Source organism: Nasonia vitripennis, chromosome 5 (genome assembly GCF_009193385.2).
Source record: "Nasonia vitripennis strain AsymCx chromosome 5, Nvit_psr_1.1, whole genome shotgun sequence".
NCBI classification, from domain to species: domain Eukaryota; kingdom Metazoa; phylum Arthropoda; class Insecta; order Hymenoptera; family Pteromalidae; genus Nasonia; species Nasonia vitripennis.
The window spans coordinates 10430965-10487190 of NC_045761.1; the positions used below are offsets into that span (position 1 = coordinate 10430965).

Genomic DNA, 56226 nt, shown 5'->3' on the forward strand with positions numbered 1-56226 from the left:
TTTTCCGCAAACAATTTCCTGCGTGAGAAACTGTTCCTTTTTTTAAATATCTTTAGCGTTATGTACGCGAGACGCGAGTAAACAATCAGATCTAATTATACACGTCCCATGAGAAAGAAACAAATAAGTTAAGCCTCTCGGAACGCGTCGCCCGCCAGCAGATAAGCGTCCATGTACATCCAGACGACCTCCAAATAATTAGCTCAGCTCAAGCACTTTGTTTTGGCAACTGTCTCTGCGGCAATACCCTCTCCTTCGCGCGGGACACTCTGCACGTCAACCAGACGACCGGACAGACGTTTCGCTTGTGCAAAGGCTGCGCAATCGTCACGGAACATTGGCTCCCTTCGGCGATAATAAATTCCTTTGAAAACAAGACGTCCATTATTGTCATTGATTGTTATTGAAGGTGCCCTAACTCGTTACAAGCAATTTCGAACTGCGTCGCTTTGTTATGATACGAATGTTGCTAATTGAGCGTGCGCTTTAGAATTTATCAACTGTCTGCTGAATTCGCAAACTTAGTGGCTCGGAACGGATTAATTGAATGAGACCTAAACGAATCGAATGTTTATGCGCAACATATTGAAGTCCTAATGAACTCATTATTATTTAACCAAGCCTGCGTTCGCGACGCAAAAAATGAAAATAATTTCCCTTCCCCAGAGACACGCCTCCGAAAGTCTTCCTCGGAAATCTCCTCGCGCCGCGCACGCATCCTCGCAAAGCCCCGTGACGCGTCGGGGCAAGATGCGAAGTTGGCGAGTCCCTAATTTACACCCGGCCTCGGCCGTTAGTTGCTGCTGCCACTGCTTCTCCTCCTCCGTCGGTTAGCGCACCGCGGCCACTTGCTATATAGAGCTACGACAGCGAGAGAGGAGGGACTCAGCTCTCTGGAACTTTGCCGGAGATTAAAACGCTTTAGTAATTAACCGGGTCTCCTCACCTCCTAACTGTTAGCGAGAGCTTGCAACTCTTCTGAGCTCCCGAGCTTTTCGTCCTCTCTCCGGCGCACTTCGTCTTCTTGTGCGCGCGAGCTTTCTCTCTCCCTTCGTGCTTGCGCTTGCCAGGAGACTTCTCAAATTGGAGTGCGCAGACTGGGAGGAGGCTTTTTAGGTTTATTGCCGGCGAATCTTTGTGCTTGTTCTAGCCGTGTTTCGTGATAATTTTCAACGCGCGCGCCTTGCCATTAGTTTCATTACATTTGCGTCGTGCTTAAACTTTGCAGCACAATCGTTTTAGCATTTAAAAAGTGCAGATATCATGCAACGGGAAAATCATGCAAAGCTCCGCGTACGCAGTTGGCACTCGCTAAAGAAATTGAAGAAATACCTCGTCGATTTCTCTCCACCATTACGAGCCCCGCAGCCTCTTCCCCGGGAGAAAAAACTCGCTTCCCACTCCCCCGCGTCTCTCCTGCGTAGCGTATTTAGGGGTTGTCGCGCCTCCGCAGCCTCGCAAGTTTCCCCGGCAACGTCGTTGAGGAGTCGGCACGCGGTTGCCATGGGCGACCCTCCCTCTCCCTTTTCTTCTTTTGTCCTTTTCCGCACGGCACTGTCCTCAGCCGCCGGCGGCTCTCGCAACGCGAGGGATTCAATTCGAGCGCCGCCGCCAAACACGGGAACGAATAATTGCAAGCTCTCGGACTCTTGACTCTTGATTTTTATTCCCTCTGCTTTCCGGAATTTCCTCGGAGCAAGCGTGATTTCACTGCGAGATTCGGATACGCGTGTGTGACGGGACTGTTAAATTTGCTTTTTATTCGGGCGGTTTGCTGGTAAGCATTTTTATCAGATGGGTGTAATATTTGTTTGTAAACTTGAATTTTTCTGATCGAATTATAAATGTATAATGACAATGGGCAAGGTCAGTAGCTTTTTAAGAGTAGCGGCCTTAGAAAATTATTTTCAACAGGAGAAATCGACTGTGAAATTTAGGCTTACTGTGCTCGCTTTTAACATCTGGCCCAACGAATTTCGCTCTCTCTCTCTCTCTCTCTCTCTCTCTCTCTGTCGCTCGCCAGGGGCTAGTCATACGCGCTTCAGATAAGCAGCAAGTGTATCTCCTTAACGACTTATGGGACTATCAAAGCGGAATATTTATGCCGGCGCGACTGTATAGCCGTCGGATGGAGGCGTGCTTAAATTTGATAATTTTCAAAGTCTGCTATCTGCGGTTTGCAATGGACTTTTAATTTGAGTATCGTATCGCATCATCGGCGGACAAATTTTTCAAAACGCAATATTTTAGCATACTGTTATCGCGGTCGATAAGACCTTCAAAAATACGTATTGAAAAACATAGACTGTAACTGAAAGCATTTTTTAAAAGCCTATTACGTTTCCACTTCAGATAATTTATATAGCTTGAAAGATATATATTTTTTTTACAGTTTGGTTAATCTGCTATCTGTAAGTGTAGACTAACGACGCACATTTAATGCAAGCATAAAATTAGAAAACCATTGCCCAACCCAGAATGAAATTACTTCGGAAAAAATGCCGACCGCTCAGCTACCGTCGATACGAAACTTATCTCGATACGACCAAATTTATGGCTTCATTTTTTTTCTCCGCCCAAAGAAGGAGAACACAGCATTTTTATACATTCCCGCAACGATTAAATTAAGTCGAAAGTTATAAAGCAGTTAAAAACTACTAAAGCTCGCTGCAAGCCGCGCACCGGGTTATAATCAAGCTCGTAAAAATTCTTCCCACGAGGCATTCAAAATGAAATTTGCCACATTAATTCTCGCCCTCGGAGAGGCAAAAAATTACAAGATTCTCCCCGCGCGAGCGTACGTATATACATCTTCATATTCTCGCAGCGCCGACAAATCCATCTAAATCCAAAGGCCACTTTTTCACAATTGAGACATCGCCGCTTCTCTCTCTCCCAAGCGCGCAACTACACACACGCCCGGTGATTTGCGCGGCGCGAAGATTACAAGCTCGCGGCGCTCGAAAAACTCGCGCTCGGTCACGACGATAAAACGAAGAAAACCTCTCTCTCGCGCGCGCGGCCCCGTAGAAGCAGAACACGAAGAAGAAGAAGCGAGAGAAAGAGAGAGAAAAGAAGAAGGTGGAGAGGAGCTCGAGCAGTCGCTCCGGGTTTATGAAAAATTGATCGAGCGCGATATCTTACGTTTAAGCGAGTCTCAGCGAGAAGCGGGGCACGCGTCGGCCATACATCAAATAACGCGGACGCCGACGAGCTTTAATGCCCCGCGACTTAAATAACGATACACGGCGGCGCCTGGCCGCAAGCGGGAGCGGAATAGCAAATAATCCGAGCTGGAATTAGATTGCGCGCATTTGCGCCATACTATACCCCTATGTATAACTCTACCATTGCTCGTACATACGGGGGCAGGTTGGCTGAGGATCAAATTTGTATTCCTACGTAGGTAGAAGAAGATCGATAAAAGCGCGAGTTCGTGGAAAAATAATAAAATTGCAGCTGAAACTTTCAATCGTTATACCACTGCGTGCAGATAGCCACAGCCGCAGACGTCGAGCGCTTTCGATAAAATTTTCTCCGACAAGCTTCTTATCAACTTTCATAATACCATATAACTCGGGAGCAGGGAGAAAACAGAGTGTCTCCCACGCGCAACTTTTCCGTCGGATGACTCGCGCTACAAATTCCCGAGCAGTCGATTCGCCATGGCGACCGAAACGACTTAGCTAACAAGGTGTTGCCGCCGAGCGACTGTCCCTCCTTCGAGCAGACGAGGAGAAGAAAGAGTGAGTGAGAAAAAGTCCGCGTAATAACGCAAGCTCCGAGGGAGGACCGGCTGATTCGAAAAAAATGTAAAAATTGACTAGTTTAACGTGATCACTATTTCGTCAAAGCAACTTCACTTCGACCCCAACCGTCAGAAAAAGTCTCGATGGTGAGACGCGAGCCTCGTAAACCTACCACCGTGCTTTTCCTCCCGAGCATTAACCATCAGCAGTGGCAACGAAGTCGTCCACCAACGACGACGGTGGAGAGTAGAAGGAAAGAAAGGGGAAAACGAGGGGGGGAGACTAATTTTAATTTCCTAATTTTTCCTCGCCCGAGGCCAGAGAGAGAGAGAGAGAGAGAGAGAGAGAGAGAGAGAGAGAGAGAGAGAGAGAGAGAGAGAGAGAGAGCACTTTCTTCTCCCTCCTGCGCTTCCTCACCCTTATATATACTCCAGTTCCCGAGAGTAAGCTCGCTAGCGCACGAGCGGCGCGGCTAATTTCCTCGGAGGAAGAGAATAGACGTATAATTACTTAACGCCTCCGAGAGACCCTTGTCCCCCCCCCCTCGTCCTCTCTTTATACCTCTATATCCCAGGCTTTTATTAAAACCGCGAAGCCAAACAAAAAGATCCGCCCGCACGATACATAAGAATCATTATGCCGAGAGAGCTTATCTGGCGCGCGCATTTACGTCTCGTTAATGAACGAGAATTTAATTAATTTCTGCTCACGGAAATTGGGCATTAAAACTGGCCCGTTGCGGTTTTTTCTTGCTTTCGTTCGGGCCCCTCTCGGTTACTGAGCAAATATCATTCCTCGGAGCTGAGGCTAAACTGTTTTTATAAGCAGGGCTGTATGTATCTACGAGAGATGATGGATCGGGATATAATTAAGACCCTAATTAAGTCGTACTGAAATGAGCTCTTTATGCGCGGAGGAATTATTTTTCCTTTTTCTTTTATTCCAAAGCGCAAGAACTCACTCGACTATATATATATATATATATATAATTCTATAGCACAATGACTCGTTAATTATCGTTCATGTTTTGCCGAGATTTGATTATTCTTATTATTATCATACCAAATGAGCGTAGCATCATAAATAAGAACTGACGTTGCAAAAATCAGGTCGATCTCCTATAACGCTGTGATGCACTGACGTTCTTACCGACTTTTACTGCGTACACACGTCATTTATTTCAATTTCTTATCTATGCAGTGCGCTTTATCTTTTTGAACACTGCAAAAACATGCAAAAATGTTCGCCCGTGCATGTAGCGTACGCTACATAGCGCTAAAGTCCACACTTACGTAATGTATTTTTTCAGCCAACAATCTTTATCATACCCTCCTGTAATTGAGCGAAGAAAAAATATAAACAAAGGTCGTTGAAAGTTCACCCTCGAGCGGCTACAACAAAGCTCGCAAAATCAATTTTTCGAAAATCACCCATCAGCAAATACTGCGCAGGCTTGGGGCAAGTCTCGCACTATTTTTAGTACATTGAATTCCCGTACGCGGCTGCTGGTTCGGGCAAAAGGAGAGTCGGCCTTATCAGCGCCAATAAAGTCCACTTGACCTGGAAATCCGCCAGCAGCTCTCCTCCCGCGCTGCCTCTCCTCCCATCCGCGCGTGTAAAACGATATCAACCGCCGCACCGCCACAACGACTGTGTGTGCACGTATACACTGCATGTACCCCTACTTTCTTTCCGTCCCGAAAATTCAGGATATACGTGCACACACACACAGACATACAGTCAAACCCTAGCAAAAACCCAACCAGAGAGGCAGCCGCGGCAGCAGCATCTCGCGAGAGCTTGATAGCTAAAACGATTAATAGGAATATAAATTGATCACTTTTTGCTGACCCTCGCCAGTAACGAATCTCCGGCGCTGCTCTCGCTTTGGTGGTGGCTTTGAGAATCTGGCATCAGCCGCAGCAGCGCATCCCAGTGAGTTCCGTGCGCTCGCGATCTCTGGAGTGGGGGAAGCGAGCGACCCGAGTGGGGGTAGAGCGTTCAGCACTAGGGAGGAGCCATCTTGCGAGCGCGGGCTCAGCAATTGATTCGCCCCCACCGCGATTCAATTCACCAAGCTGGAAAAAACGGAGCCGTCCGGCCGAGTAGGTGGGGCTTGCCCGAGCCACGGCTCGTCCCGATTGGCGCTGGACTAGCAGCGCCGATCCCCGGAAGCCAGCGCTACCGCGGCCAATGGCGTCGGGTCCTATGTTACCCGCGAGAGCGAGAGAGACCGAGCCAGGCTGGAGAAAGACGGAGAGGCTGGCTCGTGCGGATCGAGCCGGAACGAGGGGGGCGAAAGACCTCGAGACTTGTAGTGTGCTCGGGCCAGATAGTGCTGTGCCGTCGCCTCGTGCCCTCGTGCCGCTGCTGCTGCTGCCGCTGCTGCCACCGTCGACCGGTGTCTTCTCTTCGAGCGCAGCGCACGGCTTTTTTGACACTGGCAGCGCGCTCGATCATCAGCTGATCGCACTGGCTAGCTATCCAGTGTGCGATTAGCATTGACTATGAAACGGGGGTTGTTCCATTAACTACGAGGAGGGAAACCGGAGCATTACAGTGAGAACATTGGATCGTTGTTGTTGTTTAACGAGTGTGCGACGGATCGGCCGAGTTAAGGAGAAGTGTTGTGATAACTGGATGAACTGTCAGGATTCTTGGCCGTCGACTTTGTTCGTTAGAGAAGAAGTGAATCCATGTAGTTTTGAGGACTAAATTGGGAAAAGCCACAAGACCGGTTTCAAAATTTTGACAGCTGTCAAGGTCGTACCAAAAAGTCAATTGTTTCAATTTTGCAACGGCGAAGGAGTATTGCAAGAGATAATAGAGAAATCGCTCCACATCACCTCTTTCGCGATCCGACGGCAAGCAGCGCTTCAGCCACTGTAGCAACGCTTGCAAAAGCACTTGTCTCCTGCACAGCGAGATGTTGAATGGAATAGGACTATGCTCAACCAGAAGGATACGTCGTCAACGGGTTCGAACTCTCCTAGACTAACCTGCACGCGTGACTAGAACAGTGTGTACCATACTGACAAAGTGCATAGTATAACCGCGAATCCCACAAGCATCAGAGAGTTCAGTGACCACAGGGACAAGCTGGCGGTGATGCTCGGCAAGAGGAAATCCCAGCCCGCGAAAAACAGACTGGACTAATTCGACCGACCGCGTGGTCGAAACAACGATAACGCGCGTGGAGGTGGTGTGACGAGTTCCTCGTCGAAAAGACGACCCGTAGCCGTCGTTGTCGCTGTCGTGGTCGGGCCCGCGCATCTCCGGCGGCGCCGACGCCGACACCCACGACGCGAAGCTGATACCAAACATGGTGCTGGAGCCGGGAGGTGGCCTGTCGTTTCCACCGCCTCCTGGCGCCGGTGCATCCGTCACCGCGGGCTCGGGTTCCGGCAATTCCGGCAGTAACGCCGGCTCCCTGCTCGGGCCCACGCGGCTTTTCCAAAGGGCGACGCCCGTCTTTCCGTTTCACCTGCCGGGCTGGCACCACCCGGTCCTGGGCCAGGTCCAGAGCCAGGTCCAACAGTCTCTGCAGGCCCAGCACCAGGTCACCGCGGCCGCGGTCAGGTTTTTGAGCCACCACCCGCACCATCCGCACCCGGCGCTCGGTAACCATCCGCTGGTGCCGGGAATCGGACCCCATCATCCGGCGGCCCACCACCTGCACCACGGCGGCGATCACAACGACGACGACGACGATAAGAAAGGTGAGTCTTGTGAGTGTCGTGAATTTTTTTTTACGTTATTGCTTCGAATGGTTTTCGTGAGGAAAAAATCCTTCTGAAAAATCAATTACGGAATTATACATAGTTATGCGTCAAACGTATGTAAAGTTATTCTGCGACTAGTTTTCACAAGACAGGTCAAGCATGAAAATATATTGGTTGCTGGTGATTCTCACACAAATTTCGTCGATGGAAATCCTTCTGACGTTCGAAACAAACACTTTTAATGACGTGCCGTAAGTAGTATTCAAATCTGTTAACTGAAAAAAAAAAAATTTCTTCGACTCCTTATAATCGGATATTTATATGCTCAACAAACTCAATTCAAGTCCCCCAAAGATGTAATTAATCGCGCGATAAATAATTCCAACGATTCTTCCCTTACGCAGTGCCATTGCCTCCTTTCCTATTTTATAGTCTTGCAAAAAAGCGTATATCGACTCAAAGAATAAAAAACACGGAGAGCAAATTTCCGGTTAAACGAAACCTTCCGTATAATAGAGAGCGCCAAAAAAGCCGAAGCAAATCACGCAACGCGATTAACTGGAAATCACTAGCAATAAACAGGCTGGCAATTTTCGCGCAAAAGTTGCGAGTTAATTCCTTCTTAACAAAGCCGCGGCCAATAACGTGCTCCGATTCGTCGCACGCTCAATCGGTCCCTTCCGGTGCGCGGCTGCTATAGCTTATATCCAGACACGGGAAAATATCTTACACAGGTGAACAGAGCTTTGCTGAATTCCTTAAGCGGCACTGCACACTTGCAGCTCATCAGCATGAGATTGTGCTTTGAATAAGATTTTTCTGATTGATAGTTTTGTAGATACGACAGGATTAACAGTCAATTAACATTTTTCAGAAGAAAAACTTTGTAATCAATTGAGTGCCATTCAGTAGCATAATCGAAACAATTTTAATTGCTTTTCAGTTTGAATGATGTATTTTTTCGTTCAAAACAACGGCGTGTAGTCTTATAAGTCTTGAATATTACATCATTACTTCTCTGCAAATGAACTTTGAGAAAATTTAGCTGATGGTGCAATGAGTTATTCTTTTCCTCGCTTAAAAATATTGCAACTAGCTGTTAGTAACAAGTCCCAACCAAGATTCGTCAAAGCAAAGCGAAGTATTCGTCATTTGACAATGTGTAAGAAATGCATTAGAGTTAACATTGGCAAAACCGGTAAATCGTCGTGATAAATCATGCAAGCTCACGGAAAGCCCAATTCTTCCGCATCCAGCAGCCTGTTAAAAAAGCTCGTCACAATAAAGTCTAATCTGCCGTTGCCACAGCCAGGCGACTGATTGAATTACAGAACCCATGAAAAAGCCGTGTGTTACGCAACAAGCCGATCGCGCACACACCGATGTGTGACAGTCTCGCTTTTTTCCTCCCATTACAACCTATACACGTGCCAGTCTCGGGCGCACAGTGTAGCGTGGTTGTTCTCAATGCGGCGCTTTAGTGCCGCACGCGCGACGCTCACAAAGCCACACGACAACGGTGACAACAATGAGCTGCACGAGACTGAAAAGACAGACGAAACTAGAGAAAGTGGTCTGCCGGGAGTTTCGTAACGCGGTCAATCATAAGATCGTTGCCGCGCATCCCGTGGGATCGCTTAGACCGCTCTCTGCCCGCGTGCGAGGTTATATCTATAAGTACCTTGTACGCGTACGCTCCCCTGATGTACCGTCGGCACCCGAAAATCCGTGAGCCGCGCGATCCGACAGTGTGTCGTGCCCCTCTGCTTTGCGGAAAAAAGGGCCGAGGGTGTGTGTGGAGGCAGAGGTTGTTTTTCTTCGGGATTACGTGATTCGATTTGAACGAGGGAGAGAAGGAAGCGAGGCTGCCTTTATTGCGATTATTGGTGTAGAGAGGTTTCGCAGATTTGCGGGGATGCGAGGTTAGCGGATGCAAGGTGGGGCGTAATCGCTCTTTATTGACTGCTGAATGTGAGGCGGTTTGTTGTGTTTGCTGAGACGTTAGTTTTGATAACCTAACCTTTAAGCTGCCCAGTATACTCATTTCGATCAATGGATTGTAATTTTGGGGTCGAAAGATGATGAAGCGTTAAATCGTTTTGAGAAGCGAAATTCAAAGAAAGTACACCGTATGCGAAGCAAAATTTATACACTCGAATTTCGAAACACAATCGCCGTGTAACAATTTCAGTTTATTATGTTCTTTATGAGCAGCATTAAATTTATATTTAAAACTTAATTACCGCTCACTGTCAGTACAGAAGGTATAAAAACCGTAAATTTTTCACTTTTTACGCGCGTTATTTTTTTTCAGCCTGCGGAGCAATTTGTTACGCAGTGCTTCATAAACATGATTTATCTCAAATGGTCGCGCGCGCAAAAAAGGATGCGACGCTGAAAAAAATTAATTACTTTTATTTTCCGAGCCGTTATTAGTTTAATTAATTTGCCGTGTTGATGCGTCTCTTGTGCTTATGTACAAATGCATGAATAGCGCGAAGGCCGCAAATCACCGCTAACCCGCGCCGACTGCAAAAAATTGACTTTCATTCTCTTTCGAATTTCTAAACGCGAGGCAGTATCGTACAGTTCTTCCCATGTAGCTTCGATCCATCAACGCCGTAAACTTTTCCACTCTCACGCGTGCTGCCCCTCTAAAGAGCTTTCATTTTGCGTAATGGAATTGGTTCTCCAAGGGGGTAGGTTGCCTCTGTGCGCAGAGGAGAGCCGCGCGCGAAAAGTCAAGATTCCGCGTTGCGGCAGGGCCGCCTTGCAGCCTCCGCTCGTTAAATGCCTTTAATGGGCGATCGTTAAAGCGCCGCGCGCGTACAACTCTCTGTGTTATTCTCGCGCGGAGCGAGCTTAATTCCCGCTCTTTTCGCAATTTCGCGCGTGTTGCACGTCCGACGTAGAGAGAGCTGAACAAAAATGAATGTTCTACATTCTTCAAACGGACGGACGCGTTATACACCAGGCTTCCTTTTCTCGCGAGGCTTCATACGCGATGATTCTTTGACACAATGATGAAATGATTTGCGTAGCTCCGCGTGTTTTTCTTCATCGTTGAAAAATCACCGAAAGATAATGCATGAAACTATACTTGATAAATTCAATGTGATTCTGAATCATCGCTTCCAAATAAAAAACGATAAGATTAGTTCGTTCGAAGTTTTGAGCTATTTTCGCGCCTTACCTAATCTTACACCACAATTCACGCGCACAGCCACAATATTTTTGCAACAATCTTCGAGATTCTAAACAAGGCGTAGCGGAGAAAACTCAGCGAGGCTCTCCAAGAACCGCAAAATCATCACCGTCGTGCCGCGCTGCACGTGTCTCTTTCTCTCTCTTGCCGGCTCGTTTCGCAAAACTCTGTCCCATCCATTTCTCGGCTGAAAGTTCCCGAGCACAATGGCCAGGCGCGCGGCGCAGCCTCCGAAGCCGCGCAAAAACCACCTCTCGCTGTCCGCGCAGGAATCTAAAAATCGCCGCGCGAAGAGACAGGAAAGGAAGGAAGGAAGCATCGCGCGCGGCTGCTGGCAGTCTGGCGAGTTATACAAGCTTCGAGACGCAATCCTTCCCGTGTTATACACACGCCGTACACATCGGGTACAAAACTGCGCGTTCCTCGTTCGCGGAGAGAGCAAGACAGAGATAGAGAGAGAGAGGATTCGAAAAAGGAGAAAGAAAAGCGACGCAGCGACTGCGCGCGCGGGGTAATAACTTAATTTAAACTAAACTACAGTTTAATAATTCCCGAGCACAAGCCGTGCAGCGCTGGAAAGAGAAAGAGAGAGAGAGAGAGAGAGAGAGAGAGAGAGAGAGAGAGAGAGGGGAAGATGCGCGCCGCAGCGCGGCAACCGGCAATTTCCGAGCCGCCGTTAACTGCCGGTCGTTAGTCCCTTTTCAAAACTCCTTTTCATCCTCCTTTTTTCGTCCTCTCCTTCTCTCTCTCTCTCTCTCTCTCTCTCTCTCTCTCTCTCTCTCTCTCTCTTCTCTCCTCCCCTCCGGCGAGTCTCTGGCTGTGTCTTCCTCGGTGCTTTTTCCATCGCAGTTTGCCGCGCGCGGTCCGCCACCCCGCCGGCCTTTTTTTCGTAAGAGAATTTTTATTGTTAAAACGAGCGTCGGGAGTGAGCTCGAAATTGATTTGTCTTTACTGGAAGTGTCGTTATACTTTTGTTCGCGGCCGCGTTATTTCCCTTTTTTCTTCACCCTCCCGAGAGCAATTGTGATAATGATCGGGAGAGTACGTATTTGCGGCGAGGAATTCGTGGTAAGGCGCGTTTTTAAGTTCCCTGCAAGTGAGACTCCGCTCATTAGAATCGCGATGGTCATCCGCGGAATGTAGTAACAGTAATACCTCGTTTTTTTGAATTTCCAGTTGTTGTATACAGATAGCGTTGATGATAGATAGCGCGAAGAAACTTTCTAATTAAAAAATACTCCGGAAGATTTTGGTCCAACAAAGCGCTCGTGTTTCTAGCTAGGAGATAGCATACGGACTAGCTGAGATAGCTTTTCTTTTATTGATGACCTATCATCAACTAGTTGTCACAAGCTCCGATAAAACTTTTCAGTTAACGTCACCCTTGCCTTCGCTTGGTTTAGTGAACGTACGGCTGCGCGGCTGATGCATTCGCTCTATTAATATACTCGATGTTAATAAGGATTTATCATCGCTCGAGTGAAAGACGCCGAGAAAAATACTTATCTTCCACATATACGCGGAATGCTTGATGTTTCTATGGACGTCGCATACACGGAAAAAAGACCAGCCGCGTTCAATAAACCAACACCACTCAGTAGCCGTAAAACAAAATAGTTTTGGACTGACCTTTCCCCTACCGCTCGAATTTCTCGGTAATACCTGGCTAGCAGCGATAGGTGGCGCATAGTCACTTTTCTATTTCTCGCATCGCAATAAGCGCGCCGAGTTTAGATATAGCGGCGTGCCAACATATGCCAAATCTGCCTCGTTAGGCCTGCTTGAGCCGCTTGCTCTATTGTGCCTTTTTTATACATGGTTTTCTTTGTAAAATGTAAATCTTCTCAATCGCTAATAAGAGAAAACGTTCTGATTCCTAGTGTCTTCTTCAAAGAATACAGTTTCTTTGTAGCGAAATAAGCTCATTTTCAATTTGACCAACAACAGACATCACAAAAGAGCCATGGAGTTTCTCGTTCTGCGCCGCGCAGCGTTTAGCACACATGCCGTGCCGTCTAGAGCAATTTTCGAGAGCGCTTGCGTGCGTCTCGAAAAGGTGCGGATCCATTCACTCGCCTCGGTTGTTTCTCGCTCTGCGCAAATTGAATCGTCAAAAATTGCCGCCGCCGCTGCCGCCGCTGACCTTCCCCGCGAAAATTACCGGCTCTCGAGCTACTCAGACGCGATGGACGTACTAACGACCGGCCTGGGCGAGAGAAGCTTCAGCTGCGTGTCAATGCTGACGGATGCAGGCTACTTTTTTCGAGAGCGTCGAGGTGCTGAGCGGCTCTTTTGGACAGCTCTTTTGGCTACTTGCGACGAAGAAACATCTCCGTCGGACAACAATGCGACTCTCGGTTCCTCTGTATGGCCTAATCGCTCTATGTTGTAAACACACAGCGCGCCGTTGAATAACAGATGTACGACATATAATGCATGTGCGCGAAATTGGCCGGTAGAGTAGCCCAGCTCTGCAAATTTACGCGAACTTCATTCATACTTCGAAATTACCGAGAACTCGACGGCGCTCAATTCCCCGGCATACAAGAAACTCGTTTTTCGGCGTGCAAGAAGCCGCGCCGCTACTTTCTTACTCCGATGATTCGCTCATTTTTCACTCCCGCGGGCTTTGTAGCAGCCCCGGTTATATATAGCCATGCTGCAGCGAGCCGACGTCTTTATCAATTCTCCACGAAATCTCTTAATTCTCCCCGGCGGACGCTTGGGCATAACCTCATTAACGCGCGCGAGAGAGCTCTCGACTACCGCGCACATAAGTATTCAGCCCCGTTTTCCCAGAAAATTACAGAGTCTCTCGCGCCGAATCGTCCGAATACTAATCCATCGCGCGCTGCGCCGGCTACGGCGACTGCTTTTTGCGCCACGATAAATTAGCGCATTGGGATAATAACTCTCGACGGATATTGCTTTTCCGACTGAGTGACGAGCTGCTGATTGCGCGACTACCTGGTTATAATTCGAGGTAGGGGGAATTGGTGTATTATATATAGAGATAGGACGATAATTCGCTTGTTCGAGATGTCAAGTCTTTCGAGGACGGCTCGCATTTATTACTTTCACTCGTCGTTGCGGCGCTGCTGCTGCTGCACTTGCTCGTGACATTTCACGCGAATTCGCGTATAAGTGCACGGCTTTCGGTTATTCAATTCGGTCGGACAGACATATTTTTTCGAGCCCATTCCCGCGAAAACAAGAATTTAATTATATGGCGTATAGACTCGATTCACAATGATATGAGTGATACGAGTTTGACTTTCGAATGACTACCGGCGCCCGCGTATTTTTCATGCGCGCCGACGGGATCGCGTTGTCGTTGAGAAGTGTATCGAAATAATGATTTCTCATTAAAAGCGCCGCCGCCGCTGCATTATGTTTGTCGGGCACGCAGAAATGTTTATTATACTTTCACCCAATACCGCAGATAATATGGCAGCAAAATTCCCTAAATGTTTACTGGAAAGTCGCCGGTTCAAAAGGCTTTCGGAACGAGGATATTTCTCGTTCTCGGAGTGAAGTATGAAAGTTTACGCCGACGTTTCGTAATTATGCGTATGTCGGCTTCGAATCAGATTAGCGCGTTTTTCGTCTTGTTTATTCAATAATAAAAATACTTCGAAGTAGTTGTTGTCGATACACTTCGGAGAGAAGATTTAATTAGTCCGAAAAATTTTATCGGTCTGCAAGATAGGCCTCGGGGAACGAAGCTTCTCTCCAAAGTTTTTTAATTACGCCCCTCGACTGTTTACACTCGTTTAAGGATAAACGCGTATAAGGAGCCGAACGCCGTTATCTCCGCGAGCGCGAGACTTTTCAGAGTTAAGAGGTTATCACTCTCTTTCCACGTTGAAGGAGAAAAATTGAAAAAGATGCAAGAAAGAGCAAGAGACAGAATAAGAGAGCCTCGTGCCGGAGAGTAAAAAGTCGAATCTCTGACAGGTCGATTTTTCTTCGGAAATAGAGTAAATCGGACGTATCTCGGGAGACGCGCTCGGACGCATGAAAAATAAACTCTCGCGCTATCATTCTCTTTCTCTCTCACTCCCCGCTGCACGGCGGTCCTTCTCGTTCGATTCTCCGTCTGTCCGTCCGCCCCGAGGACAGGCGCTTTGTCATCGGTGATTTTTCTTCTTTACGGAAAGTTTTTTATCCCGCCGAGAGTATCGAGCGCCGCTTTTTCTCGGTCTACGACTGTATTTCGCGCGCGCGCTCGCGAGCGAGTCTCATGACGATTTCTTATCTGCGGCTAGCGTACTGCGCGCCGGGAAAGAAAGCGTCGGAATGAGATTGATTGATTACGAGTTTATTGTACCGTGCCGCTGGCTTACCCTGGACTTTTTAATGATACGATCGCTTTTTGCCACCGCCAGTGCAGAGGCTACTGTTTTATCTCGACGCCGTGTTACTCCGGGCAAAAAAGTGTGTTTGCTGGCGTTCCGATTTGCTGCTTGATTCTCTAATTAAATTCCGCGCTAATGTTCGCTGTGCTGTAATTACAAGTTGTTCGAGTTAATAAACTATAAATTTTCATAGACACTCGAAGAAAAGATTATACAGAGTCCCTCCGTGTGTAACCTACATACGGAGTAACCGTCGGCGGATCAATAAAATTTCGATCATCATTACAGCAGACGCGTCTATAAATCCTCTCCTCGACGACTCGAGTTTCCGATGCGCCGATCCATCGGTAAATTAAAAAGAAACGGGCGCGTGCGCGACTGAAAACGGCGATGTGTAAAAGTTTGAAAATACGAGCGCGCTCGGAAAAGGAGCAAAACATTATAATTAAATACGCTGAGTTACGGTGCTGTAGGGAGGAACTCGAGCGCGGTGTTATAAGGAGTTAAAAAGACGGACCGGCGGCGTAGCGCTGAGGTGCGCGGGAGAGAGCAAGAGTCAAAGGTAGGCGGGAGTAAAATTGTGGAAGCTCTCTCTCTCTCTCTCTCTCTCTCTCTCTCTCTCTCTCTCGCTCTCGTTCTCCTGGACTATAAATACGCGCTATTTATACGCTCGGCTAATTGTCTCGGCCGATAAGCATCTCCCTTTATATTACTTTTCAACTTTCTTTCCCCGCGCGCGCGGTGCTGCTAATCGCGTTACGAGCCTCCCCCTGCGCTGTACATCTACCACCTTCGTAATATACATATATCTCTCTTGTGGGAAGCAAGGCGGCGCGCACGCGGCGAGCGAGGTATATAATTGTTCTGTAATTTTCGTGGATAAGACACACCGGTGCGCGAAATCACCTATCGCGAGCTCCGCACTCTACCTTTTTTTACGACTTAATGTTCTTAGTTCGTCGTTTCTGTCGATTTATGATTTTTTTTCCTCTCGGCTGCTGCCGCTAATCGGTAGTTCTTCTTCTTTTTCTTTTCGTGAGTAGAAAGTTTGTTTGACGCATGCGCTGATAAGAGGCTCGTCCGGGAGATTTTTTCCTACGGGTTCTTCTTCCTCTTTTTTTTTCAACGGAGAAAACCGATAGCTCGCGGCGCTGCGGTGAAAAATAGATTTCCTTTATGAGCTGCAAACACGATCCGCTCGCTCGCATCACGGAAAAGACCTGATTACATTCGTTCTCTCCCGGCGCAATTATCAAGAGCGCGCTTAATTACAAGCATCGCCTTGCGAAAGGGTGTTATTTAATTCAATGAGACACGCGGCTGCAGCGCAGAACTTCTGCATCGGCGTTTCATAATGACCATTAAATCAATTACAAAGTCCAGCGTGCAGATCGAGCTGGCTACATCGTATTCCAAGAAAGTGCTAAAGGAATCGTTAGTGCACCTGCAGCGTTGTGTTAAACGCATACGAGCGGTGTGTCATGGGCTATCAATTACTCGCCAGCTAACGTGGAATATATTGTGTAACGGCACATAGGTACTTTCCATAAATTACAGATGGCACGCATTGCATGCTCTAGCTCTCGACGAATCGTCAATTACATGCGTACCGTCGCAAAATGGCGATCCGCGTACATCCGTTCCCTGGTAGAAAATTAACGGTTCGAATTTGCTAAGACCTTTAGACTTAGCTAACTGTTTTAACGGTTGCCAAGCTAAAATTTAACAAAATATGTGGCTTAGGAACCGCGAAGTTTCCAAGATGTCTGCCGGAGGCTAATTTGAGGTTACGAGGTTAGGATAATCACCAGCTAAATGAATTAATTTAATTTTATTAATATTTCAATTTTTTACAAATAATATAGTCCTATTCTACTATCTGAACAAGGTTTGTATGATACGCATGTACTGCACTTCATTTCACTTGACCGTACCAAGTCTTGAACTGTTATTTCATAATGTCATGCTGTCTGATCAAATAAAATAAATAGAAATTGTTTGTATTAGCAAAATATATAGTGCAAAATGCCTTGCTCAACAAGACTAAACTAAAAAAGAACCCATTCAAATATTCATTGTGGTTTCGAGTACATAAGATAAGAATTTCACATTTTTCTTGGCATCGCTGATTTTTGACCAAAATCTCAAATCAGTCAATTAAAGTAATAACACAATAAATATTATTGATGTGCACTCTTTTTGAAAATGCCAAGAGCTGATTAATAAGTTAATAAGCAATCTTTATTGTATTATTACTTTAATTAAATAAAATAACTAAATAGTTCGGAATGCCTTGTTCGATAAGACTAAACGAAAAAAGAACCCATTCAAACAATCGTTGTGGTTTAGAGTACCCTGTAATACCACATCAGTATTATTATTATTAAAAATTGTTTTTCCCTTTTTTTGGCATTACAACGTATATATGTCTTATTACGAATATTTGGATTTTTTACGATTGTAACGTATTTTTCTACAATTTTTAGATTGTAATAGTCATTTGACAAATTTCAAGCAAAAGTTTCGTTTTATCATGAGTTAATGCGCCATATCTATGCATTTATAACGATTAAACGCTTATTTAGTTAAATCGTTAACCACAACTTAGCTAAGTGTCTTAAAACTTAGCTTATTAACCGTTAAAATTTCACATTTTTCTTGGCATCGGTGATTTTTGACCAAAATCTCAAATCAGTCAATTAAAGTAATAATACAATAAAGATTGCTTGAACTTATTAATCAGCTCTTGACATTTTCAAAAAGAGTGCACATCAATAATATTTATATTATAGTAGAATAGGACTATATTATATGTAAAAAATTGAAATATTAATAAAATTAAATTGATTCATTTAGCTGGTGATTATCCTAACCTCTTAACCTATCTAGATACAACTTAAATATATTATCTACAAATTGTTACATATCCTTTGCATTTCCTAACCTTTTTTCAATTGTAATCAATCATATAGGTAAATTTAGATTTATTAATAAAAGTTTTAACCTGACAATTGTATACGTATCGCTAGTAAACTGAATTTAAGCAAATTAACTGCAAGGAGCTGTGCATAAGCTTCCATTATAGTAAGCGGTTATTTAGCGGTTTTCTAAGCGGTTCATTGGCGTTATTGGTTAAATAAGCCATTGCTAAGCCATTGAACCGTTGACATTTCTACCAGGGTTATAGTTCCGTAATAGCCGTTTGATCCTAATTCTCAGCGCCATCAAGATTACCGGCGCTTACGCTTCGTTCGTTAAATACATACGGTATCGTTCGGAGAGCGCCTGTATCTTTGCTGAATTTCAAAAAATTAATTACACCGCTCATGCAGGTCATCAGACGAGAGCCATTTCAATTATACTCGCGCAGTGCGCGCTATCTGCCGCGAGCGCGCGCGATTGGCTCATTCCGAGAACAAGCCGCAGCCGGAGCAGATTATAGCCGCCATGAATTTCGCAAGCGCACAGTAGCGCGCGCTATCGTCGAGCTGATAATTGAAAAGACACTCAATCGTTCTCTCCTCCTCTCTTGTCTAAATATAATCCCACGACGCGCCAGCTAAACAATCACAAAAGCGTATAATGTAAGATTCCGCGCGTGCACTGTACCTTTCTCGCCATAAACAACATCCTCCCGCGGCACATATCATATTATGCACAGCTTGTTTGCCCGCGGAGCTCGATCCCGTGCGGCTATACGCGTTGAATTTTGCCCGCCGCGCGTCGATAATTATTTAACACCGAGCGAGATCCTCGCGTACACATATATACACACACGCGTGTGCAGCGCGCAAATATTATATTAGCGGCGGAACGCGAGCCAGAGTGAAATTTTGCTGGCGGCGCGATAATTAAAATTGTTATTTATTGCGGGCTGCTTCGCCTATACGAGTGTGTATGCGTGCGAACGAGCTCTAATCGGAGCCGCTTGCGTAACCGCAGTCTGCCCGTTCATGTTATTATAGGTGCACGCGACCTTCCGAAGTGCGACTCAATTTTGTGAAACGTATCATGTGCGCGTATGATATGAAGTTGATTTGGTTTGGCCAATCCGTACGTAGCGACTTTTCCAATGATAGCTCGGTTGATGCTGTTTTCGTGTCATTGGTTTTTGCGTTCGTGCGTATGCAGAGTGGTTATTAGGAACTTATTTGAGCTGTTTCGTTTGTTTATAGCCTCAGCTGCTTTTTGTTGCGCGGAAAAAAACTTTGCGGAAGGTCTATCACTTCTGGGATGATACGCATTACAAGACTCAATCTAAAGAGTATGTCGGAAGCTTATAATAGAATTCGAAATCACACTTGTTTTCAACGGCGCAAATTAAAACGTTATATCCATGCCGGATTAATTGAAATGCGGTCGTAATAGAAAACGTATAGCGGCGTTTTTGCTAACGCGTCGGTCACACTACGTGGCTCTCTCGGCTTTTTGTATGCGTCTACCTCACGGCTAGATCAAGGCTCGGCTCGACGTATTAATTCAGCCTAACGCGATGTCCCAATTTTTTTACGATACAACCAATAGAATAGACCGCTCGACATATACATGATTTCTTCAGAATAAACATCGACTCTCTCGCGCTCTATTCAACGAAGCCGATTACAAAACACGAAATGGTATAATAGCAACTAGCAACCAGAGGCGTTTGTCGAAGTAGAAAAAGAAATAATCCGATCCCATTAACACATACTTCATACATCTCGCACGAAACCTGCCATTATAAATCTGCCGACCGAAAACGACATAATTAAATAATAGCCGGTTACGGGGCTTTGAGAAAAGGGAAAAAATCCGTCGCGGCCGCGTACATAGCCGGTCAGAGCTCGCTCGAGGAGCAAGCCGTAATTAAGGAGCGACAATTCTTCGACATCCGCTATACTCTCACAATAATCGAGAGCCGTGTCTTAAGTGAAATCACAGACTGTCTCCGGCGCATTAATAATCCGCCGATATATAGAGGTACTCATACACATCCTCGATGACAGAGAAAAAACGCGGCGATTTCGATCGTTATATACACCCTGGTGCAAGAGCGCGGACCGTTTAAAACAATCGACGCGGCGCATCGAAGTCGCACGCGACTGCGCGAGTGACACGCCAGAGGGTAACAAACCCGCGAGCAGCGTAATTGGGTCCGCGGGCAGCCCCTAAGGCTTTTTATATTCACCTGAAAATCGACTGACTGACTGACTGCGAGCAATCTCTCGCTCGCAAGCCTGCAATTATGTGCCGGGGTGAAAAAAAAGTCGCGATAACGCGCGCCATATTCAATAAATGCTGCGGTGATTTCTTTAATGGCTCACTTCGACTGACCTGCTTTGCACCGAATGTACATTGTTTAGTCGAATTGGCCGATGATGTGAGCGTTTGATAAATCTCCAGCGCACCGTGTAATTTTGTAATCATTATTGTAATCATTATAAATCACTGTTACTCCGTTGCATTGATCAAGATTGCGTAAATCGCGTGTATTAGGCCTGCGGTAATTGATAGAGACGTGAGGTACACACCATACTACCACGATCAACTCGTGTGTATAAAGTTATTTCGACTTTTAGTACGTAGCCAGAGATACTACAGCAACGTTCGAAACAATGTGCAGTGGAACAGCGTGTAAAACAATAAAGTGCGCGCGCGCGTATCTGAAAGCTTATTCTCGTGCGATCTACTCGCCTCCGAACGAATGCAAAACTCGCGAGATACACGCATTCAATTTATGAGAGCCGCATTAGCGCGCGGCAAACGATCCAACACAAAGCCTAATTCCAGCCGAGAAATGAACTCTCTCTCTCTCTCCTTTCTCTCTCTCTCTCTCTCTCTCTCTCTCTCTCTCTCTCTCTCTCTCTCTCTCTCTCTCTCTCTCTCTCTCTCTCTCTCTCTCTCTCTCTCTCTCTCTCTCTCTCTCTCTCTCTCTCTCTCTCTCTCGAGCCCTTTGCACACGTATACGAGCAGCGTAAAAGCCAAGCGAGGCACCTTAACGACGCGCACGCAACACAGAGCGAGCGCTGGCGCGCGATATTGAGTTTCTGATCGCTGTAAATATAAGCCACCGGCAACGCGGCGCAGTATCGCTCTCGGGAGAGCTAATCCTAATGCGATCTGCGCCTATAAATCAGGACAATTTCTCGCCTCCTTAACGCCCGCGAGCCAGATAAATCCGATCGGCTACTGCTACTCTCTCTCTCTCTCTCTCTCTCTCTCTCTCTCTCTCTCTCTCTCTCTCTCTCTCTCTCTTTATCTTTCTCTCCTTTCAAAACGTCCTTTCAAAATCCGACTGCCGCTGCCGCCGGATTTTGAAAGGACGTTCACGACACGGCGACGAACTGCAGTAGCGCGCACACACGCAACAAGTATTTGCAAACAAGGTTGCAGCAAGAGAGCTTTCTGAATAGCTTTTTTTCCTCCGGGCTTCTCGCGCTGGCTCGCGTGACGCTGACGGGTTTTCTCTAAATAAAGGGCTGCGCCGCGCTTGCGCTCACTTTTACGGCGAAGGAGTTTATTATAATGGTTCGCGCGCGATTATGGGCGAGAAGGAGTTTTCTCGCGGCCGCGGCGTTGGCTATTTTTTGAGGAAATGAGGATAATAATGTTTAGCTCGAGTTAGCCATTGTTAGCCTTGTGTTTATTCACTTATGCGATATTTTACAGGTTCTAGAGCGGTCCCCTTTGTGCGCGCCTCTCTTTTCTCGCCCTGACGATGATCAATCGGCATACAAGTTCTTTTTTTCTGTTTTGCTTATAAGTCGATCTCGCGGGGATTCAATGAAATTGGAACGAAGCGAAAACTAACTGCTCTTCGCGGGCGGCTAACGACGTTGAGGAAGCTAATTAAAATCCGGCAAACGACTTTCCGATTTCCTTACACTCACCCTTCACTTCCGATAGACGTTCACACGAACAACGAGATCGACGCTGCGGTGGTCGAGCGCCACCTTCGTATATATCCTATCTCCGTCGACGATCGCTCCGACTTCTAACGACGTCTCAATTTTACGGTCGAAAAATGTAAAAATCCTCGGCTCTATGCTCGACCAGCTAGTCGAGCGTATACACATACTTCTTGATCGCGCCTGGCTCTCTCCATGCCTCCCTCTCGAAAATCCGCGCGTACACGCGAGCCGTATTAATGTATAATTAACCGAGCACGTTGTTAGATCCTATCTATAGGCGAGCTCGGCCGTCTGTACGTCCGCTTATCTGGCGGAGCCCGACACGACCGCGTCGATACACAATGAACGGGCTCGCGCGCACAAGGGGGAGGAACGTCACGAGAAAAGCACCGCCGCGGGAAAATAGAAAATTACTCAATCGGCCTGCTGGACTCTCGGCGTGTCTGCGCGCTGGAAATCGATTTTAATGGAATTATGTATTTGCGAAGAGAGCGGGATATGTATGCACTCGGTATAACGAGTCAATTACTCGGTAGTCGATAGTTGCGCATATTGTTGTGCGACCGTGTGCGTACGTGAGCGGCTGCGGGAATTATGCTCTGAAATGAAGCGTGAAAAAGAATCCTTGTATTGAGCCGTTATTTATGGCGGCTGCGGAGCGCGGTTAATTATTGAATTGATTCAGAATAAGCGGGAAGTCGTTCGCGCGCTCTCGCTCGTCGCGCGATCGAGGAAAATTACGCGCGACGTATATTATGTACTGCGTTTCCTGTGTAATTACGACTTTTTTGTTTGTTTTATTTCCAGTAGCAGTACCCGTACAATCGCGTTCGATCGCTCGAACTCGGAATACCTCGTCTCGCACCAAAATCGAGCCCGAGTCTCGATCTCGCATTTAATTAGCATTTCTCTCGGAAAGTCTCGGAAACTCATCATCTCGGACATCAGCTCTCGAGAATTACACACTCCCCTTTCGTCCCGCGGAGGAAGGAGGCTCCCTTATTAAGGACGATATTTAATTCAGACTCGTCGAGGGCGGACGTGGAGGTTGACGATGGCTATATGGAACTTGCACGCTCGCTCCGAGTAACCGGGCGTCCAGAGGATTGATGGTGTCTAGATGCAAATGTATAGCTCCGAGAGAAGGAGAGAGAACGTGCATGCGGGCACGCAAGCCGCCGCGATCCCACCTCCGCGTATAGACCAACGCCTTATACACCAGTTAACGCCTTACGGCTTAATAATCGCGACCGAGTTGTATCGCTTGCAGTCCTCCGACCCCACTTTCTTCTCGGCTCGCGCGAGCTTGTGGGCAAAGCAGTTTTGTATCTGTCTCGGTGAATCGCGCGCCGCATGGAAAAATTCAAAGGGTACACACAACGTTGTCTGTACGGATTTCACACAACGTTGGCGTTTCCGCTATTTTTACGGCTGTCCCCCGCACTCGCCGAGAGCGAGATTGATTAGTCTGGACGCTTCGCGCAGTACGTCTGTGCAATACGGTAATTATAATTTCAGTAATACCTCATAGATTACTCATTGTCTCGAGGCGCGGCGGGCGATTCCTATCGCGCTTTAAAAATAAATTACCTTCATTTATTTGTACACGTGGTGTGTATAATGCAATGTGCTCGCGCTTAATAATCAAGAGTTCCGACGGTGTATTAGTTGTGTGTGTACGAACGGAAAAATTCGCGCGCTATAGGGAGGTAAATTAAGCCATTAGGCCGAACGTAATTCTCGAGTGTATACGCGTATAAGAGAGCTTAATAAATCTCGACTGACAAGAATAGTTCAGTGAAAAGGAGCGAATTAACTAATTGTTCAGTCGAGACAACTACACGTGATTACAAGCTAACCGCCTCCACCCCTCGATCTCCCGAGAGCAAAACGAGCACAGCTCCTTTCGCTCTCACCTTTTAAGAGTCGAACGGAAGAAGAGGATACGTCTATAGTATGAGCTCTGCTGCACGAACTGCGCGACTGCGCCTTGTATTTAGACTCGCGCCGACTCTCTTACAGCTGTAAACGCGGCTGCACAACTTCCAATCAACTAATCAATCAACCTCCACACTTTGCGCGCGAGAGAGCGAGAGAGAGAGAGAGAGAGAGAGAGAGAGAGAGAGAGAGAGAGAGAGAGAGAGAGAGAGAGAGAGAGAGAGAAAGAGAGAGAGACTCACTCGTGCACGTCCGACTGCGTTCTTTCTTTCTCCCTTTCCCTCCTCCACCGCTCCGTTAACTACTTAATCAATTTGCATCCGCGCAGACTGTAAATGCACACCACTACCGCGTTCGTACGTGAACTTTTAATCGCTCGATCGAACGGCTCGTAATAAAGACGAGAGGACTCTGAAAGCGCCTACTAATGACGAGGATCCCATTGTGATGATGCTCTCTCCGCGAATAGCCAGACGCGTATAATAAGTACAAGACGAGCAGGCCACGCCTAGTCGCGTGGTTTCTAAATTTCGCGAGCCGTCGTTTGGCTGAACGTCGTCGTCTAACGAGTCAGCGGAGACGAGCCCAAAACGCTCGTTCGAGGCGCGCGTACAGTGTAGGTATACGCAGGGAGCGGCTCGGGGAATTCAGCGCGTTGACAAAAAGGGAGATCATAATAATGTGCGCAGGCCCGTTTGCGACCGCGGGAGAGATCGTCGCAATAACGTACGAACGTCGCGCGAGGGAGTTTTAGAGTTAAAACTTGAAAATGATGTTACGCCTGATTAATTGACCAATCGGAATCAACACTCCCTGCAACACTTATATGCGTACACGAGGAGGACGCGCGCGAGAGAGAAAAATGTCTAGACGATCAAGAGCTTGCACAAAAAGCGGCCGCAGCAGCAGCCTGTCATTAGCGTTCTTGTTACCGCTCGGTGGCAAGCCGAGGCCCGGCGATTTTTCAAAGGCGAAAGCGGCCCGAAATGGAGGCGCGATTCGCCACGTTTCTCACGATTGGTCTCGCGCGCGAGTGGCGATTCTGCGGAAAACGATGCGCGGTCCACTTATATATTACACGCGGCAGCCTCGGAAAGCCGTGCGGCGCACTTGTTCTACTGCGATTAGATGCCGCTAACGAGTGCCGCCGTAATCTGTGCGCCGGCTATTAGTTAATTGGCTCGTGTTTTCAAAGCAATGAGAGTTAAGTAATGAGTGATTCTCATCGGGCGGATTAAGGGCGCCGAAAGTTTGATTCCGCGGGAGAATTAGGACGCACTGTAATCTTTTGGGCCGAGAGAGAGAGAGAGAGAGAGAGAGAGAGAGAGAGAGAGAGAGAGAGAGAGAGAGAGAGAGAGAGAGAGAGAGAGTCAATTAGAGATGTATGTGCAAGGGTCGGTCTATGTTTTAAAATTACAAGCTGCTTGTCAAATTACACGTCATCATCTTTTTGCAATTATAACGTTTCTCGAAATCTCTATTAAATAAGGCAATTTGCCCGAAAGATCATGAGCCCTCGTTTCGTGTATCAGCGAAGGATCTTATATAAAATTTTCAGGGCTCGATTCATAACCGAGGCTCTATATGGAAGCGTATAAAATCAGGTCAAATTGAAATTCGAGCAGAGCTCCGGCTCGTATCCCGAAAATTACAGAGACGATTCGAAAACCTAAACAATCGATCGCCGCGGATCGAGCTACCCGTACACGACCCGCTGATTATCGTAGAAAAAATGAAATCTTAACGATCAATTACGAATCGACCCCCTTTTCCAGGTCTCTCACTCGATCATTACGCGCGCGGCAAATGTGCTCAAATTAAGCATTTCACTGTAACCGCGGCAAAGCCAATAATCATCATTGCGCGCGCGCCGCGGCGTCTTAATGCAGCTCGATCATATTCAGCAAACATATTTTTCACTGCGCGGCCTCATACGCGACTTCGTTACGTCCCATAAGCCCTAAGTATCCCCTATCGCAAATAATCATGACCTATACCCGCGGAAAAAAGGCCCGGCAAAACCACAACTACGGTAGCTGCCTGCCTGCCGGAGAATTCCGCGGCGGCGCGCAGAAATCGTCATAATTCGATACCCGTCGCGCCGCGTGCACGCGGTAATTTCGGGCGTTTTTCGTTTCAGTCGGCTCTGCCCTCCTCTCTTTCGTACAAAAGGTTGCGAGAGCAAAAAAAGGCAGCCGGGAGAAAATCTCGAGAGTGCAATCATTTGCGCCTCGCGTACCCCGAGCTCCCCGAGACACTTTGATACCGGCGCGCACGATATATCTCCGTCTTTCTCTCTCTATATTCTGACCGTCGGCTGCTGGACCTGAGCTCGTGCGCGCGCAAGCAAGCAACCACTCGAGCTGTAATTTCAATTTAATTGCATGTTATTTCGGTAGTGCGCCTCTCGCGCTTTATTAAACGCCTCCCGCCGCCATCGCGTACACGTATACGCACGCGGTGTACGGTATGTGTGCGTCGGAGCCCCTACGGCATTATCGAACGCGTTGATAGGCCTGGGGGAGGAACTTGATGAATTCATTCGCTTTTCGTGGGGTTTGGAAATATTTTCGAGGAAAGTAGAACGCGCTTGAGTAATATTTAAATGTAGAAGATGTGCAGCGCTTAACCTTGCTGAATTTAAAATCTATTTGAGCTCTCTGTGACCCCGTAATATGTATGTAAAACTGCTCAATGCTAACGATTCCTCCGAACGTCAGGAGTTCGAATACTTACAATGTGAATTTTCAAAGCCGCGGTAAAAAAGGAAAATCAATTTTTTGCCGTACGAGCGCGTTGCGTAAACAATTCTTCGACGCAAAGGATGTTCTTTGTTCGTTGGGATCGTCGGTATATTTATGTGTGATCAATTCAAAAATAACGATCGAGTCCTATACACACGGGGGTAGGCACTACATAAAGAGCTCAACGGATCTGCTTTCACTTTTTTTCTCTCTCGCTGATAACACCGACTAACTGCTCGTGAAATGGATCACATAAATATCGGAGGTGTTAATACACCGAGAGAGCGATTTAATCCCTTAACCTGCGCCGCAGTCCGCATTAAGCACTTATTGCGAATTCGATCGATTACCAATAATAAGCGGCTTAGACGTACTTCTTTTACCCTTCTTTTTCCTACCCCCTCCTGCGCTGTATTCCTTCGTGCTACCTTTCTATATATCTTTCTTACACTTTGTCCGTTTCGTTCTTTCGTGCGCGCGAGATTCTTTCTACGCGAGCGAAATATACGAGATGAGGAGATCGCGACGCGATCGCATGTATGAATAGGAGGAGCGAGAATAACTTTTGCAATCAGCCGAGATAATCGCGAAATTTACGCACTTATTAACGCTGCGGAGAAAGGAGTCGACTAATCGCCCGCGTATTGTTGGTAGCTGAGGCTTCGAAGGCTTTTTTCTTCGACTAAGTAGGCACGTGCTGACGTACATATACAGCATTAAAATCTCCTTAAAAACGCATAAGCGCGCGTTATAAATCGCGTCTAATTACGGCGATAAATGCGCGCGAGAAACCCGCGGCCGCATGATTATATTTTTCATCGCGATCTCGCACCTATACGTGTAACTCGTGTACGCCTGCAGCTCTGGACGCGCGAAAAAGAAACGTGGTCGCCTTTGAAAACGTTATTAATGACACCCTCTGTCCACTTCTATACCTGTGTGTACACGGAGAGGCCACGAGTGAATTGAGACGTTTGAAATTCGCGCTCGTTTCAATTTGCAACAGTAATCAGTCGAGCCGTGCATATGCAGTCGAATCGACACGCGAGATGAAAACATTTTTGATTAGATTGTAATTGTTCCTGACGTTTTGAGAGCAGAGCCGAGAAAGAGAAAGAGAGAGAAGAAAAAATTAATTTCCCGAATAGAGCTCTGACGCGAGGCTCGACGGCGGTGGTGGCGGTGGCGGCAGCCGTATAATTTATATGCAAAATAGACGGCCGGGGATATACGTAGCAGCTCGAGAAACGAAAACTCTTCAAACGGCTGTGAAACATGAAATCATTGCATGCCGTGTGTGCGTATTATATACGATGTGCTACCTCGGCTTCGAATTAAGATTTTCTCCTTCCCAATGAGCCGCGGCTGATGTGCGTAAGTGTGAGTCTATGAAACCCCGAGTCGCGGAACGTTAATTCGCGCCAGTGCGAAGGAAATTGAGTTGTTTTGCGTTAATTGCGAATTAGGATTTTTCGCGCGATCAGCTCCCTTGGTAGAAACGGTATCCAAGTTATTTGGAAGTTCTGAGGTTGTCAGTCTCAGAACTTGGTAGTTTTCTTTGTCAGTTTTTGTTGCAAGATGTAACGCTTTTTATCCTAGTTCTTTAGCAGTTTTTAAATTGATTATTCTTTACTATTTTCTTCAGAAGATAGTTGGTGAAATAATACGACACAGGTGCACGTGGTTAATGGCGATTCGAGGTTAGAATTGGAAAGTCATTACTAGCAGGCTTGTATTCGAGTTTTTTTTTAATGAAAGTATATAGAATAATGATTTGCATGCGAAAAATCATTCGAAAAATTTCGAGCGACCGTGGACTCGAACCCGATCCCTGCACAAGGATAGCCGCGCGCCTTAGCCAACCGAGCCAAGTAAACGTTGTCATTTGACCAACTATCTTGGGCATTACTTTTCAAAAAGAGCTCGATCTAAGAACTGCCAAAGAAGTAGGTTCAAAATCGTTACATCTTGTAACAAGAACTGACAAAGAAAACTACCAAGTTCTTAGCTTTTTCATCATTTTAAATCGGCCAATTTCTACCAGGGTCCGTATATCGTTAATTAAAATAAGGCATCGCAGCTTTTCTCTCGGATATGATTCACCTGCTGCGGGGGTTACTCAACGAATGATTAATGCCCCGACGGCGTGTCTATTTACTTAGGTGTAATGAACCCGCGGTACTCCTATAAAGGTCCTCATTACAATTCGAGATCGAAATATAAGTTTACTCGGGACCTCGATTTTTTTCGATTTTGCGGCGCGCCGTTGAAAGCCGCTACCTCGCAAGAAAGTGAATTTTTTCCTTCGTTCGCCTACGCATGCATAAGTCATCGCTCATAAATTTCGCATCCATCAGAAGCGCGACGAACAGTCGGACGTACCGAGAAAAGCTACCGCGAGTGAGACGCACACTCGCCCTTTCCACTTTCCCCCCGCGCGTCTGAAAAAAAGTCTCGTTCGTGCGGAGGTCTTCCGAGACGTCGACGTTGTTGAGAAACACTTTTTGACTAAGCGAAATTCATGAAAAATGCATAGCCTTGCGATGCCCATCCGATTAGAATCATTTAACGCGTAAACGAAATTATTGCTCGAGGATGCATGCGATAAAAGTTGATCCAGGAGTATCTCGCATCGCCTCAAAATATTAATTTTTCCAGAGCCAAGAGAGCAGTCCAATATTTTTCCAATCTTCCTCGCTCTCTCTTCGCAGCGAGAAAGAGCGAGAGATAACAACTGTCTCAATCATAATAGCCTATCTCTCTCTTATTCAATTCCGCGAGGCACGCGCGCTCTCGCGGCCAGACTCGCATTAGCATACATATAAGAGTCCGAAACAATCGCGTGTGCATACGTACGCTCGAGCCGCGGGAGAGATTTGAGCATCGCGATAGCACTGGGAAAAGCTCGTCCTCCTCGTTCCTCGTAAAACCATGAAATTCCATGTTTATTCAATATCCGCGCCCGCTCCCGCCGCAGAAACCGACCGACATCGCTCTCTTCTTTCGCTTATCTCGCCGATTTACAGAGACCGCCGCGGACCAAGTTCAGGGCCGCGTACATGGGCGGAGCTTTTCTCTTTCTCCGAGCTTATATTTTCGGGAGGAAGAGGGGTCGTTCCAATTTCATCGCGATAGGAGCTAGCGCGCGGCTTTTCTTCGTTCCGCCGCCAGGAGTATGAACTCCCGGGCAAGCTGGACGAGATCGTTTCCCGTAAATGGCGGACACGGACACTGGCTTGGATTTCGATTTGTGCGGCGTATGCATTGAAATACTGGTCTGACGAAACGAATTTGTCATGCATGTATCGGGATCTTGTTTCAGGATATTGTGTGGGCATTATTCAGTCCAGGAATTTGTAAATGGTGGTTATAAATTGTCAGCAGTTTAAAACAAGTTGAAGCTGAGTCGATTAATTAGCGTCGATTTATATTTCGATTGATTTCGCAACGGCGGATATTTTTTGCGTCGAATTTTCCTGATTTCCCGACATTGCAATCGATTCCTAGAACGCCGCCGAGATAAATCGATCCCAGCGATGCGTATCCAGTAGATGTATTTGCTTGTGGTGCAGAACCAGAAAATTATATTCTCGAGGAAATATAAGACGTACCGGTATGTAGTAATTTATGAACGCATCGGTTTATCGATCAGACCGTTCGATTGCTATCATACACCAAACCAGATGAACTGATTCACCTTCGTATATGTATAAATCTGGATGTACATTTGTAGTCATAGCATATTCTCACGAAAATTTTTCGAAGTATGTAAAAATGTCCTCAGCTTGATTCCGCAGCATCGATCTCTGTGAATAAATCATTAGATTGGTCATTTAATCCGTAGGTGGGGACGGCGAGAGCGACGAGGGTGGAAGTAAGAGGCGGCGCAGTCGGACGAACTTCAACAGCTGGCAGCTGGAGGAGCTGGAACGGGCCTTCCTCTCGAGTCACTACCCCGACGTGTTCATGAGGGAAGCACTGGCTGTGAGGCTCGAGCTCAAGGAGAGCCGTGTCGCGGTAAGAATCACTTTCATCCTGTCCCAACAAATCCATACGCACACCATGCACAAAAACACTCGGATTTCGCCTCGAACAAAACGAACTCACGAAGAACTAATATGAACTGAAAGTCTCATAACTCGAAAAACCAGTAGCTCCGTGTCCCCGTTCGATCGCGATAGCAGCACAAGCGCAAAGCATCTCTGAATCCAGCACGTAAGAGGGTAACTCGCGAGCCGAGAGCGGATTCGATCGAGGGCTCGATAGCGCCAACACCGACGAACGTCCAGGGTGTTTGTCGACTCTCTCTCTCTCTCTCTCATCTCTTTCCGCGCGTCTCCCGGGGGCAGTTTGTCGGTTCGTCCGTCCTTATCGCCACTGGCTTCGCGCCGGCGTCTTTGTCTCTCGGATCCCCATACGTCACGCTTAAACGTCGGATATCTACGGGGATTTAGCATCTTTGCGTCGAGTCTTTTATTTGCAAGTTGCTGCTATACTATACGCGGGATCGAGGATTACTAGTAGCCAAAAGTCGGCTGTTTGCTTATAGCTGCGATGTACATATAGAATAATTTGTGTATAGTGCAGGCTGTATAACATTACTTCGAACACAACATAATAAACATATTCATAGGGACATGCCTCATTCGCGAGCCATCCCTCATTCAATATAGCAAAGACAAACAGTTTTATATGGAAATGCACTTGGTATTGAACGACCCTCGCAGCTTTCGGCAGCAATAACGCGTAAAATATAATCCGCGCGCGTCTGAATCATGAATTTTTCTTCCACGAGTAAGAGGAAAAATTCGTCGCCTAACGGTCAACCCATTGCCGCCGGAGAGAGACAAGTTTGGAGAATCGCGGGGACAAAAGTCGCAGTCCGAATAAGGCGGACATAAGGGCCGGGGTCGAGGCGCAATTTCACGGCTGGTCGAGCCTGCTGCTCTGCTGCTGTTCCCTCTTTGGGGCGGTATACATAGGGATCATACGTTCCGCGGACGAAGCGATATATATATATATATATATGTGTGTGTGTGTGTGCACGCGTGTGTGTGTGTGGCATATTTATATTTATGTCCTTAGACACGCTTCGAGGAGCAAATACGCGCGCGGATGTTGCTTTTCATCGGCGCACAATGGAAGTTAAGGGTTTCGAATGCTTAATGGGTTGACTCGTGCCGATCGGCACTTCAAATTTAATATTTTATTAATCTCGGTGGTTTAACAGATACTCGTTCGGAACTTTCGACACATGCTCGTGTATAAGTCATTGAATCTAAAACCGTAAATTAACAATTATAATTACGCGAAATAATACGTCGAAGAACAAATTGGATAATTGCTGACAAACACACGTGACGAATCGACCACCCCAGCGCGCAGCATCCAGTGCCCGCACGGAAAAAAGCGCAAACAACGGGGGCAAAAAAAAACAAGCGCCAAGCAGGGCTTCTTTCGAACCGTCAATAAAATGCCGACACGTGCCGGTGACACGATGCCGCGATGACTCACACACTTGCACAAAGCCCCCGGACGACAGGCTGCTGTGCGTATTACACGCGGCTGAGAGAGAAAAAGGTTGTTCTCGTTGCCTCCTGGGAGTCAGCGAGCGCGCGCCGCCTGACGGAGATTAGATAGGACAAGATCGGCAGTCCGAGATACGTCCTAATGCGCGGATAATGAAGCCGCTGCTTATCGCCCTGTATATCTTTCTCGGTTTCGGTACTGGTGACAGCCGGCAGCCGACAGACACAATGTGGATCATGTGCGCAGAAGCGTAAATCTCGGTTTCGATAGGTTATACGGATGCTGTGATTTTTTATGATTACAAATTTTAATTTTAAATTTTCATCGCTCAAAATTAATGAGTGATTAACGCGCTGCGTCGATAAATTAGCTCTTATAATCTTCGAGCTCCTAATTAAATTTCGAAAACTACGCCGCGCTTTCCAACCGACGGCTCTCTCGCGAGCAAACACAGATAAGCGGTTTAAAAGAAAATTCTCATCGACTCGCGCAGTTTTCTAATAAATTTTTCCCGCCGCGTCTCGCTTACACGCGCGTTATTGAATACAGCCGCGCGCGAGTGAAATTGATAACGAGGGCCTAATCGTTTCTCGCAATGTTCGAGCACGCTCTGCAACACGCTCTGCGACGCTCGCTACTGTCGAACGAAAGAGAGAGAGAGAGAGAGAGAGAAAGAGAGAGAGAGAGAGAGAGAGAGAGAGAGAGAGACGTATCCGTGCACACGCCATGTCGTGACTCGTACGTTTTTGCGTGATCGGTGCAGTTCTATCGTGCGCTCCGTCGAGCGCGAAAAACGCTAACTTTTCGAGTTAGCGAGGGAGTTTGCTGCGTCGTCTCGGAAAAAACAGCAGCTTCGATTCCGCGATGGACTTCCGTGCTGAGTTGCGCTCGAATTTTCCGGATTAACCATCTCTCTCTCTCTCTCTCTCTCTCTCTCTCTCTCTCTTTCTCTCTCTCTCTCTCTCTCTCTCTCTCTCTCTCTCTCTCTCTTTCTCTCTGAGAGTAGAGCGTAAACGCGAAATTTATCGTCGAAACACTTACATACAGGTGTCGCCGCGCGGTGCTGCTGCCGTAGTTAATCAAAGCTTTTTGGCACGCTAGAGGGCGCAGAGTAATTAGACGAGTAATTAGAAACGCGGCGTTCTCTCATTAGCGCCTCCGAGAGACGGAGATGGCTGGCTTTCTGCGCGCAGAGCTATACTCGCGATAGGAGAAAAATACTCGGGTATAGTATAATTCCTCGGTTTTAGTCTGAATTTTGCGAGTTTTGTACTTTTGTCTACCATTTGAACTTTCCTGCTCTCCTAGTGTCTGACTAACGGCGATAGGTGGCGCATAGGCGCTTTCTTCTTTCCCTCATCTCGTTAGGCACAGCGAGTCTAGAAAAACTAGCGGTGTGCTGCCAGCTATGCCAAAACTGCCATGTTGCTTAGACCGCCCAAGCTATAACTGATATGATTTGTGCGTAATTTCTATTCATCTTCGTTTTGTTCGCTTGGTTCACGCAGTCTAAAAATAAAATACACGATCATAACCGTTTTCGCAAAAACCATTGACAGTTCCATCCCGAGCACCAAAACCCGGATCTCTTTTACAGTGTAAATCAGTCCTATTTTCACTCGCGCTGAAAACAAAAGCCCAGCGACACGCGACGTGATTCCGCCTATACATTCAGCGAGCTCGGGCGCGCAGTCGTCGCCACCTCTTCCCTATATCGATTTCGCGCGGAGCTCGCGTGCGCCAGCAGCAGCAGCGCCACTTACGCCGACGCCTCACTCTCGCGCCCAGCTGCAGCGGCGTAAATGTCTCAATTCCTTTGTGCTACTTGACGCCGGCGATTTTTTATTTTCTCGATTCATCTCGCGATTTTCATAAACGAGAGCAGCGCACACGCCTGTAATTATACGCCAGCGTAGTTTATTTTTCGACTGTGCTTACGCGCGCGCCCGAGTAATTACCCTCTTCTCGCACGCAATGATATACAACAAATTGCTAACTGGATAATTTTCGCGCGTCAGATTCGATTCGGGGAATAAGAGACGGGAATCGGCTGCACACACTCGCTCACACACACATACAGACGTGTGTATCGAAAGATCGTAAATAATAAAAAAAAACACGTGCTCTGGCTGCTTTCAGGTATGGTTCCAGAACCGCCGGGCCAAGTGGAGGAAGAAGGAGCACACGAAAAAGGGCCCGGGCAGGCCGGCTCACAACGCCCATCCGCAGAGCTGCAGCGGCGAGCCGATTCCGCCGGAGGAGCTGCGCAGAAAAGAGCGCGAGAGGCGGCACAAGAAGCTGATGAAGGCGCTCGAGAGGCAGCAGAGAAAATTGGCGGCCAAGGTGAGAACGATCTAAATTAATCTTGAATCTCGATGCTCGATCGCGCTCGGCGTCAGCAGCCGAACAAAAGGGACTCGGCCACGCGCAATTATTCGAAATTCGAGTGAGTGGAAGGATATATAGCCGACGCGCTCGCGCAGTAGACAGGTTAATAAGTGTCAGAGATTATTTTTTCGCTCATCCTTTGCGAAAGTGAATGATTAAAATATATACGTCGGTAAACGCGAGTTCTATGCTCGCCTTCTTACTTTTTTCTTCGGCCTGCTCGTTTTGCTCCCCGAGCTCGTGTGCGAGGAAATTAATTTTTATCCGCGCGCGCTGCCTGATTAGATCATTTGCATACTATAATTATTTTTGATGAACAAACCGGAGTTATCTTCATTAATCTAGTGTATTACTGGCTTCGACTCGGAGGATCTCCGCCATGCGGTTTATGAAGCCGCTCGATACGAATAAACGTTATACGCTTATACGAGAAATGATACTAAAAAGTCGAATCTCTGTTTTTTGTGCGCAGGGCATCACAGTGGACCTGTCGACTCTGAGGGCCGAGTGGGAGTCGCGCAGTGCCTCGGCGAGCGGCGGCAACAGCTCTCTCAACGGCGGCTTCAACCTTAACAACAACCACGACGGCACGAGCATCTCAGGCTCGGGCAACGACGTCAACGAGGAGATCGACGTGGTCGGCGGACTAGACTCCTGCAGCGAGAGCGGCAGCGAGCGAGTCGACTCGGCGGCCGACGGCTCGATAGACGGCGAGTCCTACCCGCGAGTGCTCTCCTCCTCGTCGGACAACAACAATCCGAGCGAGCAGCGCCGGAATCCGGTCGTCGTGAATCACCACCAGATCCAGAGCCAGCTCTCGGGGCCGAACGCCAGTCTCCACCTGAACCACCAGCAGGGCATCCACCACTGGGGTCTGAGCCTGCTGGAGCGCCGTCGTGAGCTCGTGGGTCTAAGCGCGGCGGCAGCGTCCAACGGCTCTGTCAGACAGACCTCCATCGAGACGAGCACGACTACGACCGCGACGACGAGGAGCTCTTCCCTGGACGACGAGGTGCAGAGCGGCAGCATCGACCTCTCGGTCAAGGGCAGGGAGGAAAGGCGGAGACTCAACCCCTTCAGCATCGACAGCCTCCTCGGCAACAACAACAATAACAACAACAGCAACAACAACAACCGAAGCGGCACGCCAGACTCGAACCAGCAGCAGCATGGCTTGCACCTCCACCGACACCAGCAGGACGCCAAGGACTCGATACCCTCGGCCATCGTCGCCGGCAGGGACTTCAAGTCGCCGACTGCCTCGCCGGTCTCCTCCGCGAACTCGCTTCCCACCTCGCCGACGCTCACGTAGTCCTGGCTCAGGTGGTGGAGGGAGGCCTGATGAGCACACTGAGTGACCGACTGGCCGCTGGTGCGCGAGTAATAGACTTTTTTCTGCGAAAGACTGCGCCATTAGTTGATTATATAAGTTTAATGTTATTTATTTCTTCCGAGTCCAAACTATTGTGTTCAGAAATCATTCGCGTCCGCGCGGATGATTGATTCGGATTTCGTAGCGCTCTGTGACAAACCCGGTATTCGTTTCTGGTTATTTCGAATGTGGAATTCGCCATAGGTTATTATCACGCATACACACGCACCTGTACATAGTGAGAGATATTCGAGGGGTCGGTCGACGTAACTGTGTGAGAAGACGAGAGAGAGAGAGAGAGAGAGAGAGAGAGAGAGAGAGAGAGAGAGAGAGAGAGAGAGAGAGAGAGAGAGCTGTTTATCTTCGAAAGGCGGTCCATCCTACTACGGCGCATATCGCTTCCAACATATCCGCAGTACTAGCTGATTTTCTAGACTAAAAGAGAGCAAGAGGTGCCGTATCTTCCTTATCGAGGTTTGCTTTTTTCTCCGGCCCTCGTAACTCTTTAATAATTATTGTGCAATAAACATGTCGAGGGCGTCGAGAGTCATCAATTGTCGAAGGAGGCTCGCGCGAGATGGTGGTCGATAAAGAATCGCTTTTCAGTAATTTTCGTTGTGTAAAGGACGTTGATAGATGAACGTTCTTTCTCTTTAGGAAGGAGAAGAACGGGAGTTGTAAAGCCGCGTGCGGACGAGTCTGTGTGATTTGAATTCCCGATGGATAAGGAATTCGTTTTATCGGAGGACAGATGGTAAAGGACAGCATAAAGCAGAGTATCGAGAGGAGAAAGTAGAGCGTCAAATGTATTTATTGTAAATAGTCGAAAGCGTAATTTAATCGACGTGTAGTTTAACGGATACCCAGTGTTCGACGATTACATTTTGAAGCAATAGAATGAATAAAAGATCGAATTGCGCGAGAAAGAAACTTCTTGATTCACTTCGAGGCATGTAAATAAAACGAATTGGAAGTGGAAAATACAAGCAAAACGATGCCATAGCGTTCATGAAATAAAAAAAAAATCACAGTTGAATGTATAACGAAACAAAAAGTTTTAAGCTTCTTCGAGTGTGACGATTAAGAGGCTGTTATAATCGAGTCCGATCGGCCGATTTCATAGTTGCCATAAAACTGAGATCCGAGACAGTACCTATCGTATATCCAACATAAATATATATATATATATTAATTTATTCTCAAAAACACTTGTATTTTACTTTCTCAGAACCCATCCCTGCCCCAAGCACACACGATTTTGTTTTTGGCCGCACGACATCCTATCAAACAGAAGTGCTTTTACTTTGATGCAGTCACGTGACAATTGAAGACAATCTCGGCATGCAAAAGACCCCTGACGTCAGTTTTCATTTCAATTTGAAGCGAGAAAGTGCGTGTTTATCGCCTCTAAAACGGCCGGCGAAGACAATGCCAATTAAATTGCCCGTCCAGGAATTCCCTCCCCACCCAGCTTCCGCTTGTTTTTATTTTCGCTTCAAACCCACCGAAGCCTATATCATAATTTAGCGGTAACGAATCGTCGCGGGCATCAGACTCTGTGAGTGAGAGAGAGAGAGAAAGTTCCTTGACTCCTCGGATCGGCCGCGGAACATAACAAAAGCCCATTGTGTGCACGCATGCCCGAGCATAGGCCCGTAAGTATACATCTATATAACATAATTATTCAACGTGTAGAGCGGCAGGCGGCCGAGGTCTCAATTATTACGTGCTTTCTCGTCGCCTCCCACCCGAGGCGAGCTGACCAATCGCCGCGACGCATCGCCGAATGTCATTATCATCACCATCATCATCGCCGTTCTCTCATCCTGCATATAAGAGGATCTCGGCGAGAGGGGGCGAGAGGGGTTACCCTGTGTGACGAGATTATTCATGCGCGCGCAAGCTACGAGAGAGAGGAGGAATGCGCACACGTGAAATTTATTGGGGACATAATGGCTTATGTTTAAGAGCCGAGCGCGCGGTCCCCGGACGTTTTTATTAGCTCAAAGCGTGAGTTAATGAAAATTCAAATGTTCCTCCACCCGACTACTGCATTGTACGTATACCCCGAGAAGGAAAGCTGACGGTTTAATTATTTTTCGGTGCATCCTCGCGAATATAACATCGAGTCGCGACGGTAATTAACGAGGGCGTATTAATTCACGCGTCGACTATTTTTCTTTCAGATGTATTGCTCGAAGTGTACTTGAAAAACGAAGAGGAATCGCGCAGCTGCGTCATAGTCTCGTTACGCCCTCGAGATCAGTCATGCGCTAATTAAAAATTTCATTCCCCCGCGTTTGCGCGTAATTGGCCATTTATTAAGCGCGTTTTAATTTTCACCAGCGTCGATGCAGACGAATCGCCCAATAATATCGAGATGCTCTTCGGATTCCGCTACTGTGCTCTCCGCCGCAACGCACAATCCCATACATACTCTCGCTCCATCATCCCTGTAATTCCTCGTCAGCCGCATCTCTCCCTCCTCCTCCATTTAATAAACACGCGTATTTATCTCGCAATAATTAATACTTAGGTTGCAGCTATAAAACGAGAAAGCTTAGCTGAAAAAGATTTGATCCCGCGCGCGATAGCCTGCCTCTCTTAATTAGTCCGCGCGGTAGTCGCTCTCTTCGCCGAGACCTATCGGCAGAGTATTACAAGTTTATTATCGGGACGCTTGATTGCCCTCGCGCCGGGAGTATAATCCCGTAAATTCTGAAATTATTGATATCCCGCTTACGGCCAGCTGGCGGCTCGCAGTTTCACCTTTCGAGAGAAAGAGAGGGAGAGAGAAAGAGAGCAGGTGACGGAAAAGCACGAGCCGTAAATCAAAGCTCTAGCGTTTATAATGCCGAATATAACGAGTGCTACGAGCTGCTGATTTTTGAGAGCGGTGTATGTAGCTTCTTTTTTTTACAACTTGGGAAGGGTATGAGGGCTTCTGATACCGATGTGTGCGAACGGGCAGTAATAAAACGCAAAAGTGATCTCGGGCGATTGAGCGATCAAAGAGGAGGATGTTAAGAGCAGGCAGGAAAGCCGATAATTGATGGGGCGTTTAGCCGAGTGTCCGCCGTTTAATTTTGCGTTAAAAATGCCTTTATTGCGCGGATCTCTCGCGCAAAACATTTTAATTGAGCCTCGGCGCGTGCATGTACACGCATATATGCATCCTTACCACGGCGGACGATTTAATTCTCCGATCGCTTTTTATATGTGCGAACTTAAAAATTGAATTATTATGGACTGGCTTTCCGTATAATCGTATACATCGGGGTAAATTGACTCGATCAAAATTAATTTTTCACGCGCGCGCAGTCGAAAAAGAAGCTCGGGTGCATGATCCATAGAGATGAATCTCTCGGCCATAGCGCGTGTTCCGGGATATAAAATACACTATATCGAAGCCATCATTCCATTACGTAGCCTTAACACTCTCATGGAGCTGCCAGCATCGCGATCCAAAATCTCTATACCCACATAAAGCCTATATTATACGCGATGAGCCAAGAATAGCTGCACTTGACGCTCTTTTCAATCTCGCGGGGCGCGCGGGAATCATCTGCTAGCATCTCTCGGCGAAACCATTACCACCCACGGCTCTCAAAACGCATCCCTCGTAACGATAATAATTACTCCTCCTCCTCACCGACGAGGCAAGCACGGTGTGTAAAAAACAGTACAAATAAAGATGCCGATCGGCCGGGCTCAAGCCGGGTATATCCTATTAATACCGGCGCCGCAAGGTGCAAATATCGATCGAGTTAGAGAGAGAGAGAGAGAGAGAGAGAGAGAGAGAGAGAGAGAGAGAGAGAGAGAGAGAGAGAGCGCTGTCGATCGGATAGATCTCGCGCGCGGCTTATTACTCTTGAGGTCGCAGGTCGAGCCCGCTCGCATATAAAGCATTTAGGGCCGCGCATATTATAATGCGCTATGCAGTCGGTCCGCCGGCGTCGTTCCCAGTGAGCTGCGCGCGCGTCTTATCGCCGATCGCACTCCCACACGAGATCCTCTGCACTCTCCACGCTATTTTTTGCCTCCTTTATTTCTCGCGCGCGCGCGAGCTGTAGTTACACCCACACACGTCGCTCGCGTGTGTTGTGCACGTCCCTAGAGCTGTGATCCACGCGCTTCTTTTCTCGCTTTCCAAATCGCTCCCCGCCGCCGCCGCTGATGCAAAGCTGCGTGTGTTGTTATTATTATTATCTTTATCGATGTATTCAATAGGCTTTCGGGTCAGCGCATAAATCACCGACGGAAGAGGAGCCCTTATTAAAGGAGCGCGCGGGATGTTCGTTTTGCTGAGGGGGAGGGATGTGCGCGCGCGCGAAGGTGAGTAGATGGGAGCGACGTTTAAACGCCTGATAAGGGGATGCAATTATCACCGGAGTGCGAGAGTTTTGGGACGCATCTCGCGCGCTCGGTGTAATTGCTCAGAGTGTATACGCAGCTGATGCCTCGAAATTAACCATGCGCATCCGATAGCTTATGAGAATGTTGCAAAATTTGCATAGCGATCCCATTGTCGATCATCTTGATACAATGCTCGAAACACCTGCTACAACGTTTATTTTACAACTTTATTGCCCGCAAGAGCGCGACTTATTTTTTCGGATCGATAATGATTAATGAGGGTCCATCTCGCGTCGTCGATGCTTAATGACCCGAGAGCGAGCCGCCAGGACAAAAAAGACGAGACGAAATCACCTCGAATTCCCGCATAAAAAGAGCGAGAAATGCATGATCATTAAGCAGCGTGTTATTAAAATTAAGCGGCCCAACTCTCGCTACGTCTTTATCGCGTGCTTCGATCTGATACAGTATATTGTTCCTCCTCCTCTGGGTGCGTAAATCATCGCGGAATTCAATCTCTGCAGCAGCCTGCGCTCGCGTTGCATAAATTCGCGCTGCAAGAGTGTTAGAGACTCGATTATGCTAATGCGACGTCGTATGATACGCGCAGGATTTCGGAGCCGAGACACTAAGAGTCAGCGGGACAACTCTCGAGAGCTGCAAGTCTGATTATTTCAGCGGAGGGATATTTCAGGCCGAGGCGCGCGACATGTGGGTGAGATGTTGCCGACGTGATTTTTAGCATTGAATTCGCGAGCATAACTGTTCCGAGCGGGATTAAGACTTTAACCAGTCGTATCAGGTACTCTGGCTGACGTGGAATTCGCGGAGATTCGGATTTCGTCATAATTAATTTTCGCCTGTTTCTAGGTTGATATTCAGAATTCTGGCAGAATTTCAAGCGTAAAATAAGATCCCTTCGTTTAGACAGAAGCGGAAAAATTTGCGAAAACAAGCGAGTTCAGCGATCGTTCTCCCGTGCTCAAGATGTGACAAGCCTCCGTTGTATCTCCACACGCACACGAGCCATTGAGTCTCTCTCGCATTATATACCCTCGCGAAAGAACGGCTGCATTTTTCCGAGAAAGCCAATCCCCGCCAGTCGTCTCGCGAACGACTTAATACTGCGCGAGGACGATACGTCGTCGGGCATTTATGCACATACGTAATGGGAAAGGAAGAGAGACGCGTCGAGCGATACGTCGAGCGTATTTTTATGGCCCCCTCGGATATTGAAAACTTTTCTCTCTCTCTCTCTCTCTCTCTCTCTCTCTCTCTCTCTCTCTCTCTCTCCTGCTTCTCTTCTTCTTCTTCTTCTGTAGACGAGCTTGGCAGTGGGAGGGGATGAAGGCTCTCTCTCTCTCTCTCTCGGCCGATGGCAGATAAAAAAATTAATAGCCGCTTTTGGCATAAGGCCCGCGAGTGGCTGCCTCGCTCTCTTAACCGACGGGAACAAATTTTATTACCGAATTTTATTCCGCTTATGCGCCAAGATTGCTGATAGCGCTGCCGGCGGCCGGGGATATATACTCGGCTTTATCCTCCGCACGTGTATGTGAGTGTGTGTATGTGGTTGTGGACGTCTACGACGCCGTGCATCCACGCGTGTACGTGTGCGCGAAAAAGGGAAGCGAGAAGAGATAGCGGCCTCCGAATATTATGTTTGCCGGCGATTTATTGCATCGTGCGCTCTCTTTTATTCCGCACATTGTTGCCAGCAGCGAGTCCACGCTCTTTCTCTGATAAGCTTTCGAGCTGCTCCTTCGGTGTTTGCTTTATTATATCTCCTCTTTTTCGGGGGATTCGTGCGCGAGCGCTCTTAATTATGTATAATGCTCAGCCGAGAGAGATTTTGCCGCTGGATTATAAACGCGAGAGGGACCGTATATAGACAAGTACGGATCAGAATGGCCACTTAAAATTAATATGCCCAGAATTTCGGTCGAGGTTCCTCCTCAGGGCTCTTTTTTTGCGCGGTTTTTGACGTGAAACCTCGACGCGGGCGAAATTTTGCGATTGAATGTTTATGGTTATGGCTCTCGATTGTTATTTATTGTTCCCGATTTCGACCGTACTTGCGACAGATAAGCGCTTAAAGGGGGTCCGAGAGAGCCGGTTGAGAATCGCGAGCTGGGAGGTACGCACGAAACATAATGGGCTCGTTATAATTTAATGCTCGATCGCCGCTCGACGGGCGTGATTTTTTTTAACGATTTCGCGGTTTTGACTGCGTTATGCAAATGTTTGCTTTCCGCGATCTGTCCGAGTTCCCGAAAAATTTATCGCTGGAAAGTGGCGTGCACCAATGAGATTTTCGTCGAGATTATTATAATGCGCGCGGCGATTCAGATTTCAATTCCCGAAAACACCATTCCTTTCCGCATACTCTCTCTTTCGAAATGAGAAAAAAGAGATTACTCGACGGCGCTAAATCTCCGCGCGAGGATTATACGAAAGCGCAAAAGCGATAAAAACAAACTCCATTCCGAGACGGATCTCTGCGAAGCGTATCATCGGAACAATACGGGCTGCAGCGCGAGAAAAAGAAGTCAGCAGCAGCGGGAGCTCGCTCGCTTGCGCGGATCGGATGAATCTCCTTCACACGTACAGCGTATCCAAAGCCGACGTGCGCATCTCGTAAAGTTATTGAATAAAACTCGCATTACTTTCGATCGAGCCCGCCAGATAAACGTCATCAAACACGTACTTAAGCCAAAAGCAATCAGCCCAGCGGAGCGAAGGAGGATCTCTCTCGCGCTCCCTTCAAAGCGCGCTCGCGCAAGAGAGCTGGGCCCAATAATTAGCCGCAGCGCTCAGCTCGGTTTCTACGATTCTCTCGCTCTGCCTCGCATGCATCGCGCGCGCTTCTCCTTTGTTGGTGCAATATTGCCGATAAATATCTCCCGCGCGCTCCAGCCTTCTCCTTCGTCTTTGAGCTGCACAATTTATCTCGCCCTCTCTCTCTCTCTCTCTCTCTCTCTCTCTCTCTCTCCCTTGGCTCCATCGAGAGGATAGATAGAACGCGTGTACGTACACATACGCGCTACGTGTGTGCGAGGGAGAGAGAGTACACGCGAGGAGTGCGGGTTTGATGGCGGCGAGCCAGCCCAGAAGTAAATCTAAGTTTTACGAGGCAGTACCGCCTCTTACTGGCACCTCCTCAAGCACTGCCCACAATGCGCTGCCGTAGCTCTCTCTCTCTCTCTCTCTCTCTCTCTCTCTCTCTCTGTTCCTCTAAGGTGTCCCCCCTTTCTCCGCGCATCCCTTCCTCGGTCGTTTCCCCCCGTCAGCAGGAGAGAGCGCGGCGCGAGTTACTTGCAAGGCTCTTAGGGTCTACGGCCGCTCATAATTCTCATAATAAATCGCCTCGGAACAGCCGCCGCGGAATATGCGCCAAGCGGCTTCTCTACACTCGAATACACTTCTGTCTGCGCGCCGCTGCTTTCTCGAGATTCCGCTCTACCCATATCGCGCTCTAGCGGCAGCTTTATTTGCGTTTGCCGATGAGGGTACGATAACGTACGGCTGGTGCGGTGCACTGCTTATTTTCAAAATTACCGAAATGACATTTGTTTCGAGGATACTTTACCGCTGCTCTGATTAACGAGCGTTTAATTCGTATTTTTTGGCTCACCATTCATGACTGCTACTACTTAATGGCAAAATAGGCTATCATTTGTGAATTATGATCTATCGATGTAACGATAAAGCTGTATAATGAGAGTGTTTGACATTTTCATCAAAATAAGATAAGGGTCTTAATAACGTACGACGTGTATCTCTATTACGCAATAATGCGACTATTACGCGACGCCGTTTCTAATATATAATGAAAGTCTAACCTGTGTAAGCCGGTTGAGTACACAGTGGAGTTGTAGATCTATAGAGTCGGAAGTTGTACTTACATAAAGAGAATTATAGATGTCTTTTATTTTCTACCGCCCGCGGCTACACTTATTCTAGAATCGCATCCATTAATGTTCCCTAGCTTTGACATCCGATCTCGTGGATTCTGATTTATTAGTTTATACACGAAAATTTACGAATAAACCATAAAATCCACATTTTCAAAACAGAGAACAATTGCCGCATATCCTATGAAATTCGCCGATCGTTCAATCTTCTTTTCGAAAATTTTCAATTCCACCTTTCAGCAGATTAACATCGTCCCGAGAGCTTTCGGCGAATGCATATACAGCGCACCGCATTACGTGCACCGCAACATTATAATTCAACGCAAATCACTGCGTATCCACGCGCCGCAAATCCTCTTCTCTTCGCTTTATCGGGCAAAAATCGATAATTACACCCGATCCCGTGTATAGCTCAGCCCTATACTGAAAACAAAAACCCGATTCTAGTTCTGACCCGAGAAAAAAATCCTGGGCCAGGTAAAGAAGGAACGTGCGTACACAAAAGAGGAAGAACGAATTCGGGGCCTCGTACGCCGGAGGTTCGCGAGCCGTGTGTTAATATAGTTATTACCGATCGTGACGACAAAAAAAAAGCAGGAGGAGCAGAGGGAGACGGCTCCGCATTAAAAACCAATTTTTGGTCCCGAAAACAACGTGCGCGCGCGAATCGCGCATAATAACAGTGCAGGTAATCCATAGTAGGTTTTCTCTGCGTCGCCCGCTCGAGGCTACGAGGCTGCAGAGCGCGCACCGGGAGGATCGATGCCCTCCACACGTCTGTGTCGAAAAAATGCGCTCATAGGCTGGTGCCGTATATCTCTCGCTCTTATAAGCGGCTCCGATCCGAAGACGCTCGCGTGTTTTTCAATTAGGAGCCCCCGGCTCCTGCGCAAACGATTTTCGGCCCGGACGATATCGCGCGCGCGTGTGTGTGTGTGTGTGTGTGTACATATATATATATATATATATATATATATATATATATATATATATATATATATATATATATATATATATATATATATATATATATATATATATATATATATATATATATATATATGTGTATGCGCGGCAGCTGTCAAACGACGCTCGTAAAGGCAAAATACACACGGGACGGCTTCCTTCCTCTCTGGGCCTCTCGCACTGCTGGCTCTTGATGGGCCTGATTGATCTGCGCGTGAGATGGCTTGCGCACATGTGAGAGAAGGTTATTAAGCCAGGCGCGGAATTAATGCGTGGGAAGACGACGTGGAAGGGAAGTTGCGTGAGTTTTTTGTTAATCAAATTTGCCTGACTCTGCGCGGGTATCTGTAAATTTTTATTATTTTAATAAGTAATACTTACGTTATACAATGTAGAAGTATATTATTGTCTCTTTGTTTCTCTTCGAAATTTTTGCCGGAAAACAATTATACCCGGACCCGACATTAGTGCACCTGCAATCAAGAAAACATTCTTCTATGTAAACAAGAAAATTAGCGTTAATATAATTGTAACTTCTTCGTTCAAAAAAGAAACACCAAAAAAATGCCTGTCAGTGTGTAAAGATAATGACCGGCCAATTTGTTTCCCAGTAACGACTGTCTCAACGTATCCTTCTTTTACTTTCGAGCCTCGCCAGACTACGAGTCTTCTTAGAGTCCGCCGACCGATTCCGCGTACACTCTCGACCCATATGAGCACGTGTATAATGGTCCAGCGCGTTTGGAAAAAAACCGGTCTAATAGAATTCGACCGATTATGACTTTAGCGTCGAGGAACTGCTGCTTTGCCGCCCAACGGCAGCAGCAGTTCGAAAAGCTTACAAGGCGCCGCGCGTTGATTTCTCGAAGCCGCAGTCGTCGAAGATTACACGAGAGAAGCGAAGCAGGGAGGAATAAATCCAGCGCAGTCGGACCATTATCTTTTACAACGTCTCTTTTAGCTTCCATTTACAACCGTGTTCAGCTTGATGCCGGAGAGGGAGAGAGGTGTATAAGTTTCTATCGCAGGCCTGTATCGTTCTAATAAAATCCTAGGAATCGCGAGAGGCCTTGCGTAATCACTGTTCTTAGGCGTCGATTTGAGGGATTGAGTCATTTGCTGGAAATCAATAATGCCGCGAGAGACGAGAACGTCTGTATACCTTCGGCTCTCTTTTTTATAGACGGGCAATTTAAGAGACACGTATATAGGTATTATGATAACCGTTATTATGCGGGGACGATGAATTTCTATAGTGAAAAACTCGCCCGTACTGATTGAAAAGAAAAATGTGGCAATCCCGTCGGCTATACTACCACGTTATTTACAGATCTAATGAATTTATAATTGCAAAGTAGTATCGAGCTAGGTCGTCGTGGAAATGAATGTGCGCGCGCGCGATTAACCACTTTCCGATAATTTATCGACGAACAATCGATTGAATAATGACGCGTTGGAGTATTAGCAATAACGAGGCGTGAGACGTCGTAAATAAAATCCGCGTTTTCTTCATCATAATTAATTCGAATACCCTGCGAACAATGCACCGCGCAGAAGACGCGCTCGAATCACTTTTCCAGATTCGCTCACACCCAATCCATTACCGATCTCGCCCTACAGCAGACGCGACCGCGATTATCCCAATTGAATAACACGGTTTCCTAGGCGCGGCCTAGAACCATCTCGCGAAAAAGCCAATCAGCGCAGTAGAGTACACCTAAATGCGCCAGTTCGATCGCTTGTATACAAGCGCACAGCGGGGACGAAGGACGCTCCGCCTCGCGATAAATTTCTATTAACGGCGGCGATCCGCGCTCGGGCTCGAAACAATTGGCCATTAAATCGAACGGTCCCGCGGCTGCGGATAATAACTGGCAATAATCGGAGCAGCAGCGGCGGCAGCAGAGGGAGGACGTTTGTTCAACTGCAGCCCGCGCGTGTGTGCACGTATGTTGCAGCGGCATGCATGCGAGCATCGGTAATGAGAGGCCAATTAGAGAGAGCGAGAGCGGGTCGTGTCGATGGAATTATCCGGACTCGCGCGCAAATTCAAACTGCCTTGGGCGGCGCGAGGAACGCGCGACCCTAATGCCTCCGGCGCACGCGACTCCCGCCGCCGTTTTATAGATACCTCGGCGATGAATCGCGGAAAGGCGGGAACCCTCTAACGACCGTCTGTGTCCCGTTTGCATTTCTCGGATTTCCTCGGAGGCGGACCCTTTGCTCTTTTCTCGAGCTTGCTGCGGGTCGAGAGACTGGGTATAGCTACTGTTCGCGCTGCGGTACCATTGTAAAGTGAAAGCGGGAACGGCGATATTGAGCGGGGAGATTTAAGGAACGAGGTGCCGCCGTTAATGGGCTTGATTGCGGGTGGACTACTGATGCACATGCGCGCGGCGAGGTTATTTTTCGAGAAAAAATATTGTAGTCGATGTAAAAAATGAATTTTGAAAAAAATACAAAATTTTCAATGACCTGTACCTGGTAGTAAATCCGTCGAGCCTTTCGAAAAATTGAATTAAACTCATCCAATTAAAAACCGAGCGCACTTCTCTACTTTATACTCCAAGAGCTCATCTGCAGCCAATCCGAAGAGCACACCCCGCATCGAAAAAAAGACGTCATCCTCGGCCATAAATGAAGTGCTCACCTCGTAAGCACGCTCGCGATGTAATCGTTCTCCCCGCGCTGCAGCAGCTTCCGCTCAAGAATAAGTCCAGGCTTTTCGGACTGGCGCGCGCGCGCGCATATTTCGGAGCTGCAGCAGCGGCAATTGCCGCGCACGGTGTATAATTAACGGGCTCGTGAAGGATGACCGAGGCGCGGCGTATGGTGCCACGCGCGCTACCGCGCGCCAAGATTTATAGTTATTAATTCCGTAATAGAGCCATCAGACCACGAGGGAGAAAGGGGGGAGAGGCGAGCGCATTACGCGAACCGGCGACTGAAGTGCTGTATCAACGGCTGTGTATACATACAGTGCGGTTATCGCGGTTTTGAGAGGAGCTCGATTAATGAGGCATTCGACGAAACAATAAACGCAAGGAAACTGATACGGCGACGCGCTGCGCAGTCAGGTTGAAGCTCTGGCCGTCGAAGGCGAGCTTGTCGATGTTTACTAGATTGAAAAACCTGTTTTTGTTTTGTTAGAAATTGAGACATTATTCAAATTTGTGCGAGTATGCGAAACAAGTCGTATAACTCGAGCAATAGTAGTATAGTCGTATGACAAACAAGTTTTGGACTGGCCTTTCCCCCACCCTTTAAACTTTCCGGCTTAGCGACGATAGGTGGCGCACAGACACTTTCCTATTTCCCTTATCTAAATTTGAGCGCCGAGTCTATAGATATAGCGGTCTGCCACCTACGTCAATATTGCCTTTTTGGGTCAGCTGCTTGGGCCGCTCATACGATAACTGCATTTGAATATTGTTATAATGAGATTTTTCACCCTTTCATAATATTGTACCATAGTTAAAACTAGATTGTCAAATTGATGAGGCCTTTGTGCCTATGCAAGGAATAGAAAATTCCTAAATTTTATAATCATATTATAACCTATACTTGCCTATGTTTGCCGTACACGCTATAGCTACAGCTATACAGGCTATTCGATTAAGAATTCCATGAGCACGCGTATCCAAGACACACGCCGCAATTCTGCCAAGTCACGAGACGAGCATTTGTCTCGTGATCGCTATACACCACGTGCGAGGATTTGGGCGTGTTTTTCTCGCCTCGAGCCTCTTAAAATAATTGGCAGCGACCGATCACCGGCCGGTCGAAACAGCAGGACGACGATTAGTCGCGTTTGGTGTAGGGTAATGGCTGATTAGTCGGGGGATTAGCTTTTTCGAACAGTCAGAAGCTGACGTCTGCGGTGTGTTGAATTTGATCTACCCGTCAGACGAGGTGGTCGTCCGTAAAACTAGGGCTAATTATTACGGACTTTAAATGGGCTGGTTTCGTTCGTCATGTACGAAGTAACCAGAGGATTAATGCGCGTCCTTCTGAAACTGTCTTTTATTCAAACATTCGCTACCTGTATACTTGTTTAAAAATCGAAAATCATTTTCCTTTGTCTGCGAAAACATGCATAGGAAATTGATATTCACGAAAACAGAACAAAGTTTCGAAGTTTATAATTGACCAGCAGAATCGCGTCCTTTCCGAGAAAACGCTCTCTTGGTCGAGGTCCGGCTTCGAGAAAACCTCAAATCATCCCCAAGGGCTCGTGGAACAGCGCAACCCGATAAACGTCGGCGCAAAAGCCACGGCGAGAACATAAGAAGCTTCGAAAATAAACCCGGAGAAATCTCAAAACTTCACGCCCTTTTCACACCCGATAATGGGAATCTTTTCTTCCCGAAAAAAGACAGCCAGAAGTAATTTCGCGTTTGAGAAATGGATACGGGCACGCACTGCCGCAGCGGAGAGGAGAGAAAGACGCTGCTCGTACGCGCGGTCATATATCGATGACTCACGGCGCAGCGTGGGCCGTGCGTATGTTTGTGTGCAAGTATGTGGTATGTGTGCGTGTGTATGTGTGTGTGCATACAGCGAGCGAAAAAGGCAATTATGAACGGCTCCGGAGCGTCTGCCTCGGCCTCGTCACTAATTCAATTTTCCGTGGTCGGGACGCGCGCGAACGGTACCTGCTTACTCTTCTCTCTCTCTCGCTGTGTCTGCCTTTCTTCTTCTTCTTCTTATTCTTCGTATATGTATACCGGCACCGAAAAGCCAAAGGAGGAGCTCGACTGTCGACGAATTGAGTTGTCAGAGCGAGCGAACGAACGAGAGGTGGCTGGATTGGACTGCAACTGAAAGCGGCTTAGTCACCTGAAAAATTGAATTTCAACTTTTGCGTCGCGAGCTCCCGCGCATCGCCGATGTGCTGATCGGCAAGATTTTGGGAATTCTGTCCGTTGCAGGGATCTTTTTGTAATGTAAATTTAATTCAGGTTTTGTTTTAATGATTTTCCAATACGTAATTGTCCTTCAATGGTACAACTTTTTGAATAAAAAGACCCCTCATACTTATCTTTCAACGCATCATAAGTTTCAAAAAATGTTCTCGGTGAACACGCAATTCTCGTAAGTGCAATATTAACTTTAATTACAACGTCAAACAGGTCGAGAGCAAATTAAAAAGTCAAATCCAAATTTGAAATTCCTCTCCACTCTGTGTACACGGACGCGTATAATTGTCGGGGACCAAAACCAAAAGCAAAACAACGAGGCGAAGCTCAGAAAAGAACGGCCAAGTATCAGAGCGGGAAAATCAGTACACTCATCAAAGGGGAGTAGCCAGCTCATAACGATCAAAGGACGGCAACGCCTGCAACGAGAGCACACAGAGAAAAAAAGAGCATCGACGCGAAAGGAGAAACAACAGCGTTAAAAAAAACGACGACGAGCCGCAGCAGCAGCAAACATCAAAAGATAAGCCAGAGCTGCATGTAGGTAGACACCTACTGTACACCGCTGCTGCTGCTGCTGCTGTTGGTGCGGTATAGAATAATAATTGGATAGAGAGGAGAGTCGAGTCGAACTACGTCATCGGTTGCCGCATACACACCGGCAGTATCTCTATATACTCCGCAGTGAGAGAAGCGAGAGGGTTATATCGAGACAGAGATAGAGAGCGAAGAGTAGAGTACGCGTATATATACACGTACACCTCTATACACGTGTAAGACCAAGGTGTGAACTGGCTTTTAAGCCGGACTCTATATCTCAGCTCAGCCTCTCTCTTTCCCGCTCGTCAGCATCGCGCGCAGAAGCAGCGCAAGTGTCGAGAGAAGGTGTTGGCCCGACGATCATTTATTATCGTGAGATTGAATTTCTCCCGTGATCACCCTGCCCCCCCCCCCTTCACCGCATCACCTTCTTCTTCTCGCGCTGCTGCTGCTTCTGGCTGAGCCGAGCGTGGAGCTCGGTTTAATTAAAATATCGTTATGGGTAGGCGTGGATATTCCTGTGCGCTTCGGTATTTCTATCTTCCTCTGCGTTCTTTTTTCTTTGTATATACATTTCGTTCGCGAGATGGTTATACAGGTACATCAGGGAATCCGCAGAAAATATTCAGCTAGAGCGTTAAAAAACTCTACCTGAGTATCCATTTTCAATCATTTTTTTTCTTTGATGCCCTTATGTCATACTTTTTAGGAGTATCCTGCAAAGTTTAAAAATTTTCTAAATGAACGAATAACAAAACTGTAATAAACAATATAAAAAAAAGAAAAACTTTCATTGGTTGTCATGGCAATGATGCTCGTTTATAAGTCATTGCCAGGGGAACCACATTCGATTTTTTTACATCCAGTCTGTATATAGTTTAGATACAATTACCTTGGTTTTCAGCTGACTGTATAACCTGTGTATAACCTGCACACAGACTGGATAATATGTTGACCATCAGAGATCTGGGGAGTTCAAAAAAGTTCTCTCAATACCTAACCAGTCAGAATGAGTGCGTTTTACATTTTCGTAAATTTATATGAAGCGTAGAATTATTTTAAGTTACAAATGATGACACATTTATCAGGCTTATTTTTTGAGATTGAATGTGTCATTTTTTCTTTACTAGGAATGAAGGCGCGCTTCGCGCGCTCCTTATTCTATCTATGTCTAATAACCCTGGTAGAAAAAACAACATAAGTTTTGGGTACACTAATTTCTGCTAATATTTTTACCATATTACCTACCATATGTTACCATATTCTGTTATACTTTTAATATAAATATATTAACAACGCCCAAAGTCGTTGTCGTTAAGGTCTGAGAAGTGAATTTGAAGAAAAGTTCAGTAGAAGAGTCAGTGAGTATAAGCCTATTATTACAACCCTATTCATTTGCATTGTAAAAAAGCTAGGCAATTGAAATTTTACACAGATACTTGATATGCTACCTATAAAAACATGGAATCCAGATGATTTTAATTTAACTGTTTTCATTCATATTTTCACATTGAGGCACATGTGAATTTTTTAATTTGGCGGGTCACATTTTGCTTATAGGCAATTACGCAGTAAATACTATCTCTAGCACATTGTATTTTTGGTTTTCAGTGTATTTTTACATGAAGAAAGTGATAAATATTTTGTCTTTCTTGTCAAGACATTAATAAGAATTTTAACTCTTAACAGTCGTGAGAGATTTTGAGATCGATGCCTATTTCTCTATTTTTGCATTTGCTCTCATTCGAAAACTAACGGGTCTAGAGAGCGCATTTTTTACATATAGATTTATTTTGTGTCAATGAAACAATATACAAAGTTCAATTAACCTTAACTGAAATACTTTTTATTTCGATTCCGACACTGATGTGAATAACTTATACGACTAAATAATTATCATGGGTGTTGAAGTCGAAATCAAAAGTATTTCAGTTAAGGTCAATTCAACTTTAAATATTTTCACAACCAAAACAGAAATATATATGCAAAAAATGAGCTCTCTAGAAATTAGTTTTTAAATGAGAGCAAATGCAATGCAATGGAAAAATCTCAAAATCTCTCACAACTATTAAAAGTAAATATTCTCATTAATGCCTTAACAAAAAAGCCAAAATATTTATCATTTTCTCCAGGTAAAAATACACTGGAAACCGGAAATACAATGTGCTAGAGATAGTAGTTACTGCGTGACTGTCTATAACCAAAATGTGAGCCGCTAAATTAAAAAATTCACATTGCCGTTGGTGTGAAAATATGAATGAAAACAGTTCAATTATCTAGATTACATATTTTAAAATTTAAAGGGCATTGTAGTGATAAACTCAAATTCACTGACTCGGATACTGAACTTTTCTTTAAATTCACTTCTTAAACCTCACCGTGGGCGACTTTGGGCACGGAGACACAATATATCTTTATACTTTTTATTCTTTTAATTGCACTTCTCACTTATATTTAAAAAAAAACTAAATAACATACACACACACACACATTATTACCTACTTCAAATAGGGTTAGGGTGACACTTTTCAATGCACATGTTTCAATACTACACTTTTGGTAATGATTAATTTATCAAGATTTCTTGTTGGTAATATTGCATATATTTTTTTTCTGAATCCGCTATTCAGATTTCATACTATTTAACCTCATTTCATTTTATTTTAAACACCTGAAAAATTTCTACCAGGGTTATGACTGTTATGAGGGTTATGAATTTAAAGCGTGCGGGTTCTCATCTGTTACCTAGGCAACCGACCATAGCAACCAATCAGAATCACGTATTAAAGGCTTCACAACCAAGTCCATCATTTTTTTAAGAGAGGATATTTAATATCGCTTTTCTAATTAAAATTTAATATATGTTACTTAATAATTAACGATTTTTTGCATATTCTCTACAGAGGAAAAACAAGGTTAGTTTAGGGATTATTATTATTATTATTATTATTATTATTATTATTATCATTGTTATTATTGTTGTTATTATTATTATTTTTTTTTTTATTATCATTCATGGGACGAGATAACGGCGTTTAGGAGACGGTTCCCTGCGCAAAAAACAATGACGGTTGTTTACAAGACTAGTTGACGGCTAGAATAGCTTAAGACAGGCGACTCCCTAAAGGAGTGCAAAAGCGGCTACCGGGGAAGTTTCGCGGCCCTGAGAGGTGGAGTTTTATAATGAGTATGCCTGGTGTTGTCCCTCGCCAGGAGAGTCTCACACGCGGGGAGCCTCGCACGGCTCCTGTCATGGTGCATTAAGTATTCTCCAACTCTCCGGATAAACAAAAAAATATTATCATTATCCGAGAAATATACATAATACTTTATCTTTGCAATGTCTAAGTGAGTTTTTTCTTTAGATTCCCTCATTCAAGTATGTGTGTGCATGGGAAGGTGAATCGGATGCCGAAAGAAACGAGATAATATAAGAACTTGGCGTGGTGGTAAAAAAAGGATCCAAGAGTTTTGCACATATGCGATTGCCCCTTTCGTCCGTCCTTTAATCAGCGCGCGATTTTAATTGCGAGAGAAAGCCGACTGTAGCACCCGTGTGCTTGGCACATACTCGCATACATTGTTTTGACGTTTCACTCTCGCGAGCATTGGCTTTCTTCGCATAATTTTTCTCGAGCTTGATTACCCGTATTCATCAAAGCCCCGAATATAAATTCAAAGATGCCCATCTGTACCCGTCATAATTTACGAAAAGTCATTTTCGCTGCGTAAAATTAAAGGGAGATCCTTTAAACTCACAAACGTACAAATGGGGCGCGTTTAACGCCGCACGCGCTCTCGTGCTTTTAGCGCTCAGCAACGCGTGAAGCGATTTACGCGCGAGTTATAACTCCGACCTCTCTTTTTCCCCGTGTGTAGTAGTAGTAGACCTTACGGCTGCACGTTGTACATAGCTATATGTGTGTGTGTGTATATATGTGTGTGTGTGTGTGCGTATATATATATATATATATATATATATATATATATATATATATATATTGTGTATACGTGTATGTAATTAAAACGCAGCTGATGCGATTCGAACTCAAGGCTCGCTGAACAAAATTTCCGCAACAGGACTCTAATTTAATTGTAGACGTAGAGTGAAATGGAAAACGCTTCTCGCATATTATAATATTTAATAATTCGATAGGGGAGATGAATAGCGGCAGCACGCGAGCGGCCACCGCCCGTGGATTTCGCGTGCCGCGACGATTCGAGCAAGCTCTTCGGCATAATTTACGAAATTGGCAAAGGGATAGTGGGTCTTTCTTGCTGAAGATTCCAAGAGAGATATACCTATACATATTTTTGATGTTGACAGGGATTTTAATTTTATTCGGAGAAATTTACGAGCTCTCAGTATCAGTTACACATTAAGATCTTTGATCTAGATGCCTTTGCACAACTCGAAAGTTCCCGATTGGATCAATACGATAAAGAAACGGCGTTACAAATACATACAGCTAATGCACGAGCTTTCTTGTTGATCCGCGACTCATAAAAACCACATTTCCCCTGGATTATAAGAATTAAAAATCGTTGCATTGAAAGCCCCCGCCTAGACCGAGCAAAACACAACTCTTTATAGCTTCTTTTTTCTAGAGCAGACAGCTCTCACAAGAGATTCTCACCAGCGCGCGCGCATATAGCCCTCGCGCGCCCAAAATTAATAATTCCGCTTAGCATAAATCTCGCCGACGAGGCCGAAACTGTGCAGAAGCCGCGGCAGCAAAAAGACTCGCACGAAAAATGACTCATCGATCCGGTTATACGCGCAGGCGAGCGCGCGAAGAATCGAAACGGGACGATATATGCGCGCCTGTCTCGCTCTCTCTCTTTCTCTTCCTCTCTTCCCGAGTTTAATTAAAAATTAATCGGCGCAAATTAATTTAAATGCAAAAAGACTCGTTTCCCGAGCTGCGCGCGAGCCCGAAGGTGGAGCAGCTCGTTTCTCGGAGGCGGGCCCGCCGAGTTAGCCGATCGTTACCGCGCGCCGGCTGCTCTTGCGCGATAATCGAAATTCCTCGAGGTTCAGCCGAGACAATAGGCCCGGACCATCGGGGCAACCTTCGCTAGTGTATGTGTGTGTGTGTGTTTTGTAGAAGCGAAAATATAGCCTCGGTTCGCTGCTGGCGACTCGCGCGCTATAAGCGAATTTTCGGACGCTGAATTTACTTTTCGAGTGCATCGTATGCTTGTCTGCTTTGATTTTGTGAGTTGCAATCTCGCGCGCGAGAGGGAGAGAAAGAAAGGAAAAAGGTCTCGAGTTAACAACGCTCTCAGCTGGTTAGTTAGACATCGCTCTCAGTCCGCACCTGGAGTTGTAATCTCTTTCCGCTTGTTATTCCTAATTTGGAATGAATGGTGTTCGAAAACACCTGGAATTATGAAGGCAATCAGGCGGCTTTCATTATCAAGCGAGGCGAGAGAGCGTAGCTGCATCATTTTTCATTTTGTAATCTCTTTATCATCGTTCGGCGCATCGTGCGCGGCGGAGAAGAAATCGTCGTCGAATCAGCTGAAAAACACAAGAATAAACAGTCCCTCGTCCCGCGCGGCTCGTAGAGCGCTTTATAATATACTCATGACTCACACACCTCCCGCGAGCAGAACGCATATTTCAGGCATCT

At 46.5% G+C, this 56226-nt stretch overlaps 1 protein-coding gene and 1 long non-coding RNA gene across 3 annotated transcripts; one reads left to right on the forward strand and one right to left on the reverse strand.

The window, feature by feature from the left end:
- Window positions 1–380: 380 nt before the first annotated feature.
- LOC103317838 lies at window positions 381–1479 on the reverse strand. Its single transcript, XR_513032.1, has 3 exons — window positions 1333–1479; window positions 947–1097; window positions 381–861 (listed from the first exon to the last, which is right to left on the reverse strand). It is a non-coding gene; the product is annotated as an uncharacterized LOC103317838 (long non-coding RNA).
- A 4548-nt stretch (window positions 1480–6027) lies between these two features.
- Window positions 6028–37101, forward strand: LOC100124140 (homeobox protein 2). Of its 2 annotated transcripts, none has more exons than XM_001607954.6 (4): window positions 6028–7468; window positions 30451–30623; window positions 34275–34478; window positions 34996–37101. In XM_001607954.6, the coding sequence occupies exons 1-4, from the start codon at window positions 7072–7074 to the stop codon at window positions 35833–35835; spliced, it is 1614 nt and encodes a 537-aa protein (XP_001608004.1). In that variant the 5' UTR covers window positions 6028–7071; the 3' UTR covers window positions 35836–37101. The 2 variants fall into 2 exon arrangements, with proteins under 2 accessions (XP_001608004.1, XP_016845574.1); XM_016990085.2 differs by having other exon boundaries at window positions 6060–7477.
- The last annotated feature ends 19125 nt before the right edge of the window (window positions 37102–56226 follow it).

Bases quoted from the DNA above. Each gene is read 5' to 3' on its own strand.
- LOC100124140 (XM_016990085.2), top strand. From the start codon at position 7,072: ATGGTGCTGGAGCCGGGAGGTGGCCTGTCGTTTCCACCGCCTCCTGGC. The intron at 7,478-30,450 runs GTGAGTGTCGTG...TTTAATCCGTAG, and splicing joins CGATAAGAAAGGTGAGTCTT to GTGGGGACGGCGAGAGCGAC. The intron at 30,624-34,274 runs GTAAGAATCACT...GGCTGCTTTCAG, and splicing joins TCAAGGAGAGCCGTGTCGCG to GTATGGTTCCAGAACCGCCG.